Genomic DNA, 72,089 nt, shown 5'->3' on the forward strand with positions numbered 1-72,089 from the left:
ACCCTAAACCTAACCCTCACCCTCTCCCTCACCCTCATTCACAGCGTAACCCTAAACCTAACCCTCACCCTAACACTTACACTCACCCTAACTCTAACCCTAACCCTCACACTAATCCTAATGCTAACCCTAACCCTAACCCTCACACTAACCCTCACCCTAACCCTTAAACTTGCCCTAACCCTCACCCTAAAACAAAACCTAATCCTCACTCTCACCGTCAACCTAACCCTCACCCTAACCATAACCCTCACAAACACCTTTACAGTCTCTCTCACCATGACCCTCACCCTCACCCTAAATATCACCCTAAATATAATCCTCACCCTAATTATAACCCTAAGCCTCACCCTAAACCTAACCCTCACCCTCACCCTAAGCCTCATTCACAGCCTAAGCCTAACCCAAACCCTAACACTCACCCTAACCCTAACCCTAAACTGACACTCGCCTTAACCCTAACCCTCACCCTAACCCTAACACTAAACCTAAGCATCACCCTAACCCTAATCTCGCACTTACCCTAACCTTATCCCTAACCCTAAACCTCAACCTCACCCTCATCCTAAGCCTAACCCTAAACCTAACACAAATCCTAAACCTAACTCTCCCTCTCATCCTTATCCTAATTCTAACCCTAACACTAACCCAGACACTAACACTCACCCTCACTCTCACCCTCACCCTCACCCTAACCCTTACCCTAACCTAACCATAAAACTCACCCTCACCCTAACCCTAACCTGAACGGTCACCCTCAACCTAACACTCACGCTCACACTAAACCTCACACTCACCCTAACCCTTACCCTAACCCTAGCGCTAACCCTCACCCAAACACTTACAGTCACCCTAATCCTCAAGTCACATTAATCCTTACCCTAACCCTAAACTAAAACGTTACACTAACCCTATCCCTCACCCTCACCCTCACCCTCACCTACACCCTCAGCCTAAGCCTCACCCTCACCCTAGCCCTCACCCTAACCCTAACCCTAACCCTAACCCTCACCCTGACCCTAACCCTCACCCTCATACTAATCCTTACCCTAACTCTTACTCTAACCCTAACCCTAACCCTCACCCTCACCCTAACCCTAACCTTCACCCTCACCCTAACCCTAACCCTAATCCTTACCTCACCCTCACCCTCACACTCACCCTCACCCTCACCCTAACCCTCAATCTCACAAGAGCCCTCACCCTAACCTTAACCCAAACCTGACTCCAACACTCAAACTCACATTCACCCTCAGCCTAAACCTAACCCTAACCCTAATCCTAACCCTAACACTCACCCTCACCCTAACCCTAACCCGAACTCTAAACCTCCCCATCACTCAAAACCTCACCCTAATCCTCACCCTAAACCTAACCCTAACACTAACCTTCTCCCTCACCCTCAACCGCAACCTCATCCTAATGCTAACCGTAATCCTAATCCTAACCCTAACCCTCACTCTCACCCTCAACCTAAAACAAACCCTAACCAAAAACCTCCCCCTCCCCCTCACCCTCACCTTTACCCTAAACATAACAATAACCCTAACCCTAACCCTAACCCTAACCCTCACCCTAAACCTTACCCTAACCCTAACTTTAACCCTACCCTCCCCCTACCCCTCACTCTCATCCTCAACCTAACCCTAACCCTAATCCTAATGCTAAACCTAATCCTCAAACTCACACTCATCCTAAAACTAACCCTATCACTAAACCTCAACCACACCCTCAACCTCACCCTCACCCTCACCCTAAAACTAACAATAACCCTAACCCTAACCCAAACTCTCACCCCAACCCTTTCCCTATCCCTCAGCCTAACCCTCACCCTCACCCTAACCCTAAACTTCACCCTAACACTAACCCTAACCCTAACCCTAAGCCTCACACTAAATCTAACACTCACCCTAACCCTTACACTACCCCTCAGCCTAACCCTCACCCTCACCCTAACCCTAACCCTAAACTTCACCCTACCATTAACCCTAAACCTAACTCTTACACGAAATCTAACCCTCAACCTAACCCTTACACTACAGGTCAGCCTAATCCTCCCCCTAACCCTGACTCTAACCTGCACCCAAAACCTAACCATAACCCTAACCCGATCCCTAACCAGGAACCTAACCCTTACCCTCCCCCTAACACTCAAACTAATCCTAATCCTAACCCTAACCATAAACCTCACCCTAAACCTCACCCTAACCCTAATCCTAACCCTAACCCTAAGCCTAACCCTAATCCTAAACCTAAGCCTCACCCTCACCCTAACCCTAACCCTCACCCACAAACTAACTCTCACATTCACCCTCACTCTCACGCTAGGACTAACCCTAATCCTAACACTAATCCTAAACTTAACACTCACACTAACACTCACCCTAAACCTAACCCTAACACTAACACCCACCCTAATCCTTACCCTAATCCTAACACTAACCCTAACCCTCACCCTCACCCTAACCCTAACCCTAACCCTAGCAATAACCCTAACCTTCACCCTAACCCTCAACCTATCCCTAACCCTAACCCTCACCCTCACCCTAACCCTAACCCTAACCCTAACCTTCTCACTAATCCTAATGATAACCCTAACCCTAACCCTAACCCTAACCCTAACACTCACAATAACCCTAAACCTCACCCTAAACCTAACCCTAATCCTCACCCTCACCGTCAACCTAACCCTCAACCTAACCTTAACCCTCACCCACAACCTAACCCTCACTCTCACTATGACCCACTCCCTCACCCTAAACATAACCCTCATCCTAACCCTAACACTAAGCCTCACCCTAAACCTAACCCTCACCCTCACCCTCATTCACAGTATAAGCCTAAACTTAAACCTAACACTCACCCCAACCCTAACCCTAAACCTAACCCTACCCCTAACCCTAAAACTCACCCTAAACCTAACACTAACCCTAAATATCACCCTAACCCTAACTCTCACCCTTACCCTAACCCTATCCCTAACCCTAATCCTCACACTCATGCTCACCCTAAGGCTAACCCTAAATCTAACACTAATTCTAAACCTACTTCTCACTCTCATCCTTACCCTACTAGTAACCCTAACCCTAACCCACACATTAATACTCACGTTCACCTTCACCCTAACACTAACGCTAACCTAACCCTAACCCTCATCCTCACCCTCACCCTAACCCTAACCCTAACCCTAACCTGAACCATCACCCTCACCCTAACCCTCACGCTCACACTAAACCTCACCCTCACCCTAACCCTAGCGCTAACCCTCACACTAACATTTACCTTCACCTGAATCCTCAAGTCACCCTAATGCTCACGCTAACCCTAAAGTTAAACCTTATGCTAACCCTAACCCTCACCCTCACCCTCACCTTCACCCTCAGCCTAACCCTCACCCTCACCCTAGCCCTCACCCTAACCCTAACACTAATCCTAACCCTCACCCTAACCCTAACCCTCACCCTCACACTAACCCTAACCCTAAACCTAACGGTAACCCTCACTTTAAACCTACCCCTAAACCTAACGCTCACCCTCAAGCTCACCCTCAACCTAACACTAATCTTAAACCAAATCCTTACCATAATCCTCACACTTACCCTCACCTTCACCCTAACCTTAAAACTCACCCTCACCCTCACACTCACACTGACGCTCAGCCTCACTCTCACCGTCACCCTAACCCTAACCCTAAACCTCACCCTCACACTAACCCTAACACTAACCGTAATCCTAACCCAAATCCTTACCCTAAAGTTGACCCTCACCCTCACCTTAACCCTAACCGTCAAACTCACCCTCACCCTCACCCTCACCCTAACGCTCAGCCTCACTTTCACCGTCTCCCTAACCCTAACCCTCACCCTCACCCTCACACAAACCCTGACACTAACCCTAACCCTCAACCAACCCTCACTCTAAACCTAACCCTAAACCTCACCCTCACCCTAAACCTCACCCTAACCCTTACCCTCACCCTAAGCCTAAACCTAACTCTAAACCTAACCGTAAACCTCAGAATAAACCTCAATTTCACACGAACCCTAACCCTAACCCTAATTCTCACCCTATCCCTAACCATAAACCTAACCCTTACACTCACCCTAGCCCTCATCCTAACTCTATCCCTAACCCTAACGCTCACCTGAACCCTCACCCTCACCTTCACCCTAATCCTAACAATAATTTAACCCTAACTCTCACCGTAAACCTAACTCTAAACCTACCCCTAACCCTAACCTTCCCCTCACCTTCCCACTCAGCCTCAGCCTAAACCTAACCCTAATCCTAATTCTAACCATAACCCTCTCTCCCACCCTCATTCTAATCCTAACCCTATCCCTAAACCTAACCCTCACTGTCAACAACACCCTCACCCTAACCCTAACAATAACTCAAATCTAAACCTAAACCTAACCGTAAACCTCACCCTAACACTAACCCTAACCCTAACCCTCATATTAAACTTTACCCTCACCCTAAAGGTAACCCTATCCCTCAGCCTAAACCAAATCCTGACACTAATCCTCACCCTGCCCTTAACCCTAACCCTAACCCTAACCCTCACCCTCAACCTCTCCCTAATATAAACCTTAACCCTAATCCTAAATCTAAAACTATCCCTCACCCTAAACCTAAACCTAACCATAACTCTAAAACTACAACTCACACTAACCCTCACCCTAAACCTAACCCTAACCCTCACCTTCACCCTAGTCCACAACCTAACCATAATCCTAACCCTAAACTTCAACCTAACCCTAACCCTCAATCTAATCCTAAGCCACAACCTAAACCTAACCATCACCCTTACCCTAACCCTCACCCTAACACTTACCCTAACCCTAACATTAACCCTAACCCTCACCCTAACCCTAACTTAACCTTAAACCTAACCCTCACACTAAACCTCACCCTAAACCTCCCACTCACTTTAACCCTCAACCTAACACTTATCCTCACCCTCACCCTAACCCTCACATTAACACTAACCCTCGCCCTAACCCTAAGCCTAACATTCACCCTAACACTAACCTTCCTCCTCACCTTCAGCCTAATGCTAAACTTCACCCTAACTCTAACCCTCACCCTAACCCTTACCCTAACCCTAACCCTAACCCTTACCTTAATGAAATCTTCAACTTAACACTAATCCTCACCCGAAACCTCCCCCTCCCCCTAATACTCACCCAAACCCTAACCCTAACACTTACCTAACCAAAACCCTCACCCTAACCCTCACCCTCACCCTCACCCACACACTAATCCTAACAGTAACCCTAAACCTAACATTCACATTAAACCTAAACCTCACACTAACCCTAAACCTACCCTTCATTAACCCTAACCCAATCCTAAACCTAAACCTTACCCTCGCACTAAGCTTAACCCTAACCCTCACCCTCACCCTACACCACACAATAACCATAACCCAAACCCTAAATCTAACCCTAACCCTAATATTCACCCTAACGCAAAAGCTCACCCTAACCCTTACCCTAACCCTAACCCTGTCATTAAACCTAAACTTCATCCTAAACCTCATCCTCAACCTAACTCTAACACTCCCAGTCACCCTAACTCTCAATGTAACCCTTACCCTAATCCTCAGCCTAAGAATCACACTGAACCTAACCCTCCCCCAAACCCTAACCCTAAGCCTCACCCTCACTCTCACCCTCACCCTCAGCCTAACACTAAACTTAACCCTATTCCGAACCCTAACACTCACCCTCACCCTCATCCTAACCCTATCCCTAAACCTCACCCTCAGCCTCACACTCACCCTAACCCTAAACCTCACCCTAACCCTCACCCTCATCCTCACATTAACCATAACCCTAACCCTAACCCTCAATTTATCCCTCACCCTAAACCTAATGCTAAAACTAAACCTCATTCTCACCCTAACCCTCACCATAACCCTTACCCTAACCCTAACCCTAACCCTACCCTAACTCTAACCCTCAGACTAAACATAACCCTCACCCTAACCCTAACCCTACCCCTCAGCCTAACCCTCACCCTAACCTTAACCCTAACTCTAATTCTCACCCTATCCCTAATCCTAACCCAAACCCTCAACCTCACTCTAGCCCTCACCCTAATTCTAACCCTATCCATAACACTCATCCGAACCCTCACCCGAACCCTAAACCTCACCCTCATCCTAAACATCACCCTAAACTTAACCCTAACCCTCACTCTAACCCTAACCCCAACCCTAACCCTATCCCTAACACTCACCCTAAATCTCACCCTCAACCTAATCCTCATCCTAATCCTAAAACTAACCATTACCTAAGCGAAACCCTCACCCTCAACCTGACTCAAACCCTAGCTCTCACCCTATCCTTAATAATACTCCTAACCCTCAACCTCACAATCACCCACAGCGTAACCCTAATCCTAAACCTAATCCGAAACCTAACCCTCACCTTCACCCTAACCCTAACCCTAACCAGAACCCTAACCCTAATACTACCACTTACTCACAACCTCAATCTGAGCCTAATCCTAAGCCTAATCCTAATCCTAACCATAAACCCCACTCATACCCTCACCCTAAAACTAAATCTAATACTAAACCTCACCTACACCCTCACCCTCAAACTAAACCTAATTCTAATCCTAACCCTAACACTAATCCTCACCCTCACCCTAATCCTAACCCTAACTCTAACCCTAAAACTCACACGAAACCTAACCCTCACCCTAACCCTAACCATCAGCCTAACCCTCACCCTAACACTTACCCTAACCCTAATCCTAACACTCACCCTAAACCTAACACTCACCCTAAACCTAACCCTCACCCTGACCTTAACCCTCACCCTAACACTAACCCTATCCCTAACCCAAACCCTCACTCTAACCCTCATCATAAGCCTAACCCTAGTCCTAAACCTAAACCTAAACCTAACCCTAACCCTCACCCTAAGCCTAACCCTAACACTAAATTTAACCCTCACCTTAACCATCACCCTAACCCTAAACCTAACCCTCACCCTCACCCTAAACTTCATGCTAACCCTTACCGTCTCCCTAACCCTAACCTTAACCCTAACCCTAACCCTCACAGTAACACTAACCCTCACCCTCACCATAACCCTACCATTGACCTAACCCTCATACTACCTCTAACCCTAACCCTCACGTTTGCCCTCACCCTAAACCTAACCCTAACCCTCAACCTAACCCAAACCGTCACCCTGACCCTCACCCTCACCCTTAGTCTAACCCTAATGCTAACCCTAATCCTAAGCCTAACCCTCAACCTCACCCTCACCCTAACTCTAACCTTAATCCAACCTTAACCCTCACTCTAACTCTAACCATCACAGAACCATAACCTTCACACTCAACCTCAATCTAACCCTAACCTTAACCCTAACTCTCACCGTAACCCTGACCATCACCCTAACGCATACCCTCAACCTAACCCAAACCCTAACCCTAACCCTAACCCTCACACTAATCCTAACGCTAACCCTAAACCTAACCCTCACCCTAACCCGAAAACTAACACTAACCCTCCCCCTAAACCTAACCCTAATATTCAAACTCACCCTAACCCTCACTGTAACCCTAAACTTCACCATAACCCTAACCCTCACCCACACCCTAACCCTCATTCTCACCCTGACCCTCACCCTCACGCTAAAAATCACCCTAAACATAACCCTCACCCTAACCCTAACCCTAAGACTCACCCTCACCCTCACCCTAACTCTAACCTTAATCCAACCCTAATCCTCACGCTAACTCTAACCCTCACCCAACCTTAACCCTTATCCTCAAACTCAATCGAAACCTAAACATAACCCTAACTCTCAACCTAATCCTAACCCTCTCTCTAACCCTAACCCTAACCCAAACCCTAACCCTAACCCTCAGATTAAACCTAAACCTCAACCAAAACTTAACCCTATCCCTCAGCCTAATCCTCACCCTGACCCTAACCCTAACCTTAATATTCCCCCTATCATTAACCCTCACCTAACCATCACCCTCACCCACACACTAATCCAAACCCCAACCCTAACCCTAAGCCTCACCCTCACCCTAACCCTCACCATAACCCTTTCCCTCACCCTAACCCTAACCCTAACCCTAACCCTCACACTAAACCTAACCGTCACACTAAACATAACCATACCCCTCAACCTAACCCTAACATTAAAGGTGACCCTAACTTTCAAACTAACCTTAATCCTCACACTAACCATGACCCTACCCCTCACACTGAACTTCATCTTAACCCTAGCCCTAAGCCTAACCTTAATCTTCACCCTAAGCCTAACCCTCACCCTAACCCAAACCCTCACCCTCACCCTCACCCTCACCCTCACCCACAGTATAACCCTAACGCTAATCGTAATCCTAACCCTAACCCTCACCCGCATCCTCAACCTATCCCTAACCCTAAACCTCACCAACACCTTCACTGTCACTCTGACCCTCACACTTACCCTAACCCTAACACTAACCCTAACCCTCACCCTCACCCTCACCCTAAACCTTACCCTATCCCTAAACCTCAACCTAACCCTAACACTCACCCTAATTCTAACACTCAATCTCACACACACCGTAATCTTAATCTTAACCCTATCCCTAAACCTCACCTTCAACCTAACCCTCATCCACACCCTAACACTCACTCTAACCCTTATCCTCACTTAAACCGAACTTTAAACCAAATCCTAACCCTCACCCTAACCATCACCCTCACCCTAATCCTTACCCTAACCCTTACCCTCAGCCTCTTCCTATCCCTAACCCTCACCCTTACCCTCACCCTAAACCTAACCCTATTCCTAAACCTCACACAAACCGTAACCCTAACCCTAACCCTCACACTAACCCTCACCCTCAGCTTTACCCTAACCCTAATCCTAATCCTTACCCTAACCCTCAACCTAACCCTAAACCTAACCCTCACCCTAACCCTAACCCTAACACTCATGCTAACCCTAACCCTCACTCTCACCCTATCCTTAACCCTAACCCTTACCCTCCCCCCAATCCTAACCCTAACCTCAACCCAAACACTCACACTAAACCTAACCCTCCCCCTAACCCTAACCCTAACCCTAACCGTCACCCTAATCTCAACCTAAACCTAAACCTAACCCTGACCCTCACACTAACCCTTACCCTCACCCTCAACCTAACCATGACCCTCAACCTAACCCTAAACCTTACGCTAAACCTAAACTTAACATTAAACCTAAACCTCACCCTAAACTAACCTAAACCTAACCCTCCCCCTCACCCTATCCCTCACCCTAAACCTTTACCTCACCTTCACCCTAACCCTCACACTAAACCTAACACTCACCCTAACCCTAACCCTAACCATAACACTCAATCATATCCTAGCCCTCACCCTAACACTTACCCTCACACTAAACCTCATTTTAACCCTAACACTAACCCTAAACTTAACCCTAAACTAACCTAAATCCTCACCTTCAACCTCAACCGCACACTAACACTCACCCTCACCATATCCCTAACCATAACCCTAACCCGAACACTCACCCTAACACTCACAGTAACCCTAACCCTCACTCTCACCTTAACCTTAACACTAATCCTTACCCTCACCCATATCCTAACCCTAACCCTAAACCTAACCATCACACGAAACATAACCCTCACCCTAACCGTAAACTTAACCCTAACCCTAACCCTCACCCTAACTCTAAAACCCAACCCTACACACACCATAATCCTAACCTTAATCCTATCCCTAAACCTCACCTTCACCCTAACCCTCACCCTAACCCTTTCCCTCAAATTAACCCTCACCCTATTCCTAAACCTCACACAAAAGTTAACCCTAACCCTAACCCTATCCCTAACCCTCACCCTCACCCTCAGCTTTACCCTAACCCTAATCCTAATCCTAACCCTAACCCTCAACCTAACCCTAACCCTAACCCTCAGCCTAACACTCAACCTAACTCTCACGCTAACCCTAACCCTCACTCTCAACTTAACCTTAACCCTAATCCTTACCCTCACCCAAATCCTAACCCTAACCCTAAACCCAACCCTCAAACTAAACCTAACCCTCCCCCTAACCGTAACCCTAACCCTAACACTAACCGTCACCCTTACCCTAACCCTCAACCTCACCCTAACCCTCGCCCTCACGCTTAACCTCACTTTCACCCTATCCCTCACCCTAACCCTATCCCTATACCGCACCCTCACCCTCACCCTCAACCTCAGCCTAACCCTCATGATAACCCTAACCTAACCCTAAATCTCACCCTATACCTCACCCTAACCCTGAACCTAACCCTCACCCTCAACCTCACACAAGCACTAACCGTCACCCTAAACCTAAGCCTCACCCACACACTAACCCTCAACCTAAACCTAAGTCTCACTCTCACGCTAACCCTCACCCTCTTCCAAACCCGAACGCTCACCCTAACCCAGACCCTCACCCTAAACATCAACCTAATGCTAACCCGCACCCTAACCCTAACCCTAACCCTAACTCTAACATTCACCCTCACTCTCACCCTAAGCCTAAGCCCAACCCTAACCCTAATCCTAAACCTTACCCTAACCCTCACCCTAACCCTAAACCTAACCCTCACCCTCACCCTCACCCTAATGCTAACCCTAAAACTAAACCTCACCCTAACCCTATCCCTAACCCTCAACCTCAACCTAACGCTAACCCTAACACTAAACCTGACACTAACCCTCACCCTAACCCTAACGGTAACCCGAAACCTCACAGACACCCTAACCCTCACACTATCACTTATTTTCACCCAAACCCAAACTTTAACCCAAATGCTAACCATCACCCTAACCCTCACCCTCAACCTAACCCTTACCCTCAGCCTATTCCTATACCTAACGCTCCCCCTAACCCTCACACTAAACCTAACCCTCACGCTAATCATAACCCTATGCCTCAACCTAACCCTCACCCTCACCCTCACCCTCACCTTAACCCTAACCCTAACGCTTACCCACACAATAACCCTAAACCTAAGCCTCACCCTAATCCTAACCCTCACCTTCACCCTCACCTAAATCCTAACCCTAACCCTAACCCTGACCCTAACCCTAACACTAAACCTAACCGTAAACCTCACACTAATCCTCAACCTAAGCCTAACCCTAAACCTAACACTAACCCTCACCCTAACCCTCAACATAACCCTTACACTCACCCTCACCCTAAACCTCACACTAACCCTAACCCTCAACCTAACCCTAACCCTAACCTCACCCTCACCCTCACACTCAGCCTAAAACTTACCCTCAACCTAACCCTCACCCTAACCCTAACCCTAACCCTAACCCTCACCCTAACCCTCACAATAGACGTAATCCTAACTCTAACCCTCAACCTAATCCTCACCCTAACCCTAACCCTGACCCTAACACTCACTCTCACCCTAACCCTTTCCCTCACACTAACCCTAACTCTAAACTAATCCTAACCCACACACTAACACTAAACCTCACCCTATCCCTAAACCTATCCCTCAACCTAAACCTCATCCTAAACCTTACCCTAACCCTAACCCTCACCCTAATCCCAAACCTAACCCTAAACCTCACGCTAACCCTAATCCTCAGCCTCACCCTCACCCTCAGCCTAACCTTATCCATAACCCTAATCCTAACCGTAACCCTCATCCTCAGCCTCACCCTAACCCTAACCTAAACCCTAAACCTCACCCTCAACCTCACCCTAACCCTAACCCTAAACCTAACACTAACCCTCACCCTAACGCTAAACATCACCTTAAACCTAACCCTAACCCTCACCCTCACCCTCACCCTAAACTTAACCCTAAACCTAACTCTCACCCTAATCCCAACGCTATCCCTAAACCTCACCCTCACCCTAACCCTCACCCTAAACCTTACCCTCACCCTAACACTAACCATAACCGTCACACGAACCCTCACCCTCAACCTAACCCTAACCCAAAACCTTACACTACACCTCACCCTAACCATAAACCTAACCCTATCCCTCACCATAATCCTAACCCTAACCCAAACCTAACCATCAATCTAATGCTCACCCTAACCCTCACCCTCACCCACACACTACGCTTCACCCTCACCCTCACCCTCACCCTCACCCTAAATCTCACACTTACCCTAAACATCACCCTAACCCTAACTCACACCCTAATCCTAACCCTCACCCTCACCCTAACCCTAAGCCTCACCCTCACCCTAACACTCACCCTCAACCTAATCCTCACCCTAACCCTAACCCTTACACTTACCTAACAGAAATCCTCAGGCTCACCCTCATGCTCACGCTAACCCACACCCTCACCCTAGTCCTCAACCTAACTCTAACCCTCACCATCACCCTCAACCTCAGCATAACCCTAAACCTATACATCACAATAACCCACACCGTAACCCTAAACATCACCCTCACCCTCACACTCACCCAAGCCCTCACTCTTAACCTTACCCTCAACCTAATCCTAACTCTCACACTAAACCTAACCCTCACCCTAACCCTAAGATTCAACCTCACCTTAGTCCTCACCCTAACCGTAATCCTAACCCTAATCCTCATCCTAACCCTAACATTCACCCTCACCCTCACCCTCACCCTCACACTCACCCTCACACTAACCCTAAACCTCACTGTCACACTCACCTTCACCCTAACCCTCACACTAACCCTAACCTACACTCTAAACCTAACCCTAACTCTCACCCTCACCCTCACCCTCAGCCTAATACTAACCCTAACTCTAATCCTATACCTAACCCTCACCCTCATCCTACCCTAACTCTAACCCTAAACCTCACCTTCACCCTCACCCTAAACCTCACCCTCACACTAACCCTCACACTCACCCTCACCCTCACCCTAACCCTAACCATAACACTTACCTAACCGAAATCCTCATGCTCACCCTCACGCTCACGCCAACACACACCCTCACTCTAGCCCTCAACCTAACACTAACCCTTACTCTAACACTCACCGTCCATCTCAACCTCAGCATAACCCTAACCCTAACCGTCACAATAACCCTCACCGTCACCCTAAACATCACCCTCACCCTCACCCTCACCCTAACCCTCAACTTCAACCAAGCACTCACTCTTAAACTTATCCTCACCCTAATCCTAACCCTCACACTAAACCTAACACTCACCCTAACCCTAAGCTTCACCCTCCACTTAGTCCTCACCCTAACCGTAATCCTAACCCAAATCCTCATCCTAACCCTAACATTCACCCTCACCCTAACCCTCGCCCTCACCCTCACCCTCACCATCACCCTCACCCTCACCCTACCCCTAAACCTCACGGTCACATTAAGTATCACCCTAAACCTTACACTCACCCTCACCCTAACTCTCACACTAACACTAACCTACACCCTCACCCTAACCCTAATCCTAACCCTAAACCTCAACCTAACCCTGACCCTAATGCTAATCCTAAACCTCACCCTCACCCTAACCCTTACCCTCACCTTAACCCTAATCCTAAACCTAACCCCAACCTTCACACTAACCCTAAATCTAACCCTAACCCTAATCATAACCCTAATCCTCACCCTATCCCTAAACCTAACCCTAACCCTGACATTCAACCTAGCCCTCACCCTAACTCTAAACCTAATCCTAGGCTCAACCTCACCCTAACCATAATGCTATCCCTAACACTCACCCTCAACCTAACCCTCACCTTAACCCTTACCCTCACCTAACCCTAACCCTCACCCTCACCCTAACCCTCACCCTAACCCTAACGCTACCCTCACCCTAACCCTAATGTTAACATTAAACCTCACCCTCACACTAACCCTCACCGTAACCCTTACTCTCACCCTATCCCTAACCCTTACCCTAACCCTTACCTTCTCCCTCACACTAACACTAAATTTCACCCTAACCGTAACTCTAACCCTAACCCTAACCCTCACCCTCACCCTCACCCTAAACATAATGGTCACTCTAACCCTAATCTTATCCCTCACCCTAACCCTCATCTTAACCCTAAACCTAACCATCACCCTAACCCTGATCTGAACCCTAAACCTAACCATCACCCTAACCCTAACACTACCCCTCACACTAACCCTCACCCTAACCCTCAGCCTCAGCCTCATCCTCACCCTAACCCTAACCATAACCCTAATCCTCACCCTAAACCTAACCGTACCCCTCATCCTAACCCTAAACCTAACCCTAACCCTAACACTAACCCTAACCCTCAGCCTAACCATGACCCTACCCCTCACCCTAACACTCATCCTAACCCTAACCATAATCCTAATCCTCATCCTTACCCTAAACTTAACCCTAACCCTAACCCTCACCCTAATTCAAACCCTCACCCTCACCCCCATTCTAACCCTAACCCTAACCCTAATGCTAACCCTAAACCTCACCCTCACCCTCACCCTCACCCTAACCCTAACCATAATGCTACCGCTCATCCTCACCCTCACTTTAACCCTAACAATAACCCTACTCCTAACCCTAACCTGAAACCTAACCGTAACCCTTACCTAACCCTAACCCTAACCCTAACACCATTCCTAACCCTAACACTCACCCTAATCCTAACCCTCACACTAAACCTCACCCTAATCCTAATTCTCACTCTAACCCTAACCCTAACCCTATGCTAACCTAAACCGTCACCCTCAACCTCAACCACACACTAACACTCCCCCTCACCCTAGACTCACCCTAACCTTAACCCTAACCCTAAACCTCACCCTCACCTTCACACTCACTCTCACCCTCAGCCCAACCCTAAACCTAACTCTAACCCTAACCATCACCCTCACCCTAACCCTAAAACTAACCCTAAAACTCACCCTCATCCTCACTCTAAACCTAACCCTAACCCTCACCCTAACTCTAAAATTCAAGCTCACACACACCATATTCCTAAACCTATCCCTATCCCTAAACCTCACCTTCACCCTAATCCTCACCCTAACCCTTACTCTCACCCTAACACTAACCCTATTCCTAAACCTCACACAAACGCTAACACTAACCCTAACCCTTTCCCCATCGCTCACCCTCACCCTCAACATCACCCTCAGCTTTACTAACCCTTATCCTAATCCTAACCCTAACCCTCACCCTAAGCCTAACCCTAAACCTCACCCTAACCCTCACCCTAACCCTCACGCTAACCCTAACCCTCACTCTCACCCTAACCTTAACACTAACCCTTACCCTCACCCTAATCCTATCCCTATCCCTAACCCTAACCCTCCCACTAAAACTCACCCTCCCCCTAACACTAACCCTAACCCTAAACCTATCCGTCACCCTAACCCTCAACCTAACAGTTACCCCAACACTAACACTCAACCTCACCCAATCCTTCACCCTAACCCTTAACCTCAACTTCACCCTAACCATCACACTAATCCAAACCTCACCCTAACCCTCCCCTATCTCGCAACCTCATCCTCAACCTCAACCTCAGCCTAACCCTCACAATAACCCTAACACTAACCCTAACACTAAATCTCACCCTACTATTCACCCTAACCCTAACACTAACGCTAACCCTCAGCCTCACCCAAACAGTTACCCTCAACCTAACCCTCACACTAACCCTCACTCTAACCCTCACAATAACCCTAAGCCTAAACCTAACCCTCAACCTAAATGAAACCCTAACCCAAACTCTAACCATAACCCTCAACCTAAACCTAATCCTAAACCTAACCCTCAAACTCACCCTAACCCTCACACTCACCCTAACCCTCACCCTAACCTTAACACTGACCCTCACCCTCGACCTAAACCTCACCCTCACCCTAACCCTATCCCTAACCCTCACCCTCATCCTAACCCTCACCCTTACCCTAAGCCTCAAGGTAACCCTAAACCTAACCCTAACCCTAACCCTCACACTAACACTAAGGCTCACACTAACCCTAACCCTAACCTTCAACCTAAACCTCAACCTGATCCTAACCCTAACCCTTACCCTCACCCTAACTCTAACCCTCACTCTAACAATTACCCTCACCCTCACCCTCACCCTAACCCTAAACCTAGCCCTCACACTAACCATCAACCTATCCGTTACCCCAACACTAACACTCAACCTCACCCTTTCCTCACACTAACCCTTAACCTCATCTTCACCCTAACCATTACACTAACCCTAACCCTCACACTAATCATATCCCTATCCCGCAACCTCACCCTCACCCTCAACCTCAGCCTAACCCTCACAATAACCCTAACCCTAACCCTAACCCTAAATCTCACCCTACAACTCACCCTGACCCTAACCCTCAACCTCATCCTAACCCTCACTCTAACATTTACTCTCAACTTAACCCTCACCCTAACACTAACACTAACCCTAACCCTCACTGTAACCCTCAAAATAACCCTAAGCCTAAACCTAACCCTCAACTTAAACGTCACCCGAACACAAACCCTAACAGTAACCCTCAACCTAACCCTAATCCTAAACCTAAACCTCAACCTCACCCTAACCCTCACCCCCAACCTAACCCTCACCCTAAACCTACCCCTCACCCTCACCGTAAAACTCACCCTCTATTAACACTACCGGTAACCCTAACCCTAACGCTAACCCTCAACCTAACCCTCCCCCTACCCCTCACCCTAACCCTAACCCTAACTTTGACCCTAATCCTAATCCTAAACCTCACCATAGCCCTCACCCTCACCCTGATCCTCACCCTCACCCTACCCCTCACCCTAACTCTCACCCTAATCGTTTTCCTCACCCTAACCCTCACCTTAACCCTGATCCTAACCCGCACACTAACACTAACCCTCACCCTAACTCTGACCTTATCCCTCACCCTAACCCTCACACTAACCCTAACCCTCAACGTCACCCTAGCCCTAACACTCACCATAACCCTAAGCCTCACCCACACCCTAAAACTCTACCTAAAACTAAGCATCAACCACACCCTAACCCTCACCCTCACCCGAACCTGAACCTGAACCCTAAACCTGACCCTCACCCTAAATATCAAACTAACGCTAACCCTCACCCTAACCCTAACTCTAACCCTCACCCTCACCCTCACCCTCAACCGAAGCCTAACGCTATCTCTCACCCTAACCTTAACCCTAAACCTAAACCTAAACCTCACCCTAACCCTAACCATCGCCCTAACCCTAAACCTAACCCTCAACCTCAACCTAATGCTAACCCTAACCCTAACCCTAACCCTGACCCTAACACTCACACTAACCCTAACGGTAATCCTAACCCTCACCTGCACCCTAACCCTCACCCTAACCCTTATACTCACCCTAACCCTAAGTTTAACCCAAATCCTAACCCTCACCCTAACCCTCACCCTCACCCTAACCCTCACCATAACCCTTACCCTCAGCCTCGTCCTATCCCTAACACTCACCCATACCCTCACATTAAACCTAACCCTCAACCTAACCGTAAACCACCCCTCACCCTAAACCTCACCCTCACCCTAACCCTAACCCTAACTCTCACCCTCACCCTAACATTCACCGTCATCCTAAACCTCACCCTAACCCTAACCCTCACACACACCTTAACCCTCAAACTTACCTGAAACCTCACCCTCACCCTAACAATCACCCTCACCCTAAATATCACCCTAACCCTAACCCTAACCCTAGCCCTCACACTAACCCTAACCTTGACCCTAAACCACACCCTCACCCTAACACTCACCCTAACCTTTACTCTCACCCTAACCCTAAACCTAACCCTAACCCTATCCCTCACACTAACTCTAACCCTCACCCTAAACCTAACCATACTCCTAAGCCTAACCCTCATCCTCACCCTCACCCTCAACCTTACACTCACCCTCAGCCTAACGGTAACCCTAATCCTCATCTTTATCCTATCACCCACACCCTCAGCCTAACTCTAACCCTAATCCTAATACTCACCCTCACCCTCACACTAAACTTAACCATAACCCTATACCTCACCCTCACCCTAACCCTAACCTTAACCCTCACTCTCACCCTAAACTTCACCCTAACCCAAACGCTAACCCTAACCCTAAATCTCACCCTAAAACGTACCCTCACCCTAACCCTAACCCTAATGCTCACACTAACCCTAACCTTAACCCTAACCCTAACCCTCACTCTAACCTTTACCCTAATCCTAAGATAACCCTAACCCTTACACTCATGCTAACCCTCACCCTAACCCCAAACCTCACCCTAACCCTAACCCTAACCCTAAACCTAACCTTTACACTATCGCTAACCCTAACCCACATGCTCATCGTAACCCTCACCATCACCCTAAACTTCAACCTAAACCTAACCTTCACCCACACACTAAACCTCACCATCACCCGAACCCGAATCCTCACCCTAACCCTCACACTATCCCTAACCCTAAGCCTCATCCTAACCATAATCCTAACCCTATCCCTCACCGCAACCCTAACCCTAACCCTAACCTTCACCCTAAACCTTATCTTAACACTCACCCTCACCCTAAGTTTAAAACTAAACCTAATCCTGCACCTAAACCTCACCAACACCCTCACCCTAAGTATAAACCTAAACCTATCCCTAAACCTCACACTCAACCTCAACCTCACCCGAAGCCTAACCCTAACCATAACCCTAATACTAAATCCTAACCATCACCCTCACCCTCACACTAACCCTAAACCTAACCCTAACCCTCACACACTCACGCTAACAATAACCCTAACCCTAACCCTAACCCTCTCCCGAATCTGAAAACTAACCCTAACCCTAACCCTAACCCTAACCCTCACCCTAACCCTAACAATCACTCTCAATCTAATCCTCACCCTAACACTAACTCTAACCCTTACCAAAAGGAAAACTTCACCTTCACCCTAACATTCACCCTCACCATAGTCCTCACCCTAACCCTAACCCTATCACTAACACTAAGCCTCACACTTACCCTCACGCTAACCATAACCCTAACCCTCACCCTAAACTTAACCCTCACCCTAACCCTAACACGAACACTCACCCTCAACCTAAACCTAAACTTAACCCTAACACTCACCCTAAACTTCATCCTAACCCTAACCCTCATCCTCACCCTAATCCTCACCATAACTCTTATCCTCACAATAACTTTAACTCTAACCCAAACACTAACCCTCACACTAAGCCTAACCCTAACCCTCACCCTAACCTTAAACCTTACCTTAACACTCACCCTCAACCTAATCTTCACCCTAACCATAACCCTAACTCTAACCAAAAGGAAAACCTCACCCTCACAATCACACTCACCCTAAAATTCACCCTCATCCTAGTCCTCACCCTTACCCTAACCTAACTCTCAACCTCACCCTCACCCTAACATTAATATTAACCCTAACCCTCACCCTAACCCTAAGCATCACCCTAAACCTAAATCTCACCCTCGCACAAACCCTCACCCTAACCCTTACCCTCATCCTTACCCTAACCCTAAACCTCACAATAACCCTAACCCTAACCCTAACCTTCCCCCTAATGCTAACCCTAACTCTAACCCTAAACCTCACCCTTACCCACAACCTTACCCTAACTCTAACCATAATCCTAACACTAACCCTAACACTCACCCTAACCCTAACCCTAACCCTCACCCTAACGCTAACCCTAACTCTAACCCTAAACCTCACCCTAACCCTCAACCTTACCCTAACCCTAACCATAATCCTCACACTAACCCTAACACTCACACTAACCCTAACCCTAACCCTCACCCTCTACGTTACCCTAACCCTAACTATAATCCTCACACTAACCCGAACCTTCACTCTAACCCTAATCCTAAACATAACCCTCACCCTCAACCTAAACCTAAACCTAACCCTAACCCTCACCGTCACCCTTACCCTCAACCTTACCCTAACCCTAACCATCATCCTCACACTAACCCTAACACTCACCCTATCCCTAACCCTAACCCTCACCCTAACGCTAATCCTAACTCTAACCCTAAACCTCACCCTAACCCTCACCCTAACATTAACGCTCATCCTAACCCTCACGCTTACCCTAAACCTCTCCCTAACCCTTACACTCACACTAACCATAAACCAAACACTAATCCTCACACTAATCCTAATCCTAACCCTAAACCTCAAACGCACCCTAACCCTCACCGTCACCCTAACCCTCACTCTAAACCTAACTCTCACCCACACCCTAACCCTCACCCTAACCGTCACCCTCAACCTAAACATCAGCCTACCCTAACCCTCACACTAACACTAACCATAACACTCACACTCACCCTAACCTTAACGCTAACCCTAACCCTAACCCTCACGGTAACACTCAACCTAACACTCAGGCTAACCCGAACCCTCACTCTCACCCTAATACTCAACTTAAACCTTAATCCCACCCTAAACTTAAGGTTTACATAAAACCTCACACTAAACCTAAGTCTCACAGTAACAATCACGCTAACCCTACCCCGCACCCTAACACTCACCCTTTTCCTAAACTTACCCCTAGCCCTCAGCATCACCCTAGCCCTCACGCTAACCCTAAACCTAACACTAACCATACAACTAACCCTAAACCTAACTCTCACCCTCACCTTCACCCTCACCCTCACCCTCACCCTAATCCAAGCCATAACCCTAACCCTCACCCTAAACCTAACTCTGACACTCACCCTCACCCTCACCCTAAGCCTAACCCTAAACCTAAGCCTAATCTTAAACCTAACTCTCACATACACCCTCACCCAAACCTAAACCTCACCCTAACCCTAACCCTAAACCTAGCCCTCGCCCTAAACCTTACCCTCTCTGTCACTCTAACCCTCACCCTAACCCTAACCGTCACCCTAACCCTAACGCTAACCCTCAACCTCACTCTCACCCTCACCCTAACCCTAACCCTTACCCTCACCCTCACCCTAACCCTAACCGTAACTCTAACACTCAACATAACCCTCGCCCTCACCCTAACCCTAACCGTAACCCTAACCCTCACCCTAACCTAACCTAAACTCTAATGCTTTCCAAAAACCTCACCCTCACCCTAAATCTCACTCTAACCCTTGTATTCACCCTAACCCTAACCCTAATCCTAAACCTAAACCTCACTCTAACCCTAAACCTAACCTAGCGCTCACCTAAACCCTTAACCTCACTGTCACTCTAAACCTCACCGTATCCCTAACCCTCACCCTAACTCTAACCTTAACCCTCACCCTCACCCTCAACCCAACCCTAACCCTAACACTAACCCTCACACTAAACCTAACCCTAACCCTTACCCTCAACATAACCCTCACCCTCACTCTCAACCTAACCCTAATCCTAACCGTAACCCTAACCCTCAACGCTAACCTTAACCATAAACCTAATGCTATCCCTAAACCTCACCCTCACCCTAACCCTCACTCTAACTATTACCCTCAAACTAACCCTAAGGCTAAAACTAATCCTCATCCTAACCCTCACCCTAAACCTAAACCTAACCCTAACCATCACCATAACGCTCACCCTAACACTCATCCTAACCCTCACCCTAACCATAAACCTTTCCCTCACCCTAATCCTAAACCTAACCCTCAGCCAAACCGTCTCCCTAACCCTAACCATAACCCTGAACCTAACCCTAACGCTAACCCTAGACCAAATCCTCACCCTAAGACTAAACCACACCCTCACTCACACCCTCAAACTCAGCCTAACCCTAACCCTAACCCTAATCCTAAACCTAACCCTTCACCCTCACCCTAACTCTAATCCTAACCCTAAACCTGACCCTAACACTAACCCCAACCCTATCTCTAACCCTCAACCGAACCCTAACGCTCACCCTAACCCTAACCGTACCCTCACCCTAACCCTAATCCTAACCCTAATGCTATCCCTAAAACTCACCCTAACCCTAACCCTCACCCTAACCCTAAACCTAAACCTAAACCTCACCCTAACGCTCACCCTAACTGTCAACCTAACCCTAACCCTCACCCTCACCCTAAACCTCACCCTAAATCTTACCCTCCCCCTAACCCTATCCCAAACCCTAACTCTAAAACTCACCATCACCCTAAGCCTAACCTGAACCCTAACACTCACCCTAAAACTCACCCTAAATCTAACCCTCTCCCTAAACCTCACCCTCACACTAAACCTCATCCTAACCCTTACCCTCATCATAACTCTAACCCTAAACCTAACCGTAATCCTCACCGCAACCCTAACCCTCACCCTCACCCTAGACCTCACCCTAAAACTGACCCTAACCCTAACCTTCACCCTCAACCTCATCCCACCCTCAGCCTATCCCTAACCCTAAACCTCACCCTAACCCTAACCCTAACCCTAATGCTATCCCTAACCCTCACACTCACCTTAACCCTCATACTAACCCTTACCTTCACTGTAACCCTCACCCTAAACCTAACCCTAACACTAACACTAAACCTCACCATAACCCTGGCCCTAAACCTAAACCTAAACCTAACCTTCATCCTAACGCTTACCCTAACCCTCAACCTAACCCTAACCCTCACCCTCACCCTAACCCTCACCCTAAACTTTACCTTCACCCTAACAATAACACTAAAACTAACTCTAACCCTCACCCTCACCCTAAGCCTAACCTGCACCCTCACCGTCACCCTCACCCTAACTCTAACGCTATCCCTAAACCTCACTCTCACCCTAAACGTCATCCTAACCCTTACCGTCACCATAACACTAGACCTAACCCTAACGCTAATCCTCACTATAATCCTAACCCTCACCCACACCCTCACCCTCACAGTCACCTTAACCCTCACACTAAATCAAACTGCCACCCACACCCTAAAATTCACCCGGACCCGAACCCGAACCCTGACCCTAGCCCTACCCTAAAACTCACCCTAACCCTAAACCTCACCTTAAACCTAACTCTAACCATCACCCTCATACTAACCCTAACCCTCACCTTAACCCTTAGCTTTACCCTAAAGCTAACCCTAACCCTCACTCTCACCCTAAACTTCACCCTAACCCTTATCCTCACACTAACCCTACCCCTAACCCTCACATAATACCTAACCCTCACCCTAACCCTAAAACTACACCTCACATTACCCCTCACCCTAACCCTAAACCTAACCCTCACCAAAACCTAACTGTAGCCCGCATTTTCACCCTAACCCTCACCATCACCCTAACCCTCACCCCAACCCTAATCCTCACCTACACCCTCACCCTTACCCTCACCCTAAACCTCACACTAACCCTGACCCTCACCCTAGCCCTCACCCAAAAACTAACCCTAACCCTAACCCTCACCCTCAACCTCACCCCTAACTTCAGCCTAATCCTAATCCTAAACCTAATCTTAACCCTAACCCTCACCCTCACCCTAATCCTAACCCTAACCCTAACTCTAATGCTAACACTAGCCATCACCCTCACCCTAAACCTTACCCTAACCCTACCCGTCAGCCTAACCCTCACCCTAACCTTCACACTAACCCTAACCCTAACCCTAAACCACACCCTCACCCTAACACTCATCCTAACCATTACCCTCACCCTAACCCTAACCCTAACCCTAACCCTCACACTAACTATAACCCTAACCCTATACCTAAACCTACTCCTCAGCCTAACCATCATCCTAACCTTAAACCTAAACCTAACACTCACCATACCCCTAACCTTAACCCTAATCCTCAGCCGAACCCTATCCCTCACCCTCACCCTCACACTCACCCTCAGCCTAAACCTAAACCTAACCCTCATCTTAACCCTAACCATCAACCACACCCTCAGCCTAACTCTAACCCTAAACCTAACCCTAAACCTCACCCTCATCCTCACCCTAAACTTAACCGCAAACCTAACCCTAACCCTCACCCTAACCCTAACCCTCACCTTAACCCTTACCCACACCCTAAACCTAACGCTAACCCTAACCCTCACCCTAAACCGTACCTTCACCATAAACTTAACCCTAACCCTAATCCTCACACCAAACCTAACCTTAACCCTAAACCTAAACCTCACTCTCACCCTCACCCTAATCCTAAACCTAACCCTAACCCTCAACCTAAATCTAACGCTAACCCTAACCCTCACCCTAACACTCACCGCCACTCTAACCCTCACCCTAACCCTAACTCACACCCACACCATAATCTTCACCCTCACCCGAAACCTCACCCTCACCCTAAACTTCACACTCACCCTAACCCTAACCCTAATCCTCACCCTAACCCTTTCCCTAATCCTCAACCTCACCCTCACCCTCACCCTAACCCTAACCCTAACCCTAATCCTCACCCTAACCCTAATCCTAACCCTCACCCTAACCCTCACCCTCACACTCACACTAAACCTCACCCTCACCATAACCCTAATCCTAAGCCTAACACTCACCCTCACCCTAACCCTAACCCTAACAATAACCCTAAACCTAACACTCACCCTTACCCTCACCCTAACTCTGAACATAACCATCACCATCACCCAAAACCTAACCCTCACCCCCACCCTAAACTTAACCCTCACCCTAAACCTAACGATAAACCTCACCCTCACCCTAACGCTTACCCTAACCCTAACACTCACCCTAAACTTCACCCTAAACCTAACGCTAACCCTAAACCTCACCAGAATCATAACCCTCACCCTAACCTTTATCCCCACAGTAACCCTAAACATAACCCTAAATCTAACCCTACCCCTCCCCCTAACCCTCACCCTAAACCTAACCCTAACCCTCACCCTCACCCTAACCCTAACCCTAATCCTCAGCCTCACACCAAACCTCACCGTCACCCTAACCCTCACCGCCAAAATAACCCTCACCCACACCCTAACCCTCACCCTCACCCTCACCCGAACCTGAACCCTAAACATCACCCTAAACCTAAGGCTCATCCTAAACGTGACTTTAACCCTCACCCGAACCCTAATCCTCACACTCACCCTCACCCTCACACTAAGCCTAACCCTCACCTTAACCCTAACACTCATCCTAACCCTACCCCTAACCTTAACCTTCCCACTAACCCTCACACTAATCCTAACGCTAACCCTAACCCTCAACCTCACGCTAAACCTCACCCTAACCCTAAACCTAAACATAACCCTAATCCTCATACTAACCCTAACCCTAATCCTAACCCTAACCCTCAAACTAACTCTAACCCTAAACCTAACCCACACCCTCACCCTAACCCTCAGTGTCACCCTGAACATCCACCTAAGCCTAACCCTTACCCACAAACTAAACCTCACCATCACCCTCATCCTCAACCTAAACCTCACCCTAACCCTAACCCTAACCCTAAACCTAATCCTCACCCTAAACCTAACCTTTAGCCTTAACCGCACCCTCACCCTAAGCCTAACCCCAATCCGAACCATAATCCTAAACCTAACCCTCACCCTCACCCTCACCCTAAACCTAAACCTAAACCTCACTTTCATCCTCACCCTTACCCTAAACCTAACCCTAACCCACACCCTAACCCTAACACTCACCCTAACCATAACCCTTAATCTCACACTCACCCTAACCCTAACACTAACCCTCAACCTCACCCTAGCCCTCACCCTAACACTAAGACTAACCCTGACACTAACCCTCACCATAATCCTCACCCTAACCCTTATCCTAACACTAACCCTAACCCTAACCCTAACCCTCACAGTAACCCTAAACCTCACCATAACCCGGACCCTCCTCCGCATCCTAAACCTCACCCTAAACCTAACCCTAACCCTAAACCACACCCTAACCTGAACCCTACCCCTAATCCTCACCCTCACCTAACACTCACCATCACCTTAACCCTCACTCTAAATCTAACCGTCACGGACAACCTAACCCTCACCCTCACCCTCACCCTCACCGTCACTCTAACCCTCACCCTTACCTAAACATGACCCTAACCCTAACTCTCACCCTCACCCTACCATAACCCTCACCCTCACCTGAACCCTAACCCTGAAACTCACCCTAATCCTCAAATTCACATTCACGCTAATCTTAACCCTCTCTCAGTCTAACCATCAGCTTAAAACTTACACTTACCCTAAACCTAACTCTAACCCTAACCCTAAACTCACACTAAAGATAACCCTCACCATAACCCTACCCCTAAACCTACCCCTCATCATAAAACTCACCCTAAACCTAACCCTCACCCTAACCCTAACCCTAAACCTCACCCTCACCATAGACCTCACCCTAACTCTAATCCAAACCTAACCCTAAACCTAACCCTTACCCTAACCCTAAACCCCAACCTAACCCTCACCCAAACCCTAACCCTAAACCTAACCCTAACCCTATCCCTATCCCAAATGCAAACCCTAAACCTCACCCTCACCCTAACCCTCATCCTAACCCTTACCTTCACCCTCAAACTAAACCTCACCCTAGGCTTAACCCTCAACCTAAGCCTAAACCTAAACCTCACCCTCAACTTTACCCCAACCCTAACCCTAAACCTAACCCTCAGCCTAAGACTAATCCTCACACTAACCCTAATCCTATCCATAACCCTTACCCTCACCTTAACCCTTACCCTAATCCTAACCTTAACACTAACCCTCACCCTAATGCTAACACTAACCCTAACACTCACCCTTACCCTAAACCTCACCCTCAACCTAACCCTCACCCTAAACCTAACCCTAACCTTCACCCACACATTAAACCTCAACCGAACCCTCACACTCACCCTAACCGTCAAACTCACCCTCACCCTAATCCTAACCCTAACACTAATCCTCACACTATCCCTAACCCTCACCCTCACCCTCACCCTCATCCTTAGCCTAACCCTAAACCTAACCCTAATCCTAAACCTGACCCTCACCCTCACCCTCACCCTAAACCTAAACCTAACCCTAAACCTCAGCCTAACCCTTATCCTAACCCTAAACCTAACCCTAACCCTAACCCTAACCCTAACCCTAACCCTAACCCTAACCCTCACACTAACCCTAAACCTAAACCTCATCCTAAACCTGATTCTACCCCTATCCCAAACCCTAACCCTCATCCTAATCCTAACCCTAACCCTCACCCTCCCCATCACCCTCAGACTAACCCTAATCCTAACCCTAATCCCTACCCTCACCCTCACCCTCACCCTAACTCTATAGCTAAACCTAACCCTAACACTCACCTTCAACCTCACCCTAACCCTAACCCTCACCCTCACCCTAACATTAACCCTGACTCTAACACTCACCCTAACCCTAAACCTAACCCTAATCCTAAACCTAACCCTCACACTCAAACTCACCCTAACCGTAACACTAACCCTCCCTGTCCCCCTCCCCCTCACCATCACACTCACCCTAAACCTCACACTAACCCTAACCATAAACCTAACCATAACCCTCACACTAACCATAACACTCACCCTAACCCAAACCATAAGCCTAACCTTCACCCTCACCCTGACAGTCACCCTCAGCCTAAACCTAACACTAACCCTATTCTTATTCCTAACCCTCACACTCACCCTAACCTTCACCCTCACCCTAACCCTCATCCTCACCCTAAACATCACCCTAACCCTAACACTCACCGTAACACTAACCCTAACCCTCACCCTAAACCTAACCTCATCTTAACCCTCACCCTCACCCTAATACTCACCCTAACCCTCAACCTTACCCTCAACTTCACCCTAACCCTTACCCTCACCCTAACCCTCAAGCTCATCCTCATCCTAACCCTCACCCTGACCTTTACCCATCCTAAACCTAAAACTAACCCTCACACTAACCCTAACCCTAACACTCAGCTTAACACTTTTCCTAACCCTAAACCTAACCCTAACCCTAACCATAACCCTCACACTAACCCTAACCCTAACCCTCAACCTAACCCTCATCCTAACCCTAATACTAATCCTAACCCTCACCCTCACCGTGCCCTAACACTAACCCTCACCTGAACCATAACCCCCACCCTCACCCTCCCCATCACCCTCAGTCTAACCCTAATCTTAACCCTAATCCTAACCCTCACCCTCACCCTCACCCTAACTCTAATGGTCAACCTAACCCTATCATTCACCCACACACTCACCCTAAACCTAACCCTATCCCTACACCTCACCCTAACCCTAATTCTCAACCTATACCTCACCCTCACCCTAACCCTAAACCAATCCCTAACCTTCACCTAACCCTAACACTAACCTTAACCCTCATCCTCACACTAAACCTCACCCTAAACCTGACTCATACCATAACCCTAATCCTAATCCTAACACTAACCCTCTCCCACACCCTAACTCTCAACCTCACCCGAATTCTCACCCTCACTCTAACATTCTACCTAACACTAACCCTAACCCTAAGGTTAGGGTTTGGGTGAGGTTTAGGGTGAGGGTTAGGGTTAGGGTGATGTTTATGGTGAGGGTGATTGTTAGTGTGAGGGTGAGGGTGAGGGTGAGGTTTAGGTTTAGGGTTAGGGTTTGGGTTAAGGTTAGGTTGAGGGTGAGGGTGAGGGTGAGGGTTAGGTTTAAGATTAGGGTTAGGGTTAGGGTTAGTGTGAGTGTTAGGGTGAGGATGAGGGTTAGGGTGATGGTGAGGGTTAGGGCATGGGGGAGCTTAGGGTTAGATTGAGGATTAGGGTTAGAGTTAGAGTTAGGGATATGGTGAGGATAAGGGTTACGGTGAGGTTTAGGGTGAGGGTCAGGGTGAGAGTTAGGGTGAGGTTGAGTGTTAGGGTGAGGGTGAGGTTTCGGGTGAGTGTGAGGGTTAGATTTAGGGTTAGGTTTATGGTAAGGTTCAGGGTTAAGGTTAGGATTAAGGTGAGAGTTACCGCGAGGTCGAGGGATAGGATTAGTGTGAGGGTTAGGGTCAGGGTGAGGGTTAGGATTAGCGTTAGGGATAGCGTGTGGGTTAGGTTGAGGGTGAGGGTTAGGGTGTGTGTGAGTGTCAGTTTTTCTGTTAGGTAAGGGTTAGGGTTATTTTTAGGGTAAGGATTCGTTTGAGGTTGAGGGTTAGTTTGAGTGTTAGGGTTAGGGAGAGGGTTAGGGTTAGGATATTGGTGAGGGTTAGGGTTAAGGTGATGTTTAGGGTGATGTTTAGGGTGATATTTAGGGTGAGGTTGAGGGTTAGTGTGAGGGTGAGGGTGAGGGTTAGGGCGAGGGTGCTGGTGAGGGTGAGGTTGAGCATGAGGTTTGGGGTTAAGGTTAGGGTGAGGGAGAGGTTTAGGGTTAGGATTAGGGTTAGGGTTAGGGTTAATCTGAAATTGAGGGTGAAAGTGAGGGTGAGGGTTAGTGTTAGGGTTAGGGTGAGGGTTAGGGTTAGTGTGAGGGTAAGTGTGATTTTGAGGATCAGGATGAGAGTGAGGGCTAGAATGAGGGTGAGGGTGAGGGTGAGGGTTAGGATTAGGTTTAGGGTGAGTTTTAGTGTTAGGGTTACAGTTAGTGTTAGGGTTATTGTCAAGGTTAGGGTTAGGATGAGGTTGAGGGTGAGGGTTAGCTTTAGGGTTAGTGTTAGTGTTAGGATGAGGGTGGGGTGGAGGGTTAGGGTTAGGATTAGGGTAAGGGTTAGGGTAAGGCTGGGGGGGAAGAGGAGGTTGAGGGTGAGGTTTAGGTTTATGTTTAGGGTGAGGGCTAGATTCATTGTGAGGGTGACGGTGAGCGTGAAGATGATGGTTTCCATTAGGTAAGGGTTATGGTTAGCGTGAGGATTAGCGTGAGTGTGAGGGTTAAGCTGAGTTTAGGTTTAGGGTGAGGGTTAGTGTTAAGGTTAGGGAGAGGTTTAGGGTTATGATGATGTTTAGTGTGATGGTGAGGATTAGTGTGTGGGTGAGGATTAGGGTGAGGGCGAGGGAGAGGGTGAGGGTGACGGTTAGGATTAGGAATAGGGTTAGGGTTAGAGTTAGGCTAAGGGTGAGGGTCAGGGTGAGGGTGAAAGTTAGGGTTAGGTTTATGCTTATGTTTAAGGTTATGGTGGGAGTTATGGTTAGTGTGAGCATTATGGATAGGGTTAGGGAGAGAGTAACATTAGGGTGAGGGTTAGCGTTAGGGTGAGGGTTAGGGTTAGGGTTAGGGTTAGGGTGAGGATTAAGATTTGGGTGATGTTTAGGGTAAGGGTGAGGGTTAGGGTGTGGGTGAGGATTAGGTTTAGGGTGATGGTTAGCGTTAGGTTTAGTGTTAGAGTGAGGGTGAGGGTTATGGGTAGGGTTAGGTTTAGGTTGAGGGTTAGGGTGAGGGTTTGGGTGAGGGTTAGGGAGAGGGGGAGGGGGAGGGTTAGGTTGCAGTTTAGGGTGACTGTGAGGGTTAAGGTGAGGGTGAGGGTGAGGGTTAAGGTTAGGGTTAGGGTTAATGTTAGTTTGAGGGTGAGGGTTAGGTTTAGGATTAGGTTTAGGGTTAGGGTTAGAGTGAGTGTTAGGGTGAGGATTAGGATTAGGATTAGGGTTAGGGTTATGGTGAGGGTTAGGATTAGGGTGAGGTTTAGTGTGAGGATGAGGTTTAGGGTTAGTTTTAGTGTTAGGGTGAGGGTTAGTTTGATGGTTAGGGTCAGGGTTAGGATTAGGGTGAAGGTAAGATATAGGGTGAGGGTTAGAATTAGGATCAGGGTTAGGGATAGGTTTAGGGTTAGGGGGAGAGTGAAGGTGAGTGTAAGGTTTAGGTTTAGGGTTAGAGTTAGCATGAGGATGAGGGTGAGGGTTAGGATTAGGGTTAGGTTTAGGGCTGAGGGTGATGGGGAGTGTGAGGGTGAGGGTTACACTTAGGATGAGGTTAAGGTTTAGAGTTAGGGTTAGGGTTATGCTTAGGTTTAAGATGAGGTTTAGACTGAGGGATAGGATTAGGTTTAGTGTGACGGTTAAGGTTAGGGTTAGGGTTAGGTTTAGGGTGAGGGTTAGGGTTAGGTTTAGGGTTAGTATAAAGTTTAGGCTGAGGGTTGGAGTTAGGGTTAGTGTGAGGGTTAGGTTTAGGGTTAGGGTAAGGGTTAAGGTGAGGGTAAAGTTTAGGGTGAGGGTTAGGGTGTGGGTGAGGCTTAGGGTTAGATTAAGGGTAAGGTGAAAGTTAGGTTTATGGTTAGGTTTAGTGTGAGTGTTTGGGTGTGGGTATGTGTTAGGGTGAGGGTAAGGCTGAGGGTGAGTCTTAGGGTTCGGGTGAGGGTAAGGGTAAGGGTGAGGGTTATGGTGAGAGTGAGGGATAGGGTGATGGTTTGGGTCAAGGTTAGGTTTAGGGTGAGGGTTAGGCTGAGGGGTAGGGTTAGGTTAAGTGTGAGGGTTAGGTTTAGTGTGAGGGTTAGGGTTAGGATGACGGTAAGTGTTAGTATGAGGGTTAGGGTGAGTGTGAGGTTTAGGATTAGAATTAGGTTTGGGGTTAGGGTTAGTATGAGTGTTAGGGTTAGGTTTATGTTTAGGTATAGGGTGAAGGTGAGGGTTAGGTTTATGGTTAGGGTGAGAGTTAGTGCTAGGGTGAGTGCTAGGGTGAGAGTGAGGTTTAGGGTGAGGGTAAGGGTGAGGGTGAAGTTTTTGGTAAGGTAAGGGTTAGGGCTAGGTTTAGGGTGAGTATTAGGGTGAGGGTTTGGGTTAGGGTTAGGATGAAGGTTAGGGTTAAGGTGAGGGTGACGGTGAGGGTGAGGGTGAGAGTTAGGGTTAGGGTTAATGTGACGGTTAGGGTTAAGGTGATTGTTAGAGTTAGGGTGAGGGTTAGGATTAGGGTTTGGGTTAGGCTGAGGGCTTGGGTGAGGGTGAGGTTGAGGGTGAGTGTTAGTTTTAGGATGAGGGTTAGGGTTAGGGTATGCCTGAGTGTTCAGTTCAGAGTTAGGTTTAGGGTTAGGGTTAGGGATAGGGTTAGGGTGAGGTGTAGGGTGAGTGTGAGGGTTAGGGTTAGGGTTAGGATGAGGGTTATGGTGAGGTTTAGGGTGAGGGTTAGGGTGAGGGTGAGAGTTAGGGTTAATATTAGTGTTAGGGTGAGGGTGAGGGTTAGGGTGAGTATTAGGAATAGGGTGAGGATTAGGGTTAGTGTGAGGGTTAGGGTTAGTGTTAGGGTTAGTGTGTGGATAAGGGTTAGAGTGAGGGTTAGGTTGAGGGTGAGGTGTAGGGTTAGCGTTAAGGATAGGGTGAGCGTTAGGGTGAGGGTTAGGTTTAGGTTGAGTGTTAGGGTTAGTTTTAGGGTGACGGTTAGGGTTAAGGTGATATTTTTGTTGAGGGTGAGTGTTAGGATGAGGGTGAGGGTTAGGTGAAGGGTTAATGTTAGGGTTAGGGTTAGAGTGAGGGATACGGTGAGGAGTAGGGTTAATGTGAGGTTTACTGTTAGGATTAGGGTTAGGGTTAGTGTGAACATAAGGGTTAGGGTGAGGGTTAGGCTGAGGGTGAGGTGTAGAGTTAGCATTAGGGATAGGGTGAGGGTTAGGGTGAGGGTTACGGTTAGGGTGAGTAGGAGGTTAGGTTTAGGTTTAGGGCTAGGTTTAGGCTTATGGTGAGGGTGAGGGTGAGGTTGATGGTTAGGTTTAGAATTAGGGTTAGGGTTAAGGTTAGTGTGAAGTTTAGGGTGAGGATGAGCTATTGGGCAATGGTGAGGGTTAGGATGTGGGGGAGGGTTAGGGTTAGGGTGAAGATTAGGGTTAGGGTTAGGGTTAGGTTATGGTGAGGGTAAGGGTTAATTTGAGGTTTAGGATTAAGGTGTGGTTTAGGGTTAGCGTTAGTGTTAGGATGAGGGTTAGGGTGAGGGTAAGTTTTAGGGTTAGTGTGAGGGTGAGGGTGAGGGTGTGGGTTAGTGTTAGTATTAGGATTAGGGTTAGGGTGAGGGTGAGGGTGAAGGTAAGGTTTAGGGTTAAGGTTAGGGTGAGGGCTAGGTTTAGGGTGAGGTTTAGGGTTTGGTTTAGGGTTAGTGTGAGGGTTAGGGTTAGAGTTATTGTTAGTGTGAGGGTCAGGGTGAGGTTTAGGGTAAGGTAGAGGGTTAGGGTTAGGGTTAGGGTTAGGGTACGGGTGACGGTGAGTTTTAGAGTGAGGGTGAGGGTTAGGTTTAGGGTTAGGTTTAGGGTGAGGGTTAGGTTTAGAGTTAGGGTGAGAGTTAGGGTGAGGTTTAGGGATATAGTTAGGGTAAGGGTTAGGGTTAGCGTTAGGGATAGGGTGAATGTTAGGGTGAGGGTTAGGGTTAGGTTGTGGGTGAGGTTTAGGGTGACGGTAAGGGATAAGGTTAGGGTTATGGATAGGGTTAGGGTTAAGTTTAGGGTGATGGCTAGGGTCATGTTGAGTTTTAGGGTGAGGGTGAAGGTGAGGTTTTTGGTTAGGTAAGGGTTACGGTTATTTTTATGGTGAGAATTATGTTTAGATTGGGGGTTAGTGTTAGTGTTAGAGTTAGGCTGAGGGTTAGGGTTAGGATTTGGGTGAGAGTTAGGGTTAAGTTGATGTTTAGGGTGAGGTTTAGGGTTAGGGTGAGGGTTAGGGTTCAGGTGAGGGTGAGGATTAGGGTGTGGGTGAGGGTTACAGTTAGGGTGAGTGTTAGGGTAACGGTGAGGGTTAGGGTGAGGGTGAGGGTTAGGGTGAGAGTTAGTTTTAGGGTGATGGTTAGCATGAGGGTTAGGGTGAGGGGTAGGGTTAAGATTAGGGTGAGCAAGTGGTCGCCAGCAGCCGCCACGGCGGCAGCGGCGGCGGCAGGGTCGCAAGCGGCAGAGACCACAGCCGGGGGCCATACCTGATCGCTCACACAGAGAGTCCGGGACGAAAGAGCCAGACGCAGCAGGCGAGCGGATTCTACTCAACACCAGCAAGAACCAACAAAGAGCGGACATCTTCACCCTGCAGCTTGCAGACCAGAGACGACCCAGGATCCAAGACTCGGCACCAGAGACGACCCAGGATCCAAGACTCGGCGTGAGTACAAGCCCGACATCCTCACTCCTCAGGGAGCAGAGGAAAGAAGGCCACCCCTCCCCCCCCAGCACCGGTGATCTCCATCTTGGATACCGACAAAGCTCAGAGTTGCTGCTAGCTCCAGCTCAGGCCTAGGAATAAAATGAGTCATTTAGCAGGTCACAAGAACTTAACGCCGAAGTGACGTGCCAGACTCAGCTCCATCCAGGGAAAAGTCACCCAGCTCAGGCGCCAGCCTAGCCTCACTGGGTAACCAGAGCCAGAGGCTGCCCCTCCCTCTAGCAGCCACCACAATCAATTGAAAAACAGAAACCCTGAGAATGGCTCCAGGCTGGGCGCTGTGAGCTTTATCACAAAATAGCCCCAGGGAAAAGCTACTGTTGGTTGAAAGGCCTCAACTCTACCCAGAACCTAGCCTCATCACCACATCCCCCTCTTTTGTGACTCTCAAAGCAGACCACCCTCCCAGAAAACTAACCTGGGAGGGGGATCTCAAAATCTTGGGTAAAGCAGAGCATTTTTCTGCCTCTTCCAACCAACCGACTTAAGAAACCAATCAAGCCACAGGACCTCAAGCTGACCAGAGACTCCAACAAGAGACTGGTTGCAGACAAAAGGGAGATACAGGATTCTTCCCACTCCTCCACCCCCCAAAAAAAAAAATCAAAAGACTTTTTTTTTTCTTTTTTTTTTTCTTCTTCTTCTTCTTTTCTTTTTTTTGCTTGTTTTTTGTTTTTTGTTACCTTATATATATATATATATATATATATATATATATATATATATATATATATATATATATGTATATAAATTTTTTCCCTTCTAAAACTTTTATTAATCTTTAATTTTTGCCTCTTCTGAAAAAATAATTGTTTTCCAGTAACTTTTTTTTTCTCATCTTATAATTTTTATTTCAGAATTACGTGAATGAGAGTTTTCCTTTCTTTTCTTGTCTTCTTTCTCTTTTTCTTTCTTTCTTAATTATCTTTTAGTTTTTTATCTAGCTCTACTGAACTTCTGATCTTTTCTTCTCCCTTAAAGCTTTTCACATCTCCTCTATGTCCCTCCCCTTCTCTGAACATATTCACATTCCTCTCTAAATAGACGGTCTTTTAACCTCTATAATAACATTAATTTTTACGTTTCTATTCTTTTTCTGGTCTCTCTTTATTCCCCTTTCCGTCTCTTCTTTTTCTCTCTCTCTCTACTTGCATCCTACCCAACCCATTTCCTGCACTGTGATTAGGACATAGTTAACTCTCCCTGTGCCTCCCCACACCAATCTATTCCTATTTTTTACCCACATCTCTCACTAATCCTAATAATTTCTGGTTTTCCAAATTCTTTTCTGCGGTTCGAAGTCCTTTAACATATAGTCGTTTGATGTTGAATAGATGTATCTGTTGAACTAGATTGTATCTGTAGACTATTGACTGTACAAATGCAAACTTTGGTTGATGGTTGCCTTATGATAGTGTTCTAGCACAAAACTGGTGCAATCTTTATCTCAAATGGGCCGAGTAAGCCGGAAAAACACAAGAAAAATGGCAAATTCGGGTATCTCAATTCCCAACCTTGATAATCAGGGATTAGAACAGATAAAGAATAATCCAGAGGAGAGTTCCCAAACAGCTCTACAAACACTAATAGCAAACATGATAAATGAGAAGTTTGACAATGTACAAAGGACTCTGTATGAGCGTGATAGGGAGAGAGAGGAGGCATCCCAGAAGTTTATACAGGAATATCATAAGCGTGAGGAAGCTTCTCAAAAACTGATACAGGATTTGCATGAACAACTTGAGAATACTCAAAGAGAAAGGGAGGAATGGCGTGAGCAGGCAGAGAACACTCAAAGAGAACTGCAGGAATCCCACAGAAGGGAGGAAACTAATCAAAGAGTAATTCACGAATTAAGAGACCAGGTTTAGAATACACAAAGATCACTAAAGACATTCATGGAAGCCATTAACAAAGAGCTGAAGGAAGTCAGGGAGACCACAAAGGGAATGCTGAATGGAACCCAACAGAAGGAATGGGAGTCCAAAGAAACCATAACCAATCAACTAAGTGATTTGAGAACAAACACTGAACACCAAATTAAGGAAGTAAAGAAATTCATACAAGACCTAAAACAGAGCTTCAACAAAGAACTTGAAGCCATCAAAGCTGACCAATTAGAAGGAAAAGAGATAAAAAACAAAGTAGAGAGTCTTGACAGCAGGTTAGACCATGAAGAAGATCGAATCTCAGGGATTGAAGACAGCCTAGATATTATAGAGAAAGAACATACAACCATCCAAGACAAGTCCAAGAAATATGATAGGTCTATCCAACACCTGGAGGACACCATCAGAAGGCCCAATCTAAGGATAATGGGTGTAGAGGAGCACCTAGAAACAGAAGTTAATGGTCTAGGAAATTTGTTTAACAGGATCCTAGCAGAGAACTTCCCAAACATACAAAAAGATAGGCCTATTCAGATACAAGAAGCTTTTAGAACCCCAAATAGACCAGACCAGAATAGGACATCCCACCGTCACATTATAATCCACACAGGATCAACCCAGACCAAGGAAAAGATCCTTAAAGCTGTCAAGGAGAAAAGGTTAATCACCTATAAAGGGAAACCAATTAGAATTACCTCAGATTTCTCAGCAGAGACAATCAAAGCAAGAAGAGCCTGGAATGACGTATGCCATGCCCTAAAAACAAACAACTATCAACCAAGAATACTGTACCCAGCTAAACTCTCCTTCATAACTGAAGGCCAAATAAAAACCTTCCATAGCAAAGAAAAATTGAAACAATACATCTCCACCAAACCAGCCCTGCAAAAGATTCTTAAAGATGTCCTACACATAGAAAACCAACAAGAACGCAACAAAGGCCAAGAAACTGCACCCAAACTGAGAATCCAAGAACCTTAGGAAGAACCCAGTTTTCACCGCCCCCAAGAAGGTGGATAACATGGCAGGAACTCCCAAATACCTCTCAGTCCTATCTCTTAACGTTAACGGACTGAACTCTCCAATTAAGCGACATAGACTGTCTAGTTGGATTAAAAAACAAGACCCTTCTATCTGCTGCCTGCAGGAGTCACATCTTGCCCGTAAAAACAAACATATTTTCAAGGTTAAAGGCTGGAACAAAATCTACCAAGCAAACGGCCCTCATAAACAGTCGGGAGTTGCAATCCTAATATCAAATAAAATAGACTTCAAATTAAAATTCGTGAGAAGAGATAAAGAAGGTCGCTACATACTAATTAAAGGATCTCTCCTTCAGGAGGATATTACAATTCTAAATATCTATTCGCCAAACAATGGAGCACCCAAATTTATCAAAGAAACACTACTTTCCCTCAAATCCCAGATAGATCCAAAGACATTAATCGTTGGGGATTTTAACACACCACTCTCCCCACTAGATAGATCAACTCGGCAAAAACTCAACAGAGAAACCGCAGATCTAAACAGCTGCATAGATCAACTAGACTTAACAGACATTTACCGAACATTTCACCCAGCAGCATCAGAATACACGTTCTTCTCAGCAGCACATGGAACGTTTTCTAAAATAGACCACATTTTAGGCCACAAAGCAAACTTGTCTAAATTCAGAAACATTGAAGTTATACCTTGCATTCTCTCTGACCACAAGGGAATAAAATTAGAACTCAACACCAAAAGCCACCAAAGAAAGTCCGGTATCACATGGAGGCTGAACAACACACTGCTGAATCATGAGTGGGTCATGGAAGAGATTAGAAAGGAAATTCAAATGTTCATGCTATTCAACAAAAATGAACACACAAATTACCAGCTCCTCTGGGACACAGCAAAGGCAGTACTCAGAGGAAAGTTTATAGCTCTGAGCTCCTACATCAACAAATTGGAGAGATCGGAAACTAACAATTTAATGACACATCTAAACCTCCTTGAAAAAGAGCAGCAAGATAAACCCCAACCCAGTAGACGGAAAGAAATAATCAAAATTAAATCAGAATTAAATGAATTAGAATCCAAAAAAACTATAGAAAGAATCAACAAAACAAAGAGTTGGTTCTTCGAAAAACTTAACAAAATTGACAGACCCTTAGCAAACCTTATCAGAAAAAGGAGAGAACACACCCAAATTAATAAACTCAGAGATGAGAATGGAAACATCACCACGGAAACAACCAAGATTCAGAACATTATAAGGGAATACTTCTCAAAACTTTATGCTAATAAGTTTGAGAACTTGACAGAAATGGACCTTTTCCTAGCAAATATTGACATGCCAAAACTAAACCAAGATGAGTTAAACCAGCTTAACAGGCCCATATCAAGCATTGAAATAGAAACAGCAATAAGAGACCTCCCAGCTAAGAAAAGTCCAGGACCAGATGGTTTTACAGCGGAATTTTACAAGGCCTTCAAAGCAGAGCTCACACCAATACTCCTCCAACTCTTCAATGAAATTGAAAGAGAAAGCTCACTACCGAACACATTCTATGAAGCCAACATAACCCTCATCCTAAAACCAGGCAGGGACTCATCAAAGAAAGAAAACTATAGACCCATTTCTTTGATGAACATTGATGCAAAACTTCTCAACAAAATTTTGGCCAATCGACTTCAACAATTCATCCAAAAAATCATACACCATGATCAAACAGGATTCATTTCAGGGATGCAAAGCTGGTTCAATATACGCAAATCAATTAATATTATTCATCACATCAACAGGAGCAAGAATAAGAACCACATGGTTATCTCAATAGATGCAGAAAAAGCATTTGACAAGATCCAACACCCCTTTATGATGAAGGTTCTGGAAAAATTAGGAATCCATGGAATATTCCTCAATACAATAAAGGCTGTATATGACAAACCTACAGCCAGCATTATACTCAATGGTGAAAAACTAAAGCCATTTCCTCTTAACTCAGGAACAAGACAAGGATGCCCACTCTCTCCACTTCTCTTCAATCTAGTATTAGAATGCCTAGCTACAGCAATAAGGCAAGATGCAGACATAAAGGGGATCCAAATAGGGAAAGAAGAAATAAAACTTTCCCTCTTTGCAGATGACATGATCTTGTATTTAAAGAATCCCATAGACTCCACTCCCAAATTACTCAAGCTGATTCAAAACTTTGGCAAAGTAGCAGGATATAAAATTAACCCCCAAAAATCAATGGCTTTTCTATATGCCAACAATGAGAAAAGTGTGGCTGAAATTAGGAAAGCAACTCCATTTGTAATAGCCCCACAAAATAAAATACCTAGGAATTAACTTAACCAAAGAAGTGAAGGACCTCTATGATGAAAACTTTAAAATCTTAAAAAAGGAAATCAACACAGAACTTAAAAAATGGCAAAACCTCCCATGCTCCTGGATTGGCAAGATTAACATCGTGAAAATGGCAATACTTCCCAAGGCTATCTACAAATTCAACGCGATACCTATCAAAATTCCACCCTCATTCTTCAAGGAAATAGAGGAGGCAATCCAAAAATTCATATGGAACAATAAAAGACCCCGAATAGCAAAAACGCTCCTCAACGGAAAGAACACTGCTGGAGGAATATCAATACCAAATTTCAAACTCTACTATAAAGCCATAGTAATCAAAACAGCTTGGTATTGGCATAAGAACAGACCTCAGGACCAATGGAATAGAATTGAAAACCCAGAAATGAACCTACAGACCTATAGCCATCTAATCCTCGATAAGGAAGCTAAAACAATAGAATGGAAGAAAGACAGCCTCTTCAGTAAATGGTGCTGGCAAAATTGGTTAACTACATGTAGAAAACTAAAGCTAGATCCTTATATATCACCCTGCACCAGAATCAACTCCAAATGGATCAAAGACCTTGAACTCAAAGCAGACACTTGAAAACATTACAGGATGGAATAGGAGAAACCCTAGGTCTCCTTGGCTCAGGTCGAAATTTTCTGAATAGAGACCCGGAAACACAACAAATCAAAGAAAGGTTGGACAAATGGGATTGCATAAGATTGCAGAGCTTCTGCAGGGCAAATGACATAGCTGGCAAGATCAATAGAAAGCCCACCGATTGGGAGAAGATCTTTACTAGCCATACAACGGACAAGGGTCTCATATCTAAAATATACTTGGAACTCAAAAAATTAAACCCCCCAACAACAAATCCTCAAAGAAACAACTGCCCAATAAATAAGTGGGCGAAAGACTTAAAGAGAAGCTTCTCTGAAGAAGAAAGAAGGATGGCCAATAGACACATGAAGAAATGTTCAACATCCCTAGCCATAAAAGAAATGCAAATCAAAACAACATTGAGATATCACCTCACTCCAGTTAGAACAGCAAAAATCAAGAACTCTAATAACAACAGATGCTGGAGGGGATGTGGACAGAAAGGAACCTTACTTCATTGTTGGTGGGAGTGTAAACTTGTTCAACCACTTTGGAAAGCTGTATGGAGGTTCCTCAAAAGACTTCTCATAGATCTCCCCTATTATCCAGCAATCCCACTTTTGGGCATTTACCCAAATGTTTACAAACAAGACCACACTAAAGCTACCAGCACAACTATGTTTATTACAGCATTATTTACCATAGCTAAGATATGGAACCAACCCAGATGCCCCTCAGTAGATGAATGGATCAAGAAAATGTGGTATATATACACAATGGAATTCTATGCCTCCATCAGAAAGAATGACATTTCCCCATTTGTTAGGAAATGGAAAGGTTTGGAAAAAATTATATTAAGTGAAGTAAGCCAGGCCCAAAGAAGCATAGGTCCCATGGTTTCCCTTATTTGCAATATCTAGTATAGGTATGAGTCAAGCGGAAAAGGCCAGATAATGTGATGTTAGGAAAATGAACCCTTAAATATGTATTTTAATGTTTTCGTTTCTTTCATGCATGTGTTTCTAATGCATTTATAAGATTATTTCTTTGTTGCTTTGTATGTCCCTCCCCCACAGTGTAACCCCCGCTTTCACTATATTTGATGTCAGTATAACATGTGGAGGAGATGGGGACAAACAAGTCGTTTAAGGATTCAGGTGGACCTGTTGCAACAATGAGAAGTACAAAATGTCATGTCAAAACCAGCTTCACAATTTCAGTGTGGGGGGGAGGGGGGTATAATTGGGTGGGGGGAGGGGGGTAAAATTGGGTGGGGGGAGGGGGGAGGCGGGGAAGGGAAGTGAAGGGTAAACAAAGGAGGAGGCTGCAATGCTTGGTAAGAAATGTATGCATTATCCTGCCCATGTAATTGTAGCCCCTCTGTACAGTATGTTCTCAAATAAAATAAAATACAATTTAAAAAAAAAAAAGATTAGGGTGAGGCATAGGGTTAGAATTAGGGTGAGGGTTCGGTTTAGTGTGAGGGTTAGAGATAAGGTTTGGGTGAGGGTAAGGGTTAGGGTGAGGGTTAGGGTGAGGGGTAGGGTTAGGTTTAGGGTGAGGGGTAGGGTGAGTGTGAGGGTTAGGTTTAGCGTGAGGGTGAGTGTGAGGGTTTCGATTAGGTAAGGGTTAGGGTTAGGGTTAGGTTGAGGTTTAGGGGAGTGTGATGGTTAGGTTGAGGGTCAGGTTTAGGGTGAGGGTTAGGGTTAGTGTTACGGTGAGTGTTTATGTTAGGGTGATGTTTAGTATGAGGGTGAAGGTTACTGTTAGTGTTATCCTTAGGGAAAGCGTTAGGGTTAGCGTTAGGGTTATGGTGATGGTTAGAGTGATGGGTAGGGTTACCGTTAGGGTTAGCGTGAGGATTAGGGTTAGGGTGAGGGTTAGGGTTAGGGTTAGGGAGAGGGTTAGGGTTAGGGTGAGGTTTAGGGTGAGGTTGAGGTTTAGTGTGAGGGTGAGTGTGAGGGTGAGGGTGAGGGTTAGGGCGAGGGGGCTGGTGAGGGTGAGGTTGAGCATGAGGTTTAGGATTAGGGTTAGGGTGAGGGTGAGGTTTAGGGTTAGGATTAGGGTTAGGTTTAGGGTTAGTCTGAAGTTGAGGGTGAAAGTGAGGGTGAAGGTTACGGTTAGTGTGAGGGTAAGTGTGATTTTGAGGATCAGGATGAGAGTGTGGTTTAGAATGAGGGTGAGGGTGAGGGTGAGGGTGAGGGTTAGGATTAGGTTTAGGGTGAGTTTTACGGTTAGGGTTACGGTTAGTGTTAGGGTTATTGTCAGGGTTAGGGTTAGGGTGAGGGTGAGGGTGAGGTTTAGCTTTAGGGTTGGTGTTAGTGTAAGGATGAGGGTGAGGTGGAGTGTTAGGGTTAGGATTAGGGTTAGGATGCGTGTAAGGCTGGGGGGGAAGAGGAGGTTGAGGGTGAGGGTTAGGCTTATGGTTCGGGTGAGGGCTAGATTCTTTGTGAGGGTGAGGGTGAGCGTAAGGATGAGGGTTTCCATTAGGTAAGGGTTATGGTTAGGGTGAGGATTAGGGTTAGTGTGAGGGTTAAGCTGAGTTTAGGTTTAGGGTGAGGGTTAGGGTTAAGGTTAGGGAGAGGTTTAGGGTTATGATGATGTTTAGTGTGAGGGTGAGAGTTAGTGTGTGGGTGAGGATTAGGGTGAGGGCCAGGGTGAGGGTGAGGGTGAGGGTTAGGGTTTTGGTTAGGATTATGGTGAGGGTGAGGGTTAGGATTAGGAATAGAGTTAGGGTTAGAGTTAGGCTGAGGGTGAGGGTCAGGGTGAGGGTGAAATTCAGGGTTAGGTTTATGCTTATGTTTAGGGTTATGGTGAGGGTTATTGTTAGTGTGAGCGTTATGGATAGGGTTAGGGTTAGGGTTAGGTAGAGAGTAACATTAGGGTGAGGGTTAGGGTGAGGGTGAGGGTAGGGTTAGGGTGAGGATTAGGGTGAGGGTTAAGGTTTGGGTGATGTATAGGGTAAGGGTGAGGGTTAGTGTGAGTATGAGGTTTCGGGTGAAGTTTCGGGTGAGGGTGAGGGTGAGGGTTAGGGTGTGGGTGAGTATTAGGTTTAGGGTGATGGTTTGCATTAGGTTTAGGGTTAGTGTGAGGGTGAGGGTTAGGGGTAGGGTTAGGGTTAGTTTGAAGGTTAGGGTGAGGGTTTGGGTGAGGGTTAGGGAGAGGGGGAGATGTAGGGTTAGGTTGCAGTTCAGGGTGAGTGTGAGGGTTAGGGTGAGGGTGAGGGTGAGTGTTAGGGATAGGGTTAGGATTAGGGTTATGGTAAGGGTAAGGGTTAAGGTGAGGTTTAGTGTGAGGATGAGGTTTAGGGTTAGTGTTAGTGTTAGGGTGAGTGTTAGTGTGATGGTTAGGGTCAGGGTTAGGATTAGGTTGAAGGTAAGGTATAGGGTGAGGGTTAGAGTTAGGGTCAGGGTTAGGGATACGTTTGTTGTTAGGGGGAGAGTGAGGGTGAGTGTTAGGTTTTGGTTTAGGGTTAGAGTTAGCATGAGGATGAGGGTGAGGGTTAGGATTAGGGTTAGGATTAGGGCTGAGGGTGATGGGGAGGGTGCAGGTGAGGGTTAGGGTTAGGATGAGGTTAAGGTTTAGGGTTAGATTTAGGGTTATGGTTAGGGTTAGGATGAGGTTTAGACTGAGGGTTAGTGTTAGGTTTAGTGTGACGGTTAGGGTTAGGGTTAGGGTTAGGTTTAGGGTGAGGGTTGGTTCAGGTTTAGGGTTAGTATAAGGGTTAGGCTGAGGGTTGGAGTTAGGGTTAATGTGAGGGTTAGGTTTAGGGTTAGGCTAAGTGTTAGGGTGAGGGTAAAATTTAGGGTGAGGGTTAGGGTGAGGGTGAGGCTTAGGGTTAGATAGAGGTTAAGGTGAAAGTTAGGTTTTTGGTTAGGTTTAGTGTGAGTGTTAGGGTGTGGGTATGTGTTAGGGTGAGGGTAAGTTTGAGGGTGAGTCTTAGGGTTTGGGTGAGGGTAAGTGTAAGGGTGAGGGTTAAGGTGAGAGTGAGGGATAGGGTGATGGTTTGAGTTAAGGTTAGGTTTAGGGTGAGGGTTAGGCTGAGGGGTAGGGTTAGGTTAAGTGTGAGGGTTAGGTTTAGTGTGAGGGTTAGGGTTAGGGTTAGGATGACTGTAAGTGTTATTTTGAGGGTTAGGGTGAGTGTGAGTTTTAGGGTTAGAATTAGGTTTGGGGTTAGGTTTAGGATGACTGTTAGGGTTAGGTTTATGGTTAGGGTTTGGGTGAGGGTGAGGGTGAGGGTTAGGTTTAGGCTTAAGGGTGAGAGTTAGTGGTAGGGTGAGTGCTACGGTGAGAGTGAGGTTTAGGGTGAGGGTAAGGGTGAGGGTGAAGTTTTTGGTTAGGTAAGGGTTAGGGCTAGGTTTAGGGTGAGTATTAGGGTGAGGGTGTTGGTTAGGGTTAGGATGAGGTTTAGGGTTAGGGTGAGGGTGAGGGTGAGGGTAAGAGTTAGGGTTAGGGTTAATGTGATGGTTAGGGTTATGGTGATTGTTAGAGTTAGGGTGAGGGTTAGGATTAGGATTTGTGTTAGACTGAGGGCTTGGGTGAGGGTGAGGTTGAGGGTGAGTGTTAGTGTTAGGATGAGGGTTTGGGTTAGGGTGAGCCTCAGTGTTCGGGTCAGAGTTAGGTTTAGGGTTAGGTTTAGGGATAGGGTTAGGGCGAGGGGTAGGGTGACGGTGAGGGTTAGGGTTAGGGTTAGGATGAGGGTTAGGATGAGGTTTAGGGTGAGGGTTAGGGTGAGAGTGAGAGGTAGGGTTAGGATTAGTGTTAGGTGAGGGTGGGGGTTAGGGTGAGTGTTAGGAATAGGGTGAGGATTAGGGTTAGTGTGAGTGTTAGAGTTAGTGTAAGGATAAGGTTTAGAGTGAGGGTTAGGTTGAGGGTGAGGTGTAGGGTTATCCTTAGGGATAGGGTGAGCGTTAGCGTGAGGGTTAGGTTTAGGGTGAGTGTTAGGTTTAGTTTTAGGGTGACGTTTAGGGTTAGCGTAATATTAATGGTGAGGGAGAGTGTTAGGGTGAGGATGAGGGTGAGGATTAGGTTTAGGGTTAATGTTAGGGTTAGGGTTAGAGTGAGGCATACGGTGAGGTTCAGGGTTAGTGTGAAGTTTAGCGTTAGGATTAAGGTTAGGGTTAGTGTGGACATAAGAGTTAGGGGGAGGATTAGGCTGAGGGTGAGGTGTAGGGTTAGCATTAGGGATAGGATGAGGTTTAGGGTGAGGGTTAGGTTTAGGGTGAGGGGGAGGGTTAGGTTTAGCTTTAGGGCTAGGTTTAGGCTTATGGTGAGGGTGAGGGTGAGGTTGAAGGTTAGGTTTAGAATTAGGGTTAGGGTTAAGGTTAGTGTGAAGGTTAGGGTGAGGATGAGCTATTGGGCCAATGGTGAGGGTAAGGATGTGGGCGAGGGTTAGGGTTAGGGTGAGGATTAGGGTTAGGGTTAGGGTTATGGTGAGGGTAAGGGTTAGGGTGAGGTTTAGGATTAAGGTGAGGTTTAGGGTTAGTATTAGTGTTAGGATGAGGGTTAGGGTGAGGGTAAGGGTTAGGGTTAGTGTGAGGGTGAGGGTGAGGGTGTGGGTTAGTGTTAGTATTAGGATTAGGGTTAGCGTGAGGGTGAGGGTGAAGGTAAGGTTTAGGGTTAGGGTTAGTGTGAGGGTAAGGGTTAGGGTGAGGGCTAGGTTTAGGGTGAGGATTAGGATTAGGGTAAGGGATAGTGTGAGGGTTAGGGCTAGGGTTATTGTGAGGGTTAGGGTTAGGTTGAGGGCTAGGTTTAGGGTGAGGATTCGGTTTAGGGTAATGGTTAGTGTGAGGGTTATGGTTAGGGTTATTGTTAGTGTGAGTGTCAGGGTGAGGTTTAGGGTTAGGTAGAGGGTTAGGGTTCGGCTGAGGGGTAGTGTTAGGGTGATGTTTATTGTGAGGGTGAGGGTTTGGGTGAGGAGAGTGTTAGGGTAAGTGTGAAGGTTCGGGTGAGGGTGAGGGTTAGGGTGTGCTTGAAGGTTAGGGTTAGGGTCAGGGTTAGGGTGACTGTGAGTTTTAGAGTGAGGGTGAGGTTTAGGTTTAGGGTGAGGGTTAGGTATAGGGTTAGGGTGAGAGTTAGGGTGCAGTGTAGGGATATAGTTAGGGTGAGGGTTAGGATGAGGGTGAGGATTAGGGTTAGCGTTAGGGATAGGGTGACTGTTAGGTTGAGGGTTAAGGTTAGGGTGAGGGTGAGGTTTAGGGTGACGGTAAGGTATAAGTTTAAGGTTAGGGATAGGGTTAGGGTTAAGGTTATGGTGATGGCTAGGTTCAGGGTGAGAGTTAGGTTGAGGGTGAGGGTGAGGTTTTCGGTTAGGTAAGGGTTAGGGTTATTTTTAGGGTGAGAATTATGTTTCCATTGAGGGTTAGTGTGAGTGTTAGGGTTAGGCTGAGGGTTAGGGTTAGGATTTGTGTGAGGGTTAGGGTTAAGATGATGTTTAGTGTAAGGTTTAGTGTTATGGTGAGGCTTAGGGTTCAGTTGAGGGTGAGGGTTAGGGTGTGGGTTAGGGTTACGGTTAGGGTGAGTGTTAGGGTAACGGTGAGAGTTAGGGTTAGGGTGAAAGTTAGGTTTATGAATAGGTTTAGGCTTATGGTGAGAGTAAGGGTTAGGGTGAGTTTTAGGGTGCGGGTGAGGGTTTGGGTTAGCGTTAGCATGTTGGTTATGTTTAGGGTGAGTGTTAGGGTTAAGTTGAGGGGGAGGGTTAGGGTTAGGGTAGTTTTAGAGTTAGGGGGAGGGGGAGTGGGAGGGGGAGGGGGAGGGGGAGGGTTAGATTTAGGGTGAGGTTTAGATTTAGGGTTAGGATTAGGGTGAGGGTTATGGTTAGGGTTATTGTTAGTGTGAGTGTCAGGGTGAGGTTTAGGGTTAGGTAGAGGGTTAGGGTTCGGCTGAGGGGTAGTGTTAGGGTGATGTTTATTGTGAGGGTGAGGGTTTGGGTGAGGAGAGTGTTAGGGTAAGTGTGAAGGTTCGGGTGAGGGTGAGGGTTAGGGTGTGCTTGAAGGTTAGGGTTAGGGTCAGGGTTAGGGTGACTGTGAGTTTTAGAGTGAGGGTGAGGTTTAGGTTTAGGGTGAGGGTTAGGTATAGGGTTAGGGTGAGAGTTAGGGTGCAGTGTAGGGATATAGTTAGGGTGAGGGTTAGGATGAGGGTGAGGATTAGGGTTAGCGTTAGGGATAGGGTGACTGTTAGGTTGAGGGTTAAGGTTAGGGTGAGGGTGAGGTTTAGGGTGACGGTAAGGTATAAGTTTAAGGTTAGGGATAGGGTTAGGGTTAAGGTTATGGTGATGGCTAGGTTCAGGGTGAGAGTTAGGTTGAGGGTGAGGGTGAGGTTTTCGGTTAGGTAAGGGTTAGGGTTATTTTTAGGGTGAGAATTATGTTTCCATTGAGGGTTAGTGTGAGTGTTAGGGTTAGGCTGAGGGTTAGGGTTAGGATTTGTGTGAGGGTTAGGGTTAAGATGATGTTTAGTGTAAGGTTTAGTGTTATGGTGAGGCTTAGGGTTCAGTTGAGGGTGAGGGTTAGGGTGTGGGTTAGGGTTACGGTTAGGGTGAGTGTTAGGGTAACGGTGAGAGTTAGGGTTAGGGTGAAAGTTAGGTTTATGAATAGGTTTAGGCTTATGGTGAGAGTAAGGGTTAGGGTGAGTTTTAGGGTGCGGGTGAGGGTTTGGGTTAGCGTTAGCATGTTGGTTATGTTTAGGGTGAGTGTTAGGGTTAAGTTGAGGGGGAGGGTTAGGGTTAGGGTAGTTTTAGAGTTAGGGGGAGGGGGAGTGGGAGGGGGAGGGGGAGGGGGAGGGTTAGATTTAGGGTGAGGTTTAGATTTAGGGTTAGGATTAGGGTGAGGGTTATGGATAGGGGTAGGGTTACGGTTAGGGTTAGTGTGAGGATTAGGGTTAGGTTTAGGGTGATTTTTGGTGTGAGGGCGAGGGTTAGGGTGAGGTTGTGTGTTCCGGTGAGATTTAGGGTTAGGTTTAGGGTTAGGGATAGGGTTATGCTGAGGGTAAGGTTTAGGGTGAGGGTTAGGATGAAGGTGAAGATTAGTGTTAGGGTGAGGATTAGGGTTGGTGTTAGGGTTAGGGTGAGGGTGAGGGTTAGGGTGAGGATTAGGGTTAGGATGAGGGATAGGCTGAGGTTTAGGATTAGGGTTAGTGTGAGGGTTAGGTTTAGGGTTAGGGTTCTGGTGAGGGTTAGGATTAGGGTTAGGTTTAGGGTTAGGATAAGGGTTAGGCTGAGGTTTAGGGTAAGGGTTAGTTTAAGTGTTAGGTTTAGGGTTAGGGTTTGGTTTAGGTTGAGGGTAAAGTTCAGGGTGAGGTTTAGGGTGAGGGTGACGTTTAGGGTTAGGGTGAGGGATAGGGTCAAGGTTAGGCTTAGGGTTATGGTTAGGGTTAGGGTGAGGTTTAGGGTGAGGGTTATGTTTAGGGTTAGGGTTCGGGTTAGGGAGTGGGTAAGGGTTAGGGTGAGGGTTAGGTTGAGCGTGAGGATTAGGGTTAGCATTAGGGTTAAGGTGAGAGTGAGAGTTGGGGTGAGGGTTAAGTTTAGGGATAGGGTGAGGATTAGGGTGCGGGTTATTTTTAGGGTGAGGGTTAGGCTGAGGGGCAGGGTTAGGGTTAGGTTGAGGATTTGGTTTAGTGTGAGGTTTAGGGTTAGCATTAGTGTGAGGGTTAGGTTTAGTGTGAGGGTTAGGTTTAGGGTTAGCGTGAGGGTTAGGTTTAGGGTTAGCATTAAGTTTATAGTTAGGGTTAGGATGAGGGTTAGGGTTAGGGTGAGGGTGAGGTTGAGCGTGAGGTTGAGTGTTAGGGTTAGGTTTAGTGTGAGGGTCAATGTTAGGGTGAGGGTTAGGTTTAGGCTGAGGGTTAGGTTTACGTTGAGGGTTAGGGTTAGTTTGAGGGTTAGCGTTATTGTTACGGTGAGATTTAGAGTTAGGGTGATGTTTATTGTGAGGGTGAGGGTTAGGGGGAGGGTGAGTGTTCGGGTTCAGGTTCGGGTTTGGGTTCGGGTTCGGGTTAGGTTGTGGTTGAAGGTTAGGTTTAGGTTGAGGGTTAGGGTGACGGTGACGGTTAGGGTGAGGGTGAGGGTTAGGTTTAGGGTTAGGTTTAGGTTGAGGGTTTCGTTTAGGGTTATGGTTATGTTGAGAGTGAGGTTGAGGTGTCGGGATAGGGTTAGGGTGTGGGTTAGGGTTAGTGTGAGGTTTAGGTTTAGGGTTAGGTTTAGTGTGAGGATAAAGTTTAGGGTGAGGGTTAGGGTTAGATTGAGGGTTAGGGTAAGGGTGATGTTTAGGGTGAGGTTCAGGGTTAGTGTGAGGGTGAGGGTGATGGTGAGGTTGAGGTTGAGTGTGAGTGTTAGGGTTAGGGTTAGGATGAGGGTGAGGGTTAGGGTTAGGATTAGGTTTAGGGTTAGGGTTAGGGTGAGGGTGAGGGTGAAAGTGAGGGTGAGGGTTAGGTTTAGGGTTAGGGTGAGGTTTAGCCTTAGTGTGATGGTTAGTGTTATGGTGACGGTGAGGGTGAGATTGAGGATGAGGGTGTGGGTGAGGCTGAGGGTTAGGGTTAGGGCTAGGGTGAGGGTTATTTTTAGTGATAGGTTTAGGGTTAGGGTGAGGGTGAGGGTCAGGTTTAGCGTTAGGTGGGGTTGAGTGTTAGGGTTAGGATTAAGGTTAGGTTTAGGATAAGGCTGAGCGTGAAGGCGAGGTGGAGGGTGAGGTTTAGGTTTAGGGTTAGGTTTAGGGTGAGGGCTATGGTGAGGGTGAGGGTTAGGGTGAGGGTGAGGGTTTCGTTAGGGAAGGGTTATGGTTAGGGGGAGAATTAGGGTGAGTTTGCGGGTTAAGATAAGGTTAGGTTTAGGGTGAGGGTTAGGGTTAGGGTTAGAGTGAGGGTTAGGGTTAGGGTGATGTTTAGGGTTTGGATGAGGATTAGGGTGTGGATGAGGGTTAAAGTGAGGGTGAGGGTGAGGGTGAGTGTGAGGGTTAGGGTTTGGTTTAGGTTTAAGTCGAGGGAGAGGGTGAGTGTTGGGAATAAGAATAGGTTTACGGTTAGGTTTAGGCTGACGGTGACGGTGAGGGGGAGGGTGAAGTTTAGGGTTAGCGTTCGGGTTAGGGTGAGGGTTACAGTTAGTGTGAGGGTTATGGTTAGGTTTATGGTTAGGGTTAGGTTGAGGGTAAGGGTTAGCGTGAGGGTTTTGGTGAGGGTTCGGGTGAGGGTTAGGGTTAGGGTTAGGGTTTGGGTGTTGTTTAGGGTGAGGGTTCGAGTTAGGGTGAGGATGAGGGTTCAGGTTCAGGTTCAGGTTCGGGTTCGGGTTCGGGTTCGGGTTAGGGTGTGGGTATTAGGGTTAGGGTGAGGGTTAGCGTTAGGTTTAGGGTTAGTGTGTGGGTGAGGGTTAGGGGTAGGGTTAGGGTAATTTTGAGGGTTAGGTTTAGGGTGAGGGTTATGGAGAGGTGTAGGGGTAGGGTTAGGTTGAGGCTTGGGTGAGTGTGAGGGTTAGGGTGAGGGTGAGGGTGAGGGTTAGTGTTAGGATTAGTGTTTGGGTTAGGGTTAGAGTGAGGGTGAGGGTTAGTGCTAGCATTAGGGTTAGGGTTAGGGTTCGGGTGAGGGTTAGGGTTAGGTTTAGGGTTAGGATAAGGATTAGGCTGAGGGTTACGGTTAGGGTTAGTGTGAGAGTTAGGTTTAGGGTTAGGGTTTGGGTTAGGTTGAGGGTAAAGTTTAGAATGAGGGTTAGTGTGAGGGTGAGGTTTAGGGTTAGGTTGAGGGTTAAGGTGAGGTTAAGGGTTAGGGTTATGGTTAGCTTTAGGGTGAGGGTTAGGTTTAGTGTTAGTATTAGGGTGAGGGTGAGGGTATGGTTAAGGGTTAGGGTGAGGGTTAGGTTGAGGGTGAATTTTAGGTTTAGGGTGTGGGTAAGATTTAGGGTGAGCGTTAGGGTGAGGGTGAGTGTTCGTGTGAGGGCAAGGGTTCGGGTTCGGTTCAGGGTTTGGGTGTGGTTATGGGTTAGGGTTATGGTGAGGTTTAGGGTGACCGTGAGTGTTAGGGTGAGGGTGAGTGTTTGGTTTAGAGTGAGGGTTAGTGTTAGGCTTAGGGTGAGGGTTGGGTTTAGTGTGAGGTTTAGGTTTAGGGTTAGGGTTATGGTGAGAGTTAGGGTGAAGTTTCGGGATAGGATTAGTGTGTGGGTTAGGGTTAGAGTGAAGCTGAGGCTTAGGGTTAGGATTAGTGTGAGAATAAGGGTTAAAGTGAGTGTTAGGGTGAGGGTGAGGGTTAGGGTTAGTGTAAGGGTTAGGGTGAGGTTTAGGGTTATAGTTAGCGTGAGGGTTACGGTTAGGGTGATGTTTAGGGTGAGGTTGAGGGTTAGTGTGAGCGTGAAGGTTAGGGTGAGTGTGAGGGTGAGGGTGAGTGTTAGCGTTAGGTTTATGGTTAGAGTTAGCGTGAGTGTGAGGGTGCGAGTTAGGATTAGGATTATGCTGAGGGTGATGGGTAGCGTGAGGGTGAGGGTTAGGGTTATGGTGAGGATTCGGGTTAGGGTTATGGTTAGTGTTAGGGTGAGGGTTAGGTTTAGGGTTAGGGTTAGGATGAGGGTTAGGCTGAGGGTTAGGTTTAGGGTTAGTGTGCGGGTTAGGGTTAGGGTTAGGGTTAGGGTTAGGGTTAGAGTTAGTTATAGGTTGTGGGTAAGTGTTAGGGTGAGGGTTAGATTGAGGGTGAGCGTTAGGGTTAGGGTGAGGGTACGGTTTAGGGTGAGGGTTAGGGTGAGTGTGAGGGTTAGGTTTAACATTAGGGTTAGGGTGATGGTGAGGGTTAGGGTGAGGGTTTGGGTTAAGCTTAAGGATAGGGCGAGGATTTGGGTTGTGTTAGGTTTAGGGTGAGGGTTAGGCTGAGGGGTAGGTTTAAAGTTAGTTGTAAGGTTAGGTTTAGTGTGAGGGTTGGGGTTAGGGTTAGAGTGACGGTAAGGTTTAGGGTGAGGGTTAGGGTGAGTGTGAGTTTTAGAGTTACCATTAGGTTTAGGGTTAGTGTTAGGAATAGGGTTAGGGTTAGGTTTAGGGTTAGGGTGAGGTTGAGGGAGAGTTTTAGTGTTAGCGTTAGGGTGAGGGTTAGTGTTAGGGTGAGGGCTTGGGTGAGGGTGAAGGTTAGTGTGAGGGTGAGGTTGAGCCTGAGGTTTTCGTTTAGATAATAGTTAGGGTTAGTGTTAGGGTGAAGATTACGGTGACCATGTGGGTTAGCGTTTGGGTTAGGTTTAGGGTGAGGGTGAGGGTGAGAGTTAGTGTTAAGATGAATGTTAGGGTTAGGATTAGGGTGAGGGGGAGTGTGAGGGGGAGGGTTAGGATTAGGGTTAGTGTGAGTATTAGGTTTAGTGTTAGGGTTTGGTTTAGGTTGAGGTTAAAGTTTAGGATGAGGGTTAGTGTGAGGGTGACGGTTAGGGTTAGGATGAGGGTTAGTGTGTGTGTAAGGTTTAGGGTGAGGGTTAGGGTACGGGTGAGTTTTAGGGTTAGGGTTTGTGTAAGGGTTAGTGTGAGTGTTAGGGTGAGGGTGAGTTTTCGTGTGAGGGCTAGGGTTTGGGTTCGGGTGAGGGTTTGTTTGTAGTTATGGGTTAGGGTTACGGTGAGGTTTAGGGTGACTGAGTTTTAGGGTGAGTGTGAGGGTTAGGTTTAGAGTGAGGGTTAGTGTTAGGCTTCAGGTGAGGGTTAGGTTTATTGTGAGGGTTAGGGTTAGGTTTAGGGTTATGGTGAGAGTTAGGGTGAAGTGTAGGGTTAGGATTAAGGTGAGGGTTAGGGTTAGAGTGAAGGTTAGGCTTAGGGTTAGGGTTAGTGTGAGAATAAGGGTTAAAGTGAGTGTTAGGGTGAGGGTGAGTGTTAGGGTTAGTGTTAAGGTTAGGGTGAGGGTTACGGTTAGGTTTAGTGTTAGGGTGAGGTTTAGGGTTATGGTTAGCGTGAGCGTTAGTGTTAGGGTGATGTTTAGGGTGAGGTTGAGGGTGAGGGCTATGGTGAAGGTGAGGGTGAGGGTGAGTATTAGGGTTAGGTTTAGGGTTAGATTTAGGGTGAGGGTAAGGGTGAGAGTTAGGATTAGGGTTATGCTGAGGGTGATGGGTAGCGGGAGGGTGAGGGTTAGGGTTACGGTGAGGGCTCGGGTTAGGTTTAGGGTTAGTGTTAGGGTGAGGGTTAGGTTTAGAGTTAGGATTAGAATGAGGGTTAGGTGAGGGTTAGGTTTAGGGTTAGTGTGCGGGTTATGATTATGGTTAGGGTTAGGGTGAGGGTTAGGGTTTGTGTGAGGTGTAGGGTTAGCGTTAGGGATAGGGTGAGCGTTAGGATTTGGGTGAGGGTTAGGGTGAGGTTGAGGGATAGGGTTGGGTTTAGGGTGAGGGTTAGCGTTAGGGTGAGGATGAGGGTAAAGTTTAGGTTGAGGCTTAGGGTTAGATTTAGGGTTAGTGTGAGTGTTAGGGTTAGGATTAGGGAAAGGGTTAAGGTTAGGGTTAGGGTGAGGGCTAGGGTTAGGGTTAGGGTGAGGGCTAGGGTGAGGTTTAGGGTGAAGGTGAGGGTTAGGTTGAAGTTGAGGGTAAGGTGAGTGTTTCGGTTAGGATAGGGTTTGGGTTAGTGTTAGTGTGTGGATTAGGGGAGAGTGAGGGTTATGTTGAGGAATAGGTTAGGGTGAGGGTTAGGGTTAGGGTTAGTGTGAGGCTTAGCGTTAGGATGATGTTTAGTATGAAGGTGAGGTTTACTGTTAAGTTTAGGGTTAGGGAAAGGGTGAGGGTGAAGGTTAGTTTGAATGTGATTGTTAGGTTTAGGGTTAGGTTTAGTGTGAGGATAAGGGTTAGGGTGAGGTTTATGATGAGGGTGAGGCTTAGGATTGTCGTTAGGGTTAGGGTGAGGTTAGGGTGAGTGTTAGGGTTAGGGTTATGGTTAGGGTTAGTGTCAGGGTTAGGGTTAGGGGAGGTTTAGGGTGAGGGTGAGGGTTAGGGTGAGGATGAGGGTGAGGGTTAGGTTGAGTATTAGGGTGAGGGTGAGGGTTACAGTTAAGGTTACGGTTAGGGAGAGTGTGAGGGTTAGGGTTAGGGTGAGGGTTAGGTTTACTGTGAGGATTAGGGTTCTTTTTAGGGTTAGGGTTAGGGTGAGGGTGAGGGTTAGTGTTAGATTTAGGGTGCGGGAAAGGGTGAGGTCAGGTTTAGGTTTAGGGTGAGGGTTTGCGTGATGTTGAGGGTTACTGTGTTAGTGAGGGTTAGGGTTAGGGTGAGGGTTAAGCTGATGGTAAGCTTTAGGGTGAGGGTGAAGATTTGGGTGAGCATTAGGGTGAGGGTTAGATTTAGGGTTAGTGTGAGGATTAGGGTTAGGGTTAGGTTAGGTTTAGGGATATGGTGAGGGTAAGGGTTAGGGTGAGGTTGAGGGTTAGGGTTAGCTTTAGGGTTTGGGTGAGTGTTAGGGTGAGGGTTAGGGTTAGGGTGAGGGTGAGGATTAGGGTTAGGGTTAGGGTGTGAGCTAGGTTTAAGATGAGGGTTAGGGAAAGGGTTTGGTTGAGTGTTAGAGTTAGGGTTAGGGTTAGGATTAGAGTTTGGGTGAGGGTAAGGATTAGGGTGAGATTTAGGGTAAAGTTGAGGGTTAGTGTGAGGGTGAAGGTGAGGGTTAGAATTTGGATTAGGGTTAGGGATAGGGTTAGGCTAAGGGGGAGTTTGAGTGTGAGCATGAGGGTTAAGGTTAGGGGGAGTGTTAGGGTTGGGGTTAGGGTTAAAGTTAATGTGATGATTAGGATTAGGGTTAGGGTTAGGATGAGAGTTATGCTGAGGGATAGGGTTAGGGTTAGGGTGAGGGTTAGGGTTAGCTTGAGGTTGATGGTCAGGATTAGGCATATGGTTAGGGTGAGAGTTAGAGTGAGGGTTAGGGTTAGGGTTAGGTTTAGGCTTAGGTTGAGGGTTAGGGTGAGGCTTAGGGTTAGGGTTAGTGTTAGGGTGAGGGTGATGGTAAGGTTTTGGTGAGGGTTAGGGTGAGGGTGAGGGATAGGGTTATGGTGAGTTTAAGGGTTAGGTTGAGGTTTAGGTTGAGGTTTAGGCTTCATGTTAGCATTAGGCTTAGGGTAAGGTTGAGGGTTTGGCTGAGGGTTATGGTTATGGTTAGTGATAGGGTGAGGGTTAGGTTTTTGATTAGGGTTAGTGTTAGGGTTAGGGTGATGGTTAGGCTGAGGGGTAGGGTTAGGGTTAGGGTTAGGGTGAGGGTTAGTGTGAAGGTTAGTGTTAGGGATTGGATTAGGGTGCGCTTGAGGGTGAGGGTAAGGGTTAGTGTGATGTTTAGGGTGAGGTTGAGGTTTAGGGATAGAATTAGGATTAGGGTTAGGGTTAGGGTTAGGCTTAGAGTTATTGTGAAGGTTAGTGTTAGCATTAGGGTTAGGATTAGGTTTAGTGTAAAGGTTATGGTTAGGGTTAGGAGTAGGTTTATGGTTAGGTTTAGGCTGAGGGTGGGGTGAGGGTGAGGGTGCGGGTTAGGGTTAGGGTTAGGTTTCGGGTGAGGGCTAGGGTGAGGGTGAGGGTTAGGGTAAGGGTATGGGTGAGGGTGAGCGTTTCAGTTAGGAAAGGCTTATGGTTAGGGTTAGGGTGAAGATTAGAGTGAGGGTGAGCTTTAAGGTGAGGATTAGGGTTAGTGTGAGCCTTACGATTAGGGTTAGGGTGAGAGTTAGGGTTAGATTGATGTTTAATATGAGGGTGGCTTGTTAATGTGAAGGTGAGGGTGAGGGTGAGGGTGAGGGTGTAGGTGAGTGTTAGGGTTAGGGGTGACTGTGAGGGTTAGGGTGAAGGTGAGGGTTAGGTTTACGGTTATTGTAAGGATTAGTATTAGGTTTAGGGTGAGGGTTTGTGTGAGGGTTAGGTTTAGGGTGAGTGTGAGGGTGAGGGTTAGGGTTAGGGTTAGGGTTAGGGTTAGCATGAGGGTTTGGAATAGTGTTAGGGTTAGGGTTAGAGTTAGGGTTAGGGTTAGTATTAGAGTTAAGGTGAGAGTAAGGCTTACGGTGAGGGATAGTGTGATGTTGAGGATTAGGTTTATGGTGAGGGTGAGGGTAAGTCTTAGGCTGAGAGCTCGGGTTAAGATTAGGGTTTGGGTGAGTGTTAGGGTGGTGGTGAGGTTGAGGCTGAGGGTTAAGTTTAGGATTAGGGTTATGGTTAGCATGAGGGTTATGGATAGGGTTAGGGTTAGTGTGAGGTTTAGGGTTAGTGTTAGGTTTAGAGTTAGGGTGAAGGTGAGGGTGAGGGTTAGGGTTTGGATTAGGTTTAGGATAAGGGTTAGGGTAAGGCTGAGGGGTAGGGGTAGGGTTAGGGTGAGGGTGAGGGTAAAGTTGACGGTGAGGGTTAGGGTTTGGGAGAGGGTTAGGGATTGCATTAGGGTTAGGGTTAGGGTTAGTGTGAGTGTTAGGGTTAGGTTTAGGGTGAGGGTGACGTGTAGGGTTAGCATTAGAGTTACGCTTAGGTTTAGGTCGAGGGTTAGGGTTAGGGTAGGGTTAGGGTGAGTGTGAGGGTGAGGGTTAGGGTTAGGGTTAGGGTGAAGGTTAGGGTGAGTGTTAGGGTTACGGTGAGTTTGAGGGTAAGGGTTAGGCTTAGGATTAGGGTTAGGGTTATGGTGAGGTTTAGGGATAGGGTTAGGGTGAGTGTGAGTGTTAGGGTGAGGGTTAGGGTTAGAATTAGGTTGGGGGTGAGGGTGAATGTTAGGGTTTGGATTAGGTTTAGGGTTAGGTATAGGCTGATGTTGAGGTTTAGTTTGAGGGTGATGGTTAGGGTTAGGTTGAGTGTTAGGGTTGGGGTTAGGGTTAAGGTTAGGGTGAGGGTTAGGTTTAATGTTAGGCTTGGGATGAGGGTTAGGCTGAGGGTAAGGGTTAGGTTTAGTGTGTTTTTAAGGGTTAGGGTGAGGGTTAGGGTGAGGGTGAGGGTTAGCATTAAGCTTAGGCTTAGCGTGAGGATTAGGGTGAGTGTGAGTTTGAGGTTTATGTTTAGCATTATGGTTAGGTTTAGGGTTAGTGTGATTTTTAGGGATAGGTTTAGGTTTAGGGGGCGGGTGAGGGTTAGGGTTAGGCTTAGGATTTGGGTTAGGGTGAGGGTTAGTGTTATGGTTAGTGTTAGGTTTAGGGTGAGGGCTAGGGTGAGGGTGAGGTTTAGGGTGGAGGTTAGGGTGAGGGTGAGGGTGAAAGTTAGGGTTAGGGTGAGGCTTAAGGTGATGGTGAGGGATAGTGTTCGCTTTAGTGTTAGGGTTTAGGGTTAGGGTTAGGTGAGAGTTAGGGTTAGGGTTAGAGTTAGAGTTAGAGTGAGGGTTAGGGTTTTGATTAGTGTTAGTGTTAGGGTTAGGGTGAGGGTTAGGCTGAGGGGCAGAGTTAGGGTTGGCTGAGGGTGAGGGTGATGGTTAAACTTAGGGTGAGGGTTAGGTATAGCATTAGGTTTAGGGTTAGGGTTAGGGTGAGTGTTAGATTTATGGTGAGTGTGAGATTAAGGGTTAGGTTTAGGATTAGGATTAGGGTGAGTGTGAGGGAGGGTTAGGGTTAGGGTGATGTTTAGGGTAAGGGTTAGTGTTAGAGTTAGGGTGAGGGTGAGGGTTAGGTTTTGGATTGGAGTTTGGGTTAGGTTTAGGCTGAGGTTGAGGTTGAGTGTGAGGGTGAGGGTTAGGTTTAGATTGAGTGTTAGGGTTGGGGTTAGGGTTAAGGTTAGGGTGAGGGTTAGTGTTTGGGTTAGGGTTAGGATGAGGGTTAGGCTGAGCGTTAGGGTTAGGGTTAGGGTGAGGGAAAGGGTTAGGGTGAGGGTTAGGGTTAGGGTGAGGGTTAGCGTGAGGGTGAGGTTTAGGGTTAGGGTGAGGGCTAGGGTGAGGTTGAGGTTAGGGTGAGGGTGAGGGTTAGGGTTAGGGTGAGGGTAAGGTTTAGTTTGAGGGTTAGGGTGAGGGTGACATTTAGAGTTAGTTGAGGGCTAGTGTGAGTTTGAGGGTTAGGGTGAACATTAGTGTGAAGGTTAGGTTTACGTTTAGTTTTAGGCTGAGGGTTAGGTTGAGGTTTAGTGTTAGAGTTAGGTTGAGGGTTAGGATGAGGGTAAGGGTTACAGTGAGGTTTAGTGTGAAGGTGAGGTTTAGGGATAGCATTAGGGTTAGGGTGAGGGTTCGGCATAGGGTTAGGGTTAAGGTGAGGGAGAGGTTTAGTGTTAGCATTAGGGTTAGGGTTCGGGTTAGGGTGAGGGTGAAGTTTAGTGTTAGCATTAGGGTTAGGGTTAGGGTTAGGGTGAGGGTTACGGTTAGGGTTAGGTTTAGGGTTAGGGTGAGCGTGAGTGTTAAGTTTAGGATTAGGGTGAGGGTTAGGGTTAGGGTGACAGTTAGGGTTAGGATGAGGGTGAGGGTTAGGGATAGGATTCGGCTTAGGTATAGGGCTAGGCTCAGGGTTAGGGTGACGTTGAGGGTTAGGTTTTGGGTGTGGGTTAGGGCTAGGTTTAGGATCAGAGTTAGGCTGTGGTTTGGGGTTAGGTTTAGGGTGTGGGTAAGTGTTAGGATGTGGGTGAGGGTTAGGTTTTGGATTAGGTTTAGGTTAGTGTGTGGGTTAGGAATAGGGTTAGGGTTAGGGTGAGGGTTTTGCCTAGGGTTAGGTTTAGAGTTAGGGTGAGGGTGAGGGTGAGGTTTAGGGTTCGGATTAGGGTTAGGGTTAGGGTTAGGCTGAGGGTTCGGGTTTGTGTTAGGGCTAAGGTCAGGATGAGGGTTAGGGTTAGGGATAGGATTTGGATGAGGGTTAGGGTGAGGGTTACTGTTAGTTTTCGTTTGAGGGTAAGGATTAGTTTGAGTGTTAGGTTGAGGGTTAGGGTTAGGTTTAGGCTTAGGGTTCAGGTGAGGGTTAGGTTGAGGGTTAGTGTTAGTATTAGTGTTAGGGTTAGCTTGAGGGTTAGGGTGAGTGTAAGGGTTAGGGTTAGGGTTAGGGTTAGTGTTAGGGTTTGGATTATGGTTAGGGTTAAGATAAGGGTGAGGTGGAGGGTGAAGGTAATGTTTAGGATGAGGTTTAGCGTGAGGTTGAGTTTTAGAGTTAACATTAGGGTTAGGCTTAGTGTTAGGCTGACGGTCAGGTTTAGGGTTAGGGTTAGGGTGAGTGTTTGGTTTAGGGTTAGGGTGAGGGGTAGGGTGATGGGTTAGGGTGAGGGTTAGGGTTAGGTTTAGCGTTAGTGTGAGGATAATGGTTAAGGTGTGGGTTAGACTGAGAGTGAAGGTTAGGGTTAGCGTTAGGATTAGGGTGAAGTTTTGGGTGAAGGTTAAGGTAAGGGTTAGGGTTAGTATGAGGGTGAGGGTAACAGTTAGGTTTAGGGTGAGAGTTAGAGTTAGTGTGAGGTTTAGGGTAGGGTTAGGGTGAGGGTTAAGGTGATAGTGATGGTTAGGGTGAGGGTGAGGATAAGAATTACGATGAGAGTTAGGGTTAAGGTTAGGGTTAGGGTTATGGTGTGTGTAAGGTTTAGGATGAGGTTTAGGTTGAGGGTGAGGTTTAGGGGTAGCATTAGAGTTAGGGCGAAGGTTAGGCTTAGGGTGAGGGTGAGGGTTAGAGTTATGTTTAGGGATAGGGTTAGGGTGAGGGTAAGGTTTAGGGTGACGGTTAGGGTGAGGGTGAGGGTAAGGGTTAGGTTGATGGTTAGGGGGAGTGTTAGGGTGAGGGTTAGGTTTAGATATAGGGTTAGGGTGAGTGTTAGGCTGAGGGTAAGGGTTAGGGTGAGGGTGAGGGTTAGGGAAAGCATTAGGGTTAGGGTTAGGGTTTGGGTGAGTGTTAGGGTTAGGGTTAGCGTGATGGAGAGTGTTAGGGTTAGCTTTAGGGTTAGGGTGACAGTGAGGGTTATGGTTAGGGTGAGGGTTAGGGTTAGGGTTAGGGTGAGGTTTAGGGTTAGGGTGACAGTGAGGTTAAGGTTTAGCTTTAGGATTAGGCTTAGGTGTAAAGTTAGGCTTAGGCTGAGGGTGAGGGTCATAGTTAGGTTTAGGATGAGGGTTATTGTTATGGTTAGGTTTAGGGTGAGGGTGAGGGTAAGGGTTAGGGTTAGGGTGATGGTGAGGGTGAGGGTGAAGGTGAGGGTTAGTTTTAGCGTGAGGGTTATGGTTAAGATGAGGGTTAGGATGAGAGTTAGTATTAGGGTTAGGCTGAGGGTAATGATTAGTGTGAGGGTTAGGGTTAGGGTGAGAGTAAGGATTAGATTTAGGGTGAGGGTTAGGCTTAGGATTGGGGTTAGGGTTAGGGAGAGTTTTAGGGATAGGGTTAGGGTTAGGGTGAGGGTTTTGGTTAGAGTTAGGTTTAGAGTTATGGTGAGGGTGAGGGTGAGGTTCAGGTTTTGGATTTGGGTTAGGGTTAGGGTTAGGCTGAGGCTGAGTTTGAGGGTGAGGGTGAGGGTGAGGGTTAGGGTTAGGGTGAGGGTGAGCATTAGGGTTAGTGTTGGGGTTACAGTTAGGATGAGGGTTAGGGTTAGGGTTAGGATGTGGGTTAGGCTGAGGTTTAGGGTCTGGGTTTGAGTGAGGGTAATGGTTAGGGTGAGGGTTAGGGTGAGGGTGAGGGTGAGGTTTGGGCTTAGGTTTAGGGTGAGGTTTATGTTGAGAGTAAGGGTTAGGATGAGGATAAGGGTGATGGTGAGGTTGAGGCTTAGGCTTAGGGTTAGGGTGACGTTTAGGATGAGGGTAAGTTTTAGGCTGAGGGTTAGGGTGAGGGTGAGGGTAGGGTTAAGGTGAGGGTAAGGGTAAGGGCGAGGTTTAGGTTTATTGTTGGCATTAGTGTTACGGTGAGGGTGAGGGTTAGGGTGAGGGTTAGGGTTAGGGTTAGGGATAGAGTGAGGATTAGAGTTGGAGTTAGGTGTAGTGTGAGGGTTAGGCTGAGTGGTAGGGTTAGGGTTAGGGTTAGGGTGAGGGTTAGGTTGAGGGTTAGGGTGAGGGTGAGGGTTAGGGTTAGGGTTAGGTTAGGGTGAGGGTTTGGGTTAGGGTTAGGTTTTGGTTGAGGGTGAGAGCTAGTGTTAGCATTAGGGTAAGGGTTAGGGTTAGGGTTAGGGTGAAGTTGAGGGTGAGGATTACATTTAGGTTTAGGATTAAGGTTAGGGTTAAGGTTAGACTGAGGCTGAGGTTGAGTGTTAGGGTTAGGGTTAGTTTTAGGGTGAGGGCTAGGGTGAGGGTGAGGGTTAGGGTCAGGGTTAGGGTCAGGGTGAGGGTTTCGGTTAGGAAATGCTTAAGTTTAGGGTCAGGGTGAGGATTAGGGCGATGGTGATATTTAAGGTGAGGGTTAGGGTAATGGTTCGGGTGGCGATTAGGGATAGGTTGAGGGTGAGTGTTTCAGTTAGGATTGTCGTAGGGTTAGGCTGAGGGTGAGGGTGAAGTTTAAGGTGAGGGTTAGGGTGAGGGTTAGGGTGAGGCTGAGGCTTTCAGTTAGGAAAGGCTTAGGGTTAGGGTTAGGGTGAGGATTAGTGTGAGGGTGATGTTTAAGGTGAGGCTCAGGGTTAGGGTTAGGGTGAGGGTGAGGGTTAGGGTTAGGGAGAGGGTTAGGGTGAGGCTTAATGTTAGGTTTAGCATTAAGGTTAGGGTGAGGGTTAGGGTTATGATTAGCATTAAGGTAAGGTTAGGGTTAGGGTTAGGGTTAGGTTTAGGATTAGGTTTAGGCTGAGGGTTAGGGTTAGGGTTCCGGTGAGTGAAAGGTTAGGTTGAGGGTTAGGTTTAGGCTTAAGTTTTCGGGTGAGGATTAGTTTTAGGGTTAGGGTTAAGGTTAGGTTGAGGGTTAGGCTGAGGGTAACGGTTAGGGTGAGCGTTATGGTGAGGGTGAGGGATAGGTTTAAGGTGAGGGAACGGTTAGGGAGAGGTTTAGGCTATGGTTGAGGGTTAATATTAGTATTAGGTTTACGGTTAGGGTGAGGGTTAGGGTGAGGTTGAGGGTAAGGGTTAGGGTGAGGACTAGGGCTAGGGTGATGGTTAGGGTGAAGGTTCGTGTTAGTGTTAGGATTAGGGTGAGGGTTAGAGTTAGGATATGTGTGAGGATTAGGGTTAGGTTTAGGGTTATGGTGAGGGTAAGGGTTAGGGTGAGGTTTATGGTGAGGGTGAGGTTTAGGGTTAGCATTAGGGTTAGAGTGATGGTTAGGTTGAGGGTTAGGGTTAGGGTGAGGGTGAGGTTTAGGGTTAGGTTTAGGGTGAGTGTTAGGGTTAGTGTGAAGATTAGGGAAAGTCTTAGGTTTAGGGTGAGGTTTAGGGTTAAGGTTAGGGTTAGAGTTAGGGTGAGGTTGAGGGTGATGGTTAGGTTTAGGATTAGGGTTAAGGTTGGGGTTAGGCTGAGGGTGAGGGATAGGGTTAGGGTGAGGGTAAGGGGGAGGGTTAGAGTGAGGGAGAGGGGTAGGTTTCGGTTTAGGGTTAGGGTTAGGGTGAGGGTTATGCTAGGGTGAGGGCGAGGGTTAGGGTTAGGATTAGGCTTAGATGTAGGGTTATGCTTAGGGTGAGGGTGAGGGTGAGGTCAGAGTTAGGTTTAGGGTGAGCTTTATGCTTATGGTTAAGTTTAGGGTGAGGGTGAGGGTGATTGTTAGGGTAAGGGTGATGGTGAGGTTGAGGGTGAGGGTTAGGTTTAGGTTGAGGGTTACGTTATGGTTAGGGTTAGGGTAATGGTGAGGGTGAGGTTTAGGGTGAGGTTGAAGGTGAGGTTGAGGGTGAGGGTGAGCTTTAGGGTTTGGGTGTCGGTTAGGGTTAGGGTTAGGATGAGAGTTAGGCTGAGGGTTAGCGATGGGGTTAGGGTGAGGGTTAGCGTTAGGGTGAGTGTGAGGGTTAGGTTTTGGTTTATTGTTAGGGTGAGGATTACGCATAGGTTTAGGATTAGTGTGAGGGTTTTGCTTAGGGTTGGTTTAGAGTTATGGTGAGGGTGAGGGTGAGGTTTAGGTTTTGGATTAGGGTTAGGATTTGGATTAGGCTGAGGGTGAGGTTGAGGGTGAGGGTGAGGTTTAGGGTTAGGGTGAGGGTTAGGGTTTGTGGTAGGGCTAAGGTCAGTGTGATGGTTAGGATTAGGGTTAGGTTTAGGATGAGGGTTAGGCTGAGGGTTAGGGTTAGTTTTCGTGTGAGGATAAGGGTTAGGCTGAGTGTTAGGGTGAGGTTTAGGGTTACGTTTAGGCTTAGGTTTCTGGTGAGGGTTAGGGTGAAGTGCAGTGTTAGGGTTAGATTTTGGGTTAGCGTGAGGGTTAGGGTATGTGTAAGGGTTAGGGTGATGGTTAGGGTGAGGGTGAGGGTTAGGGTTAAGGTTTAGGTAAGGGTTAGGGCAAAGTTTAGCGTGTGGTTGAGAGTTAATGTTAACATTAGTGTTAAGGTGAGGGTAAGGGTTAAGGTGAGGGTTAGGTTTAGGGTTAAGGATAGGGTGAGGATTAGCGTTAGGGTTAGGTTTAGGTTGAGGATTAGGCTGAGGGTAGGGTTAGGGTTAGGGTGAGGTTGAGGGTGAGGTTAAAGGTTAGGGTGAGGTTTACGGTAAGGTTGAGGTTTAGGGTTAGCATTAGTGTTAGTGTTAGGGTTAGGGTGAGGGTTAGGGTTAGGGTGAGGGCTAGGTTTAGGGTTAGGGTGAGGGGTAGGGTGAGGAGTTAGGGTGAGGGTAAGGGTTAATGTGAGGTATAGGGTTGGGGTTATCGTTAGTGTGAGGATAAGGTTTAGGGTTAGTGTTAGGGAGAGGTTTAGTGTGAAAGTTAAGGTTAGGGTTAGGGTTAGTATGAGTGTGAGGGTTAGAGTTAGGTTTAGGGTGAGGGTTAGAATTAGGGTGAGGTTTAGGGTAGGGTTAGGTTGTGGGTGAGGGTTCGGGTTCGGGTGAGTTTTAGGGTGTGTGTGAGGGTTAGGGTTAGGGTGAAGGTTAAGGTGATGGTGAGGGTTAGGCTGAGGGTGAGCGTAAGGATTACGGTGAGTATTAGGGTTAGGGTTAGGTTTCTGGTGAGTGTAAGGGTTAGGATGAGGTTTAGTGTAAGGGTGAGGTTTAGGGGTAGCGTTAGAGTTAGGGTGAGGGTTAGGGTGAGGGTTAAGGTTCGGATTAGTCTTAGGGTGAGGGTGAGGGTTAGAGTTAGGGTTAGGGATAGGGTTATGGTGATGGTAAGGTTTAGGTTGAGAATTAGGGTGAGGGTTAGGGTTAGGGTTAGTTTGACTTTTAGGGTGAGCATTAGGGTGAGGGTTAGGTTTAAGGTTAGGGTTAGTGTGAGGGTTAGAGTCAGGTTTAGTGTTAGTGTTAGGGTTAGGGTTAGGGTGAGTGTTAGGGTTAGTTTTAAGTTTAGGGTTAGGGTGAGGGCTAGGGTTAGGGTTAGGGTTAGGGTGAGGTTTAGGTTTAGGGTAAGGGTGAGGGTTAGGTATAGGATTAGTCTTAAGTGTAGGGTTATGCTTAGGGGGAGGGGGAGGGGGAGGGGGAGGGTCATAGTTAGGTTTAGGGTGAGGGTTAGGGTTATGTTTAGGTTTAGGGTGAGGGTGAGTGTTAGGGTGAGGGTGATTTTGAAGTTGAGGATGAGGGTGACGGTTAGGTTTAGGGTGAGGGTTAGGGTTAAGGTTAGGATTAGTGTGAGGGTGAGGGTGAGTGTGAGGGTTAGGGTGAGGGTGATGGTGAGGTTGATGATGAGGGTGAGGGTCAGTGTATGGGTGAGGGTTAGCTTTAGGGTTAGGGTTAGGATGAGGATTAGGCTGAGGGTTAGTTTTAGGGTTAGGTTGAGGGTAAGTGTTAGGGTGAGGTTTAGGGTTAGGGTGAGGGTGAGGGTTAGGGTTAGGTTTAGGGTTAGGGTTAGGGAGAGGGATAGGGATAGGGTTAGGGTTAGGGTGAGGGTTTTACTTAGGGTTAGGTTTAGAGTTAGGGTGAGGGTGAGTGTGAGGTTTAGGGTTTGTATTAGGGTTAGGGTTAGGGTTAAGCTGAGGGTGAGGGTGAGGGTGAGGGTGAGGGTTAGGGTTAGGGTGAGGTTGAGGGTTAGTGTTAGTGTTTGGGTTATTGTTAGGGTGAGGGCTAGGTTTAGGTTTAGGGTTAGGCTGAGGGTTAGGTTCTGGGTTCGATTGAGGGTAAGTGTTAGGGTGAGGGTTAGGGTGAGTGTGAGGGTGAGGGTTAGGCTTAGTGTTAGGGTGAGGTTTAGGGTGAGGGTAAGGGTTAGGGTGAGGGTTAGGGAGAGGGTGAGTATAGGGTTAAGGTGAGGTTAAGGTATAGGGAGAGATTTAGGGTGAGGTTGAGGGTAATTTTTAGCATTAGTGTTATGGTGAGGGTGAAGGTTAGGGTGAGGGTTAGGGTTAGGGTTAGGGATAGGGTGAGGATTAGGGTTGGGTTTAGTTGTAGGGTGAGGGGTAAGGTTAGGTTTAGGGTTAGGGTGAGGGTTAGATTGAGGGTTAGGGTTAGGGTTAGTGTTAGTGTTAGGGTGAGTTTGAGGGTGAGGGTAAGGGTTAGGGTGAGTTTTAGGGTGGGGTTGAGGTTTAGAGCTAGCATTAGGGTTAGGGTTACGTTAGGGTGAGGGTTTGGGCTAGGGTTAAGTTCAGGGTTAGGGTTTCGGTTAGGAAAGGCTTAAGTTTAGGTTTAGGGTGAGGATTAGGGTAAGGGTGATGCTTAAGGTGAGGGTTAGGGTTATGGTTAGGGTGAGGATTAGGGTTAGGCTTTGGGTGAGTGTTAGGTTTAGGGTGATTTTTTGGATGAGGGTGAGGTTGAGGGTGAGGGTTAGGGTGTAGGTGAGGTTTAGGGTTAGGGTGAGGGTTAGGGTGAAGTTAAGTGTTAGGGTGAAGGTGAGGGTTAGGGTTAGGGGAAGGGGGAGGAGTAGGGGTTGGTTTTGTGTTAGGTTGGGGGTTAGGGTTAAGGTGAGGATTAGTGTTAGGGTTAGGGTTAGTGTGAGGATAAGGGTTAGGGTGAGGGTTAGGGTGAGAGTGAGGGTGAGGGTTAGTCTTATGGTTAGGGTGAGGATAAGCTGAAGATTAAGATCAGGGTTAGGGTTAGGATTAGTATGAGGGTGAGGGTTAGAGTTAGGGTTAGGGTTAGCTTGAGGTATAGGATAGGGTCAGGGTGATGGTTAGGGTTCGGTTGAGGGTGAGTTTTCGGGATTGGGTGATGGGTAGGGTTAGGGTGAGAGTTAAGGTGAAGGTGAGGGTTTGGATGAGGGTGAGGGTTAGGATTATGGTGAGGATTAAGGTTAGGGTTAGGCTTAGGCTTATGTTGAGGGTAAGGGTTAGGATGAGGTTTAGAGTGAGGGTGAGATTTAGCGATATAGTTAGATTTAGGGTGAGGGTTTGGGTAAGGGTTAGGGTTCGGGTTTCGCTTAGGGTGAGGGTGAGGGTTAGAGTTCGGGATAGGGTTAGGGTTAAGGTGAAGGGTAAGGTTTAGTGTAAGGGTTACGGTGAGGGTGAGGGATAGGGTGAGGTTGAGGGTTAGGGTGAGCATTAGGGTGAGGTTTAGGGTTAGGTTTTGGTTTATGGTGAGGGTTAGGGTGAGGTTTACTGTTAGGGTTAGGGTTAGCGTTAGGGTGAGGGTTAGGGTGAGGGTAAGGGTTAGAGTGAGTTTTAGGGTGAGGGTTAGGGTTAGGGTCATCATTAGGTTTAGTGTTAGGGTGAGGGTGAGGGTTAGGATTAGATTTAGGGTGAGGGTTAGTGTTAGGGTGAGGTTGAGGGTTATGGTGAGTGTTAGGGATAGGGTTAGGTTTAGGGTGAGTTTTAGGATTAGGGTGAAGATGAGTGTTAGGTTTAGGATTAGGCTTAGGTGTAGGGTTAGGCTAAGGGTGAAGTTGAGGATGAGGGTCAGAGTTAGGTTTAGGGTGAGGGTTAGGGTTATGCTTAGGTTTAGGTGGGGGTGAGGGTGAGGGTTAGGGTGAGGTTGATGGTGAGGGTGTGGGTGAGGGTGAGGGTTAGGTTTAGGGTGACGGTTAGGGTTATGTTTAGGGTTAGGGTGAGGGTGAGTTTGAGGGTGATGGTGAGGTTCAGGGTTAGGGTGAGGGTTAGTGTTTGGATGAGGGTTAGTTTTACGGTTAGGGTTAAGGTTAGGGTGAGTGTTAGGGATAGGATTAGTGTTAGGGTGAGGGTTAGCATTACGGTTAGGGTGAGGGTAAGGTTTAGTTTGAGGGTTAGGATTAAGATTAGGGTTAAGATTAGGGTGAGTCTTAGGGATAGGGATAGGATTAGGGTGTGTGTTTTGGTTAGGGATAGGTTTAGAGTTAGGGTGATGGTGAGGGTGAGGCTGAGGGTGAGTGTTAGGTTTAGGGTGAGGGTTAGGGTTAGGGTTTGCATTAAGGTTAGGGTGAGGGTTAGGGTTAGGGTTAGGATGAGGATTAGGCTGAGGGTTAGGGTTAGGGTTTAGGTCAGTGAAAGGGTTAGGTTGAGGGTTAGGGTTAGGGTTAGGTTTAGGATTAGGATTCAGGTGAGGGTTAGTGTGATTGTTAGTGTTAGGGTTAGGGTTAAGGTTAGGTTGAGGGTTAGGCTGAGGGTAACGATTAGGGTGAGGGTTATGGTGAGGGTGAGGGATAGGGTTAAGATGAGGGAAGGGTTAGGGCGAGCTTTAGGATATGGTTGAGGGTTAATGTTAGCATTAGGTTTACGGTGAGGGTGAGGGTTAGGGTGAGGGTTAGGGTTAGGGATAGGTTGAGGATTAGTGTTAGGGTTAGGTTTAGGGTGAGGGTTAGGCTGAGGGGTAGGGTTAGGGTTAGGGTTAGTTTGAAGGTTAAGGTGAGGGTTAGGTTTAGGATTAGGTTTAGGGTCAGGGTGAGGTTGAGGGTGAGGGTAAGGTTTAGGGTGAATGTTAGGGTGAGTTTGAGATTTAGGGTCAGCATTTGGATTAGGGTTAGTGTTCAGGTTCGGGTTAGGGTGACGGATAGGGTGAGGGTGAGGGCTAGAGTTAGCATTAGGGTTAAGTTTAGGGTTGGGGTTAGTGTGAGGGTGAGGGTGAGCGTTAGGGTTCGGGTTAGGATTAGGTTTATGGTTAGGGATAGACTGAAGGTGGGTTGAGGTTGAGGGTGAGGTTTAGGGTTAGGGTTAGTTTTAGGGTGAGGGCTTGGGTGTGGGTGAGAGTTAGGGTGAGAGTGAGGGTTTCAGTTAAGAAAGGTTTAGGGTTAGGATTAGGGTGAGGGTTATATTTAACGTGAGTGTTAGGGTTATGTGTGGATTAAGGTTAGGGTTAGGGTGAGGATTATGGGTAGGGTGATGTTTAGGGTGAGGGTGAGTGTTAGGTGTGGGAGACGGTGAGAGTGAGGGTGTAGATGATGGTTAGGGTTGAGGTGAGGGTTAGGGTTACGGTGAGGGTTAGGGTAAATGTAAGGGTTAGTGTTAGGGTTAGGGTGAGGGTTAGAGTTTGTGTTAGGGTGAGTGGTAGGTTGAGGGGTAGGGTTAGGGTTAGGGTGAGGGTTAGGGTTAATGTGAGGGTTAGGGTTAGGGTTAGGGTTAGTGTGAGGATAAGGGTTTTGGTGAGGGTTAGTGTGAGAGTGAGGGTTAGGGTTAGCGTTAGTGTTAGGGTGAGGGTTAGGGTGAGGATTAAGGTGAGTGTTAGGGTTAGTATGAGGGTGAGCGTTAGAGTTAGGTTTAGGGTGAGGGTTAGGGTTAGGGTGAGGTTTAGGGTAGGTTTAGGGTGAGGATGTGGGTTCGGGTGAGGGTGAATTTTAGGGTGTGGGTGGCGGTTAGGTTTAGAGTGAGGGTTAAGGTGACGGTGAGTGTTAGGGTGAGGGTGAGGGTTAGTGTGAGGGTGAGGATTAGGGTTAGGTTTAGGTTTAGAGTTATGGTGTTGGTAAGGGTTATAATGTGGTTTAGGGTGAGGGCGAGATTTAGGGATAGCGTTAGAGTTAGGGTGAGGGTTAGGGTTCAGGCTAGGCTTAGGGTGAGAGTGAGGGTTAGAGTTAGGGTTACGGTTATGGTTAGGGTGAGAGTAAGGTTTAGTGTGAGGGTTAGGGTGAGGGTGAGGGTTAGGGTTAGGTTGAGGGTTAGGGTCAGCGTTAGGGTAAGGGTTAGGTTTAGGTTTAGGTTTAGGGTGAGGGTAAGGGTGAGGTTTAGTGTTAGGGTTAGTTTTAGGGTTAAGGTGAGGATGAAGGTTATGGATAGCAATAGGTTTAGGGTTAGGGTGAGGGTTAGACTTAGGCTTAGGGTTAAGGTGAGGGTGAGGGTGAGGATTAGGGTTAGTATTAGGGATAGGGTTAGGGTTAGGTTTGGGGTGAGGGTGAGGGATAGGGATAGGGTTAGGGTGAGGTTGAGCTTGAGGGTTAGGGTTAGGGTTAGTGTGAGGGTTAGGTTTAGGTTGAGGATTAGGGTTAGGGTGATGGTGAGGATAAGGGTTAGGGTGAGGGCTAGGTTTAGGCTTAGGGTTAGGCTGAGTTTTAGGTTTGGGTGAGGGTGAGGGTGAGGGTGAGGTTTAGGATTAGGCTTAGGTGTAGAGTTAGCCTTAGGGTGAAGGTGAGGATGAGGGTCACAGTAAGGTTTAGGGTGAGCTTTAGGGTTATGGTTAGGGTTAGGTTGAGGATTAGGGTGAGGGTCATGGTGAGGGTGAGGTTGATGCTTAGGTTTAGGGTGAGGGTTAGGATTATGGTTAGGGTTAGGGTGAAGGTGAGTGTGAGGGTTAGGGTTAGGGTGACGGTGAGGTTGAGTGTGAGGGTTAGGGTTTGTGTGAGGTTTAGATGTAGGTTAGGCTTAGGGTGAAGGTGAGGGTGAGGGTCAGAGTTAGTTTTACGTTGAGGGATAGGGTTATGGTTAGGATGAGGGTGAGGGTGAGGGAAGGGTTAGGGTGAGGGTCATGGTGAGCGTGAGGGTGATGGTTAGGTTTAGGGTGAGGGTTAGAGTTATGGTTAGGATTAGGATGAGGGTGAGTGTGAGGGACAGGGTCAGGTTGATGGTGAGGTTGAGGCTTAGGGTTTGGGTGAGTGTTAGGGTTAGGGTTCGGGTTAAGGTTAGGGTGAGGGTTAGGGTTAGGGTTAGGGTTAGTATGAGGGTTAGGCTGAGGGTTAGCCTTAGACTTAGGGTGAGGGTAAGGATTAGGGTCAGGGTGAGGGTTAGATTTAAGATTAGGTTTAGGTTTAGGTTGAGTTTTTGGGATAAGGTTAGGCTTAGAGTGAGGGTTTTGGTTAGGGTTAGGTTTAGAGTTAGGGTGAGGGTGAGGGTTAGGATTTGAATTGGATTTAGTGTTAGGGTTAGGGTGAGGTTGAGGTTGAGGCTGAGGGTGAGGGTTAGAGTTAGGTTTAGGGTGAGGATTAGGTATAGGGTGAGATTTAGTGAATGTTATGGTGAGGGTGTGGGTTAAGGTGAGGTGAGTTTTAGGGTGTGGGTGAGGGTTAAGTTTAGGGTTAGGGTTCGGGTGAGGGTGAGTTTTAAGGTTAGGGTGAGGATTAGGGTTAGGGTTAGGGTTAAGGTTAGGATGAGGGTTAGGGTTAGGGATAGGTTTAGGTTGAGGGTTAGGCTGACGGTTAGGGTTAGGGTTTGGGTGAGGGTAAGGGTTAGGGTGAGTGTTAGGGTTAGGGTTAGGGTTAGGGTTAGGGTTAGGGTTAGGGTGAGGGTGAGGTTTAGGGTGAGGGTCAGCATTAAGGTGAGTGTTAGGGTGAGGGTTAGGAATAGGGTTAAAGTGAGGGTAAGGGTTAGGGCGAGGTTTAGGGTGATTTTGAGGGTTAATGTTAGCATTAGATTTATGGTGAGGGTGAAGGTTAGGGTGAGGGTTAGGGTTAGGGTTAGGTATAGGGTGAGGAATAGGGTTAGGGTTACGTTTAGGGTGAGCGTTAGGTTAAATTTAGTGTTAGGGTTAGGGTTAGGGTTAGGGTTAGGGTGAGGGTTGGAGGAGGGTTAGGGTAAGAGTTAGTGTTAGGATTAGGTTGAGGGTTAGGGTGAGCATTCGGGTGAGGTTTAGGTTTTAGCTTAGGGTGAGGTTTAGGGTGAGGTTTATTTTTAATGTTAGGTTTAGGGTTAGGTTGAGAGTTATGGTGAGGGTAAGTGTTAGAGTGAGGGTTAGGGTTAGGGTGAGAGTTAGGGATAGCATTAAGGTTAGGGTTAGAGTTTGGGTGAAGGTTAGGGTTAGGGTTAGGGTGATGGTGAGTGTTAGGGTTAGCTTTAGGGTTAGGGTTAGGGTGAGGGCTAGGGTTAAGGTTAGGGTTAGGGTGAGGTTTAGGTTAACGGTGAGTGTGAGGATTAGGTTTATTTGTAGGGTTATGCTTAGGGTGAGGGTGAGGGTGAGGGTCATAATTAGGTTTAGGGTGAGGATTAGGGTTAGGGTTGGGGTGAGGGTTAGGTTTAGGGTGATGTTTAATGTAAGGGTTAGGTTGAGGTTGTAGGTAAGAATTTAGGTGAGGTATAGGGTTAGGTTGAGGGGAAGGTTGAAGGTGAGGGTTAGGGTTAGGTTTAGGGTTAGAGTGAGGGTGAGGGGTAGTGTTAGCATTAGGGTTAGGGTTAGGATTAGGGTGAGGGTGAGGGTGATGGTTAGGGTTAGGGCTTGGATTAATGTTAGGGTTAGGGTTAGGCTGAGGGTGGGGGTGAGGTTGAGGTTGAGGGTTAGGGTTAGGTTTAGTTTTAGGGTCAGGGTAGGGTGAGGGTGAGGGTTAGGGTGAGGGTGAGGGTTTCATTTACGAAAGGCTTAGGGTTAAGGGTAGGGTGAGTATTAGGGTGAGGGTGAGGTTTAAGGTGAGGGTTAGGGTTAGGGTGAGGATTAGCGTTAGGGTTAGAATGAGGGTTAAGGTTAGGGTGATGTTTAGGTTGAGGGTGAGGATGAGGGTGAGGGTGAGTGTTAGGGTGAGGTTTAGGGTGTAGGTGAGAGTTTGGTTTAGGTTGAGGGTTAGGGTGACGGTGAGGGTTAGGGTGAAGGTGAGGCTTAGGGTTAAATTTAGGGTGAGTGTTAGGGTGAGTCTTAGTGTGAGGTTTAGGGTTAGGTTTATGGTTATGGAGAGGGTAAGGTTTAGGATGAGGTTTAGGGTGAGGGTGAGGGTTAGGGTTAGCGTTAGATTAAGGGTGAGGGTTAAGGTGAGTGTTAGGGTTAGGGTGAGGGTGAGGGTTATGGTTAGGGTGAGGGTTGGGGTTAGGGTGAGTGTCAGGGTTAGTGGTAGTGTTAGAGTTAGGGTGATCGTGAGGGTTAGGGTTAAGATTAGGGTTAGGGTTAGGGGTTGGCTGAGGTTTACAGTAAGGGTTAGGTTTAGGGTGAGGGTTAGGTTTAGGGTTAGGGTTCGGGTCAGTTTGAATGGTAAGGTTAGGGTTAGGAAGAGGGTTTGGCTGATTGTTGGGATTAGGGTTAGGGTTATGTTGAAGGTAAGGTTTAGGGTGAGGGTGAGGGTGAGTATTGGGGTTATTTTGAGGGTTGGGTGAGCATTAGGGTGAGGATTAGGTTTCGGTTGAGGGTTAGGGGGAGGGTTAGAGTGAGCTTTAGTGTTAGTGTTAGGGTTAGGGTTAGCGTGAGGTTTAGGGTGAGGGTAAGGTTTAGAGTGATGTTTAGGTTGAGGGTGAGGGTTAGGGCTAGCATTAGTGTTGGGGTTAAGGTTAGGGTGAGGGTTAGGGTTAGGGTGAGACTGAGTTTTAGT

Source organism: Dipodomys merriami, unplaced genomic scaffold, assembly GCF_024711535.1.
Source record: "Dipodomys merriami isolate MVZ:Mamm:240054 unplaced genomic scaffold, mDipMer1.0.p SCAF_66, whole genome shotgun sequence".
NCBI lineage: Eukaryota > Metazoa > Chordata > Mammalia > Rodentia > Heteromyidae > Dipodomys > Dipodomys merriami.